The sequence below is a fragment of the Raphanus sativus genome, chromosome 8, assembly GCF_000801105.2.
Source record: "Raphanus sativus cultivar WK10039 chromosome 8, ASM80110v3, whole genome shotgun sequence".
Classification (NCBI taxonomy): domain Eukaryota; kingdom Viridiplantae; phylum Streptophyta; class Magnoliopsida; order Brassicales; family Brassicaceae; genus Raphanus; species Raphanus sativus.
The window spans coordinates 26,990,882-27,061,441 of record NC_079518.1 but is presented as its reverse complement, the minus strand read 5'-3'; the positions used below and the strand labels follow the sequence as shown (position 1 = coordinate 27,061,441).

The following is a 70,560-nucleotide window of genomic DNA, read 5'->3' as shown; positions in this document are numbered from 1 at the left end:
AAAATCGTGCAGCAGATAATGCGGAGCGACCTCAGAGGGTCACTCCAGGAAGTCGCTCTGAGAGGTCGCTCCAGCCTTCATTTTTGTGTCTCTGGGCGATGAGAACGCGAGCGACTTAGGTAGGTCGCTCTGGTTGGTCGCTCTGGTTGGGAGCTACCTTAGGGGGTCGCTCCAGAAGGTCACTCTGCGGTTCTCGACCAGGATGGATATGCCTCTAGTAAATTGATTATAACTCCTCCATTACATCTCCAAATGACTTGAAACCACTTCCATTAGAAAGCTAACTCAATTTCCTGTGTCTCCACAAAATCTTAGCAACAGGAGATTTCTCTAAAGCCTCCATCCATGCTCATCTTTCACCCCCTTTTGATCACATTGCTTCCAAATGTTTCCAAGAACTCCATGTGGTGTTCCAATACCTAATAAAGACTTATGTATGCAAAATGCAACCTGAACATGTCTAAATATTATTCTATATGATGAAAATGCTTATAAATGAATAGCTAAAACAATGCAAATATGCAAGATATCAAAAAAAAAATATATATATATATATATATATATAACTGTGTAATTACAAGTAAATTAATAAAATACTAGGTGATTTTCACGTGCATATAAGTATTTATAAAGTAAATATACAATAATAATTAATTGCTATTTACTTTTAATTTTATATTAATTTATAATTGTATGCATAATTTATATTAATAATATTATATTATTTTAATTAGACATACGATTTTATATATGTTATAGGTTGTCAATTTTGTTGTTTTTCCATCAACTTAGTTATCATTTGGATATATTGATTTGCATTTATTTCTTTGAATTCAATTATATTATTTTTATTCTAAATATATTAAAATTTTGATTAATTTTTTTATTTGCATTTATGCTGGTTGGCTGGTTTTCTTATATATATATATATTTAGGATGATTATCTATAAATTAAGATATATTGTGCTTAGAATGAAATAAAATATAAACTAATTAAAGGGTCAGATTCCAAATTAAATAAATTAATATAATGATGATATTATGAAGTCTCATGCTACATATATAAATTTTACAAAAGAACTAAATTCTAACAATTGGTTAATATTTTATTTTCATTTGTTAATATATTTTGAATCATCCAATAATTTATATTTAAAAAATTAATTATTACCATAAAAGTATGTATTCTTATTGTAGTTTAATCAATGCTATTAGACATAAGTTGGATTAGTTGAGTTACTCATGTTATGAGTATATTAAGTTGCTTATATTCTTTCAAACTCAAATTGAAATATAATTATTTTTACTATAGTTAAGTCATATCAAATTATTTTTATCTATAGTTTAATGTGCTTGTATCTTCGTATATTTATCATTGATCAATAAGAAGTTACATACATGAGTAATTGATATACTTTTGGAAGCTCATGAGCAGATATCATTATCTACAGTAATTAAAATATTTTATAAATTCTATAAAGTTTTACGAATTTATTGAATGGTAAACTAAAATTTATTTTAAATAATCTTAAAATTCTGAATTCAGATTTGCTTTCTTATTTTGATTATGGTTATGTTAAGTTCCACAAACATAAAACATAAAATTTAAAGGCAAATTTAATATGAAGACAACATATAATCTTAGTAATGATATAATATAATATATCTACTTTGTTAAAGTATATCATGTTATTTTAATTGAAAATATTTTTAATTATTTAATCAAAAGATGTCTACTGTTAAAATCTATTTTTCATTTTCTAATATTTCTTAAAAATAAACAGTAAAAATTTGTGATTGTATTTGAGAAATTATATTATATAAGTAAAATATAATTTATTGATATTTTTTGCTGTCATTGAAAGATATTATAGTCAAATAAATATATGAAAATAAATAAAACATTTCAATAATACTGATTATAAACTATCTTTATTTAATTATACATATATTTGTTTATGTTACTTAATTATCTTATGTAATCATCTAAGAAAATAGATAGATATATAAAATATTTCTATTTTTTTGAAATTGTATTGTTTAAAATTATGTTTTAAAATAAATAATATTTATTTTTCTAATATCAAGATTATATATTTGAAATTTTCTTTTACGAAATAACATTATATACAAATATATATTGTCTTAGTGAAATATAGATATAAATAAAGTATTTTATTATATTTTGTTTTATTTTTAAATGGAATATTACTATTTTGTGAATTTTCTTTTTTAATGAAATCATATTATATAGGCATATATTTTCGTTTTTAAATTTTATTTTAAACTTTATATATGTTTCTTTTTTATTATATATGTTATTTGGAAAATTCTAAAAAGGAAACTAAATAAAAAATCAATAAAATAGGATATTACTATGATATAAACAGCCATTAATAAATAAAAAATATTGGGTCATTATTACAAACTCGTTGGATAATTTCTCCATCTCTGGTTATTTTGATATTCATTGAAATATAGGATCAGATTGTGCGATATTTCAGATTTATGTACCAGAAACCGATACGCAGTGCTATTATGTGCATATCCGATGAAAATGTAATCCACTGTTTTAGGTCCAATAGTGATCTTCTTTGGTGGCGGTACCGCAACTTTTGCCAAGCACCCCCACACTTTGAGGTATTTATACGAAGGTAAATTACATTTCCATAGTTCATATGGAGTTTTGCCAGTTATTTTGGTGGAATCTTGTTGAGGATATAATTAGTGGTAAGCAACGCTTCCTCCCACATGTTCTGGGGTGACCCAGATTCCTGCAACATTGCATTCATCATCTCTTTAAGAGTTCGATTTTTTCGTTCAGCAACTCCATTTGATTCTGGTGAATAAGGGGCTGTAGTTTGATGTATTATTCCATGTTCCTTACAAAATGAATTGAATGGACCATCATACTCGCCTCCTCTGTCGCTTCTAACTACCTTAATAGTTGTTTTAAGCTGATTTTCGACCTCGAGTTTAAATTCTTTGAATTTATCTAAGGTTTCATCTTTGCTATGTAAGAGATAAACATAACAATATTTTGTGCAGTCATCTATGAAGGTCACAAAGTACCTTTTCCCTCCTCTAGTTGGCATATATTTTAAATCACATAAATCAGTGTGAATTAAATCTAGAGGTTTATTATTTCTTTCAACATGAGGTGATGGCGTTTTTATGAGCTTAGCTTGTACGCAAACTTTACATTTTTGTTTACTTTTTTTAAATTTGGGAATTTAATTTAAATTCATTAATCTTTGTATAGATTTATTATTTACATGGCCTAATCTTTCATGCCATATATTAAAAGACTCAACCAAATAAGCAACTGGCTTTTTCTTATTCATTGAAACTTTTGGAGCTACAACTTTCGGAGGGACGGTCATTACATTCAACTTGACCAGTCCATCCTTAACATACCCCTTTCCCAAATACATCCCATTCTTCCTAATCACGAGCTTATCCGCCTCAAAGCTTGTGGCGAATCCATTCTTGCTGAGCAAGGTTCCCGAGACCAGGTTTTTCCTCATGTCAGGCACATGCTTCACATTTGTCAGAGTGACCTCACGTCTAGATGTCATCTTCAAAATCACATTACCGCGTCCTTCAATCTTGGAGACTGCAGTGTTTCCCATGCTGAACTTCTCCTGAGTCTTGCTTTTCTGATAGGTGCTGAACATCGCCCTATCAGTGCAAATGTGGGTGGTTGCACCAGTGTCATACCACCATTCTCTGGGGTTGTTGCTTTCAACCAAGTTGGCTTCAGTCACCACAGCAACAAGATCCTCCTCAGTGAGATTTGCCTGAGCCTTCTCATCTTTGATCTTCTTGCGACACTCAGCAGTCTTGTGTCCCACTTTGTTGCAGTAGTGACACTTCCCCTTGAATCTCTCCACATTCGCATTGATTTCAATGCCTTTATTCTTGAAGTTTTTTCCAGTAGCCTTCAGTGCTGCAGCAGTTTTGGAAGACTTTGCAGGCGAGTGGGCATGTGCCTTTCCTTTGCCTTTGTGCTCAGCTATGTTGACACTGTGCTCCTTAGCTATGTCCTTGTCAGCAGCTCGGTTTCTGGATTCCATCTGAAGCCTCATGATGAGATCCTCAAGACCCATCTTCTTCTTCTTGTGCTTCAGGTAGTTCTTGAAATCAGCATAGCTTGGAGGAAACTTTTGAATGAACATGAGAGTTGTAAACGTCTCGCAGATGGACATTCCTTCAGCAGCGATTTCATGGCAAATGAGCTGAAATGCTTCCACCTGGTCCATGATGGGTTTTGAATCCACCATTCTGAAGTCATCGAATTTTGCAACCACATACTTCTGGCAGACAGCGTTCTCACCTCTGTACTTCTTGTCAAGTGATCTCCATAGCTCCTTTGCTGTTGGAATGTCACAGTAGACACGGTACAATGGGTCAATGAGGCGACCCAAAATGTAACCTTTGCAGACAAAGTCAGAATGCACCCAAATGTCAACACTTGCGAGAGTGTGCACATCATCAATCCCGTAAGAGACAAGGGGCTTGTCCTCCTGGATGAACTTGTCCAGCTTCATCGTTGTTAGGAAGAACATCATTTTCTTCTGCCACGTTTTGAAGTTTTTGCCATCAAACTGGTCTGGCATCAATCCTTGAGGTTCCTTGGCTGGGCACAGACAGAGGAGTTGAAACCGCAACTGGACCACTTGAGGTTCCTAGACCTGAACCCGTTTGATAAAGACCAGCACCGAACAAGCTACGACGCATGGTTTCATCAGCACTGTTTCCCGCAGGAAGGGTAGTGGTTGTTGTTGCTGCAGCGGTTGAGGAAGCAGGGATGTTTCCAGCGGTTGTTACACCATATACATCAGTTGCAGCAACGTTGAGTGGAGTTTTCGCGATGGTAGTGTCAATGGGGGTGTTGTTTCCATCCGTCATTTTTTGTTTCTGTAGAGAAAACAATAAAGTGGATCAGTACTCCAATCAACAAATAACAGATTATTATTAATATTTTTAAAAATAAAAATAATAGTCTAAATCGATTTTCACTTTTGGTGTTTGAACCAAATCATATCGATTTAAGTCTGAAAAAACGTTTTGCAAACTCGCTTAAAGCGTTCGCAGAAACAGTTTGTGTAGACTTTAGATCGTTTCACAAACTCGCTTTATGAAGCGTTCGTGGAAACGATTTGTATACATAATGTTTTGAATAACAATATGAAATGCTTCGCGGATAAGCAAATAGCAGATCGCAAACATCGTTTCAATAAACAGAAAAACGTTTCGAAGAAAATATCTAAAACGTTTCGCGGTAGTGCTAGAGAGTAAAACACAAACCGTTTTAAGATAGGCAAGAGACGCTTCACGGAAGTGCTAGAGAGCAGATCGCAAACACGTTCTAGAAACCGTTTACAAAACCTTAAAACTGTTTCATAAATCGTTTTTCAATCCGATCAAAACTTTAGACAGAAAGCGATAAAAAGTTAAGATTGTATAAGCCGGAAAACCGAATCAAATAAACGATATAATAAAAGCGAGATGTTAAGGAAAGAAACGATATAATAAAAGACGAAATGAAACTGGAACGAAAACGTTCATGGAGTCGAGATATGATATCTCTTTCCTTAACTCTTTATATTCGCTCCGTAGTGAGACGGGACTGTATGAATATAGAGTCCCAGGATAAAACCATGGTGACGATTCACGCTTCACTCGTGAACGCCCTATCGAACTATAAACTCTACGAAACACTCTCAAACTATGACTTACGCTAAGGATTTTCTCTGTTGGTTTACGATGTGAAAAAGTAGTGAGTAATGAATGAAGAGAAGAGACAATATTTAAAGAGAAGGAGACGAGCTGCTTCCCGCAACAGCAGCTGCACGTGGACGGAAATCTCGCGGAGATCGAGGGAAGTTGAGTTGCGAACTTCCTCCGCAAGACTCTCTCTCTTATCTCTTATCTAGTTTAAAAAATATACTCCTTCTGTTTTTATATGTAAGTAGTTTTAGCCAAAAAGTTTTGTTTCATAATATAAGATGTTTTCACAATCCAAAGCAACTTTTACATTTATTACATATTGTATGACCAATCTTATAATTCATGCATTTTTATTACTGGTTGGATTTATGTATTAAATGTTGTTTTCTCAAAAGTAACAATTTTCTTAATATTGACACTTTTAACTAAAACTACTTACATATAAAAACAGAGGGAGTATGAAAAAACAAACTGTATGACGTTTTTATTTTCTAAACACACTACGTGTCGTTTCAAAATAAAATGCATGTTGTTTTTCGAAAAATTAAAAGGCAAAATATTGAGCTTAAAAGGCAAAATATTGAGCTTAACTTGGTCCAAAAAAAATAGTCTATTGACCCTCCACCGGAGAAGACAGCGCGCATGGGGAGCCTTTCCTTTCCCTGACTCCTTTAAACATGTGTGTGTGTTAACATATATAAACAACACAAGCTCACCTTGTTTCACCGATGTGGGACAATTCCTCTTCCTCATTCATTTAATTAAAGCCAATACATGGCCCATTTGTATTCACCGATTTTCAATTATATTCAAAGCCCATTGGCTTTATAAAATTGATCCAACAGAGTACTCGCAGGGCTTCTTCTTAGAGATATCGAAGACTTGTGGTGTGTTTCTCTCTTAGCATCACTATTGCTGTGTAAGGATGACGACATGGATTTGGGTTCCCAACTTGACAAGAAGAGAGAGATTTATCTAACAATTCATGGCATTATTATTCGTGAGCTGTGTCTTGATACTATCTGGGATCTAAAACCTCTGGTGGATGGAAGTGATATCATTAAAGCTTTACAACTCGGATACATTAGTGGACCCAAAATTCGTGAATGTCAAGATGAATTGCTGACATGGCAGCTAGCTTATCCCAAAGGAATGCCGCTCAGACAAGAATCGGCAAAACGAACGAAGGTAACGTGACTTGCGTTAAAAAGATTTTGCACTTCTTTTTTTCTCTTACAGTCATTACTAGATATTATTATGCGTTATAAAATAACAACATATCTGTGTTTTTGTTCTTCGCTACTTCATCTTCTCTTCTCTGCTCTTTTTGGTCTTGAAAACGTGTTTAACGAATTCACGATATTTGAATCTCGATTACAGCCATTCTCTAAGGTCATTACAACTACCGTATGATCCCTAAGCATTTAAAACTGCCGATGAACGATAATAATTGGTTTTATGATTCCAAATTCATAGCTTTTCTACAGAAATATTACACACTAATAAGAGTACAAAATCAAAGCACTGTGTAAAACTATTTTACATTCTGTTGATAATCTGCCAGTCAACAGAGAAATTTTCATGTCCCGATGTTTGACGAATCCTTAAGTTTCTTATAAGAGAAACCTCAACATGTTTTAAATATCCTATGATATCGAGTTGAATCCCAATATACAAAGAACAAGCATGTTAATTTGTATATTGCTTACGGCAAATTACATGCAACATGAGCATCTTATTTTTCATTGGTATAACGAACTTCACTGACTGCAAGAGTACGTAAAACACCATAATGGACCAAAAATCATAAATCTTTAAGAGCTTCGTTATGGATCGAACACTCGAAATAAGAGGGATTTGCTATTCTTCTTAAAATACCAAGACTTTTTTTTTGTACAACGGTTGTGAGTAACCATTTTATTTGATGAATTACATAAAATTAACCAAAAGTATACTTTTAAGTTCCAAACCAAAAGCCAGTTTTTCTAATTTGTTTAACTTTTAGTTTTGCGTTAAAAAATATAGGATGACTTTTGCAATGCAAATAATATTGGGAAATTTACCAAAACTAACCTAAAACTAGATTTTAATCCCAAAGCTATATCCAAACTTGAATCAAATGCAAAATTAACCTAAAAATTTTGAAATTACAGCTCAGTCCCTTGTGGCCAAACAAAAAAATAGAAGCCATTTTTACGAATATAGTCCCAATAAATCGTCTGAGTCGTATGAGATGTTGGAAGTCGTCTGGATGATTGAATTGTAAGTCGTCTAGAACCAGTTTATCTTAGAAATAATTTATAAATTTTGTAAAAAATATTTTGATGAGTGAAAAAATAAAATCAGGTAAACTATAAACAGTTTTAAGTGATACAAATTAAGATATGATAAAATTGATTTGTTTTCAACATAGATGAGTGGAAGTAGTGAATCATGATATTCTTTGGTTTAAGGGTTTGGCAAACATATATTGTAGTATTGTATGTATTCTTAGGGTTAGATTTTGAAAAGCTGAAATGTTTTTTTCAAAAATTAATTTTTAACTATATGTGTTTATTTTTGTGTATAGTAAACACTTTTCAAGTTTAATTTGATAATTAAGTTTAGGGGTTATGTTTATGGTTTGGAGGACTTATATTTCAGTTGTCTGGTGAATAATTTTATCCAAACGACTTATATTTCAGTCGTCTAGAAAGTCTTCTATTTTAGTTTCCCGCTAGAAATATTTTAGTTTCCCGCTAAAATTATTAAAGTCTTCTGGACGACATATATTTCAGTCGTCTTAATCGAAAATATTTAACTTAATTGGATTTTTCGTCTCCCTATATAAAAAAAATTTACACATTTTCTCTCCTCCTCTCAAATGTCTACAACAAAAATGTAATGTTCATCTTTCTAGAACTCTCCAACCTCTCTATAATCTCTTTGAACTTATAAATACCAAACTTTATATTAATTTATTGTTTTTGTCTCATGTCTTTCTCACTAATTTATCTTGTTTTACAGGTTTTTCATCATATAGTTCTCATCTTCCACTCATTTAAAGTTAAATCTGTTAATTTTAGATATGTATTTTTGTATGTTTTATAAAGGTAAATTTATCTAATCTTATACCAAACTTTATATGAATTTTTCAGTTTTGTCTCATGTTTTTCTCACTAATCTATGTTTTTTTGCAGATTTTTAATCCGATGGTTCTCATTTTCCATTTGGATATGTACGTTGTGTGTTCTATAAAAGTATATATATCTAACCTTCCACTCATTTTATGTGTGTTTTAAACCATTTGAATGTTTTTTGATATGCAGGTTTTTCAGATTTGGGTTTGATATGCAGGTTTTTTAGATCTGGAAGACTTCTGGGACTATTTACCTGTTAGTCGTCTCGACGACTTACCTGTTAGTCGTCTCGAAGTCGTCTGGACTTTCTGTAAGTCGTTTGGAAGTTGTCTGGATTTCCTGGAAGTTTTCTGGACTTCCTGAAAGTTTTCTGACACTGTCTTCTTTCATATCAAGTGGAGTCCAAGCTTGTCTTTGTAGATGAATGATCTATTATAGTTTTGTTTGTGGTCTATTTTGTGATTTGTATGTGTACTCTTTTAGTTGTGATTTTTTTTTTTGTAAAATCAGTAATATTGTTTCCCAAGATATAATATATGTGCTAACAATGTGTTTACACATTTACAAATCAATGAAATAATAGACTTCAATAGCCTTTTTCATTTTTGGATCTCCCATATGCAATAATAAACTCCAATGGCCTTTTACTCATCATAATAAACAAGAATGTTGGTAGCCTCATATTAATACAACATTTTAAGAAGCAATTTAACCCTTCTTCCAATAAATCGTTATTGGTGACAAAGCATATTTCATGTTTTACAAGTTTGTGTTGGAAAACTTAGTCAAATTTAATAAAACTAAGGGAGAAAACATATTTTGAAAATATGAAATTTACATGTCTTGAGGTTATTTAACACTCTTAAAAAACCAAGAAAACTTAGTAAAATTCACAAAAGATCAAACATTACACAAATTCAAAACCTAACACATAAGATACTAAACCAAAAAACTTAATATTCTTGAAGTTACTTAACATGAATTAATAAGAAAATGTTAAAAAGTATTTTTAGTTTGAGAGAAAATGAAAATTTATTAAATATCGAAGCGGACGACTACAAACTAAGTCATCCAGACGACTAAAACATAAGTCGTCTGGTCAACGCAGATGTTATTTTTGCAATTGACTTTCAAATGTGTTTTATGAGACGACTGAAATATAAGTCGTCTACTTTTTTGGTTAAAAAACAATCTTCAAAAAACCTAGAAGACTGAAAAATAAGTCGTCATAGGTTAGTTTTACATTTGACTGGATTATTTCAGAAGTTTGACTTTCCTAGACGACTTACATTTCAGTTGTCTGGAGAAAAATTGAAATATCAATATTTTATTAAAACTCGGTGACTTAAAATTAAGTCGTCATAGGTTAGTTTTGCGATTGAAAAAAAAACTTCAATATTTAAAATAAAAAATTTTATTTAACAAAATTGATAATTTTAAATATATAATTATCATGTGTTGCGATAATGTTAATTAACAACTTTGAGAACTACTCTCTCCGTTTCCGAAAGTAAGATTTTCTAAATTTTATTCTTATTCCACAAAGATAGATTTTATATATTTTAAAATATTTTTGTATACTTTTGAGAAATATTAAATGTGAATATTCTAATTGGTTAAACTTTTTTGGTGGATACCTATTGAAAAGTGTATAAAAAAATAAATAGTAAATTAAGTTATAAACATTTATTATATTCTTAATAAACGTGAAAAATTCTAAAAAATCTCATTTTATGGAACAGAGGTAGTAAGCTTTATATAGAAAAGCTAACCTTGTAGTTATTTTTATTTATAAAGAAATCTGTTATCTTAAACCAATGGCTACTGATTTTATTATTATTATCTTAAACCCATATTTTCTATTTGACCTTGCAAATAAGGTTCTTTGCAAAGGATATACTACAATTAAAATAAAAATATAGATTTTGTAATGATTTCAAAACCAATACTTTTTTATTTAACCTTGAAAAAGGAATACTACAATTAAAATAAACTTATAAGAAACTTTTTTAAAATTCTATTTGGTTTAATATTTTTGTAACAGGAAAATATTATTAACAAAGGAATACTAAAATTAAAATAAACTTATAAGAAACTTTTATAAAATTCTATTCGGTTTAATATTTTTATAACAGGAAAATATTATTAAATATTTATAAAAATATTTTTGTAAATATTTTTTTAAAGTAATTTTTACTTAAAATATTTTTTTCTATAATTATTTTAAACACACGTTTGAAAAAAGAATTAATATAATTAAATAACTTTTTATATGGATATACATATAAAGAAATACTATAACTAAATAAATGTTTTAAATAATATAATTTTAAGGAAATTCGTCTTTAAATATATTTTTTTTACAGTTTTTTTTTTGTTTAGAACATTCTTAAAAAGGAAAACTATAAATTTCAAAATTCTTTTGGTTTAGGTTTTTTTTTTTAAATTGTCATTTAACACATGTCATATAATATATAATTGTCATTCAAGCTTTTATATGATAAGATACCTAACGTGTTTAGTTATTCCTAATTCATCATATTCTCTCGTCCGGCCGATCATCATGACCTCTGAAGAAGTTGAACAAACCAAAGAGAACAACAATACGGTTCCTGAGCCACCATGGGAGTTTCCATCACTACCTGACGAAATCACAGAGAACATTCTTGCCCGTGTCTCGAGATGGAACTACCCATCGCTCTCTCTCGTCTCAAAGAGATTCCACAGTCTCTTATCCAGGGGCGAATCCAGAAAGGTTTATTAATGGGTGCATAATTGATACTAAAAGAAATAATTGACATATTGGTGAAAGAACCTGAGACATTATGGGTGCACAATATCATTTAACCATCACATATAGCTGAAATTTTGTGTGTTTTACATACTAAACATTTTTATATTCATAATTTTATGGGTGCCTGTGCCACCATAGTTCATGCTGTGGCTTCGCCCCTGCTCTTATCATCTATGGAGATCTACAAGACGCGATCTCAAATAGGAGCCGTTGAAACATGCGTCTATATCTTGTTAAAGTTGCCTGATCATCCATATGCGAGCTGGTTTAGCCTTCGGACCAGACCTAATAATCAAAACCGAAGGAAACCGAGCTGGTTTAGCCTTTGGACCAAACCTAATATTGGGTTTAAGCGGGACTCGAGTGGATTTTCGATTGTTCCTATACCTTCCTCTTCTGCCGATCTAAATCACATGGGAACGGTTGGTCCGGAAATCTACATAACCTATGGATCCTACAATAAGGAATCTTCCTCGGTTCGGATCTTTGATTGTCGGAGTCACACTTGGCGTGATGCCTCTAACATGACCATGGCTAGAAGGTATGCAAACACAGTTTTACTCGATGAGAAAATATATGTGATGGGAGGTTGCAACATTGACAAGTACAATGCCAACTGGATTGACGTATTTGACATCAAAAGTCAGTCTTGGTCAGCCTTGCCGGGTCCTGGCGCTGATGAAGGCGTGTTACTTAATCATTTAAGTGAGTACTACGATTATATAGTTTATGCGCTCCAAGGAAAAATATACGTAGAGACAGTTGACAAGGACTACACTTACGAGCCGAAAAATGGTACATGGAAACTTGTAAGAGAGAAATCGAGTTCCATATCAGATTCCATACTTGCTTTGTGTGAGATGGGGAATGTAGTATACTGTTGCACTGACACGGGGGTTTTAATGTGGTGTGGCTTTGGTATTGAGGGTAGAGAGTGGAGAGAGATTAAGGGTTTGGAAAAGCTTTCTACAAGAGGTTTAAAAAAAGGGTCTCATTTTGCTCTGGTTGGTTGTGGTGGCCAACTCTTAGTTATGTGGGATCCGTATCCCAATTCTCGTATAAAACACAACAAAATTTGGTATGCCAAGATTTCTTTAAAATCAAGATGCAATGGACGTGAGGTGTGGGGCAATGTTGAGTGTGTTGATGTGCTTACCTTCCCTGTCGAATCACATGAATGGTTTGAATGTTTTGCTGCGTCCGTTTGATGTCTCTCAGAGACGGTATGAGTTTTTTATCTGTTGCTTTGAACATGCTCGTTTTTTTTCTTTGAGAGAGTATTCATCCCTTTGTTTTCACTTACAAGTGAAGTGACATTATCATAAGCTTTTAATTAATTATAAACGCATTGATTATTATTGGTTCTGTTTTGCTAAAACATTAGTCATTGTGTTGTCTTCTTTTAGTTGTTTAGTTGTTAACATATCTCTAGCTCACTCATGATAAATGAATTGTGTTGTCCTCCGCCACTGCCCGTCACACCAATGAAATCTCCATCTTGCACATTACTATGTTCATTTATAGTCTCTAGTAAAACTTTACTACTAACTCACTCATGATAAATGAATTGTTTCTATTATATTAGTTTTTCTTAGACGCAGACATGGTTAGGTGATAAGTATTGGCATCATGTACTTAGAATCATTGAGTGGGAAAGATTAGGATACAAATCCTTAGTCTTATTGGTGTAAATAGTATCTTATACGTTGAGCCCCTTGAGGGAAACTATTGAAGAACTTTAACCAACCATACGTTTAGTTATTCAAACCAAACTGAACCAACAAACAAATACAGTGCTGGAAACTCAAAAGGCATTTTATATGCACAAGGCAGCAAGAAGCATTTGCTAAAACAAGGAAAAAAAAAAAGAGACAGAAAGTCACAGTCAAGAGACAAGTAAGATTGTGTCTCTTGCTCATTAAAAAAAAAAAAAGAGAATACACAAGTCGCAAGAGTTTTATATCATTCACTTCCTGCATCTCCAAGCTGAAACCGAGTATAGAGGTCTATCTTGCCAGCAAATAACTGCACACCCACTCTCTTCTTTGATCCTATACCCATCAAAACCATACCCTTGAAGCAACCTCCTACCCTGCAACATCCCATAATAGCTAAGAGGAACATTCCCAAAACCAGCCAAATCAATCCTCTGACTCCATTTTTCTAGCTTCTCATGTCTTTCTCTCCTCTCACATCCCTCACACGCTATGATGTTCTTGATCTCCTCTCCGAAAAGCATCTTCTCCACTTTCATCCTGTCTTGAGACGTTCTTGGAACTTTTGTCTCCAAGCAATCAAACAGAGCTGCGTAGGTGTAGAGTGATTCCAACAGTCTCTCCATAACCGTGGAGCCGTTGTGGTCCGAGTCTTGCTCAGTGACCACCATGATCTTTGGAGACAAACCCCAAATAGCATTGAGGAATCTATCGATCTTTCCTGAATTAGAAAGAGGCAAAGATGAGGCCGAGTCACCACTCGGGCTGTGTCCACTGTTATCAGTGGCCAAGAAGTTATGCAGCTGAAGAACCGAGCTGACGGCCAAGGCCTCTCCTGTCTTAACACGCAACTGCTCTACGTTTAAGCACTCTAAACCACTCACAACGGGATTAAACTGAAACGGGATATCTAGTTTTTCTGCTTCCTCGATGAGGGTATGAGCCATTTGATCAAGCACTTCCTTGTGGTGATGAACACCAGTGATCCTCAAATGCGGTGGACCTTCAGGCCTAGAGTTAAAAGCTTGAATCAAAGCGAGCCATTGAGCTGGCTCCGAAGCATGGAGATCAATCACATGAACCATCTTCTCACCTTCCATAGCCTCGAGTATAGCTCGGTTAGTGAGCAGGTAAGATACTTTGAGTATAGGAAACATATCAAAGAAGAGCCTCCTGACATGAACCTCCTCTGAGACATTATTTGTCTGAGTTGCGTTAAGGGCCTTGTAGAGACCAGGCCACGACTTGAGGATTCTGTTGGCGAGGGCTTCGGTGAAATAAGCTGCTACTCGCTGCATGGTGTCGCCGTCAGGGGAAGAGAGAAGGCAGAGCTGCTCGAGAGCCGCGTTTGCGTTTTGGAGGCTGCCTGAGGCCACGTGGTTGGCGCAAGTTAGCAGGAGGTGGATCAAGTAGAGACCACGCTCCTCTGGTTTGAGGTCTTTGAACGGTGAGGAGGGAGAAGGGATGAGAGTTGGTCTTGTGAGTGACATGGTTGAGAAGACTTGAAGTGGTGATGAAGCTACAGAGGATGTTCCATTGTCTTCTTGAAACATAGTCACCATTGAACAAAAGATCAAAATCCTTTTTAAGGAAAGACTGGGACTTTGAGAGAACCCACAACCAGAAACCCCAAGATTCAGAATCTCTTTAAATCCAGAGAATCTGCAGTTTAACAATGGTGAAAAAAATAGTTAAAGAACAGAGTAAAAAACAGAGGAATTAGGGTTTTAAGTTCTTTGGATGGAGGAGAAAGTACAATACTTCTAAAACCAAAGACTGATTCAAAGACAGAAGAAGAAAGACAACAACACCTGATTGAAAACTGTAAGCAATTTTTTTTTTTTTTATAAACAAGAACAAGAAAGAAACTAGCAATGATAAAAGAACAAACCAGAAAAAAAATTAACCTAAAAAGGAAAAAATCTTACTGGAATTTGCATCAGAGGAAAGAAATAGTTTGAAGGTTTCTTTTATTTTTTTTGGGTTCTATCTATGTAGCTGTGTGTAAGAAGAGGAGAGAAGTCTCCAGTGGTTATCTTGTGAGTATAACGTGTGGACTGTTGTAGTTTGGGGGAAAGGATTGAAACTAAAAAAACACTAAAAAGTAAAAATAGAGGGCATTGTCCCTTTTGGCTCTACGTACCAGACAATGCGTGATAGTCGGTTTTGTCTTCTTCCTCTTTGTCTTTTCTTTCATTCCCTTTTAAGGAATTAATTAAAAGTGGTCAAATGTTCAACTTCATCGTTAAACTATGGTAGTTTGTTACGTTCACACATATTTTAATTGCATTTATTTTACTAATGTTGCACCGACTATGTTACAAAAGAAATCTTACTTGTAATTTAGGTTGTATGGAAGCTTCATCGGACATCTGCTTCGAAGCAGATTACACAATATCGTTTTCAAAACACTTTTATAATATTTTTTTAAAAAATACGTTGGAAACTTATGATTTTGTTTTGGAATCACGTTTTCATTTTTTAAAACACAATGTTATAAATCAATAAAAAATCATAGTTTTAATTTATATAAATCTAAAATTTAATAGTAATAAAATAGAGAGAATAGAATATATAAATATTAGAACTAATATTATAAATTATGATTATCTTTACGTATTAAGATTTTTATTAAAGACATAGCATATATTAAAATATATTGTCAATTATTTATGAAGTACTAAAAATAATTAATATAATAATTTATTTTAATTTATTCTATGTGTATTTTCAAAATTAATATGAAATCATTTCAAAATTAGTATAAATAAATAAATTATTTATTTTAAATTTAAATCATATAACTTTTAGTCCTAGTTTTTATAAAAAAATTGGATATACGTTTCTAATACGTTCGCTTCGGTTCTATACGTTTCCGTTTCCGTGTATCTGTGTTCCGCTTTCATGTATCTGCTTCCATATCCATGTAACATAGCTTATAATTGGGGAATTTTCAAAAATACCACTTTCAAGGTACCATTATTCATCTTTACCATCACTAAAGACACATTTTCAATAATACCTTATTTATTAAAATGGTAAAGACTCTTATATCTTTGTTTTTATATGTTTTTCAAAATTCTAATCCCAAATTCTAATTCCTAAACTTCCAATTCTAAACCCTAAACCCAAAATCTTCAACTCTAAACCCTAAACCCTAAACTATATACCCTAAATTCAATATCCTAAACCCTAAACCCTAAAGTCTAAACTATAAACCTTAAATCCTTAACTCTAAACCGTAAATCTTAAACTCTAAACCCTAAACTATATACCTTAAACCCTAAAACATCAAATCTAAACCCTAAATCCTAAACCTTTAAATCTAGACCCTTCATTAAAAGTAGTGGTAAAAGTGGTTAGTGTAAACATAAAAAATGGTACTACGAAAATGATATTTTTGGCAATTTCTCCTTATAATTAAACCAAAAAAATCCTATATATGTAATTATCTTGAAATTAATTTCTTCGTTTTAGATGATGATTCTTGAATTAGAGAAACTAGAAAACCAGAAGTTCAATGAATACCCTCACTTGTCATTATACCTTTTGGAGTTATCTTATTATAAATGCATATACCGACACAACATATATGTCTGTATTCGAGATTGGAACCTCCACTTTTATGGAGTTTTGTCTAGACATGAGGTGGATTTGGAATATTATTATTTTCTAATTAAAAAGTTTATTTAGTTTTGTTAAAAGAAAAGGCTGTTTCGGTAAAGCATGATTCTGAGAAGAAAGAAACGTCCAAACACGCCCTAACAAAGACAAAACATAACCCAAAAACCATCTCTTTTGTTTTTGTTGTTTTGTTGAAAGATAAATATTTATATTTATGAATTTGAGATGAGGCTGAAGGTTGGGTGTGGATTTGGGTGTGGATTTGTCTGTCCTCTTTAAATGTTCATTGTCTTTTCATTACTTTTAAATGCCCACCTTTTGTCCTTTTCTCCTATTTCTCTCTCTATTTGTTTTTACTGTGTGAGAGCATAATCACATTTTAAATTAAGATCATTGACCGACCAAAGATTCTCTATAAAATAATGAAATACTTTTACTATGGAACATGATATAAGGAATAGTAAAACGGTATAAAGTGAAAATACATGCATAACAAAACAGTAGACTTTATAGTTTGTAGTAAGAGATGTAATATAAATTAAACTGTAAGTTAAAGAATGGCATTTTCAAAAAATAAAAAAAAAGGTTAGAGAATGGTATTTCAAGAGTTTGAACTTGTAAGATAAGATCTCTTAATATTCAAATATAAATCGCCATTTGGTTAAACTGTGTTACAACTAGAATTGCGTGGATTCAAACATCAATTACATGAGTTGTCAAAATTAGTTGGGAGAGGTCTGCCACATAACTGCAGTGACAAATATCATAAAATCTTTGGGACTGAGATAACAGAGTATTGGTCAAGATTGTCAATAGGGGTAGAAATAGATGCTGTCACACAATAGTATAGTTAATATTTTATTATTTATTATTATATGCATTAAAACGGTCTAATATAGTAGTAAAATTACAAACTTTAGGCTAAATCTTATAAAATATATCAAAACCCATAACTTGAAATTCAAATGTAGCTTACAAATCAGCAAAAAAATGTCTAAACGCATCAATTTGCCCTTTCTTCAATTTTTGGTCATTGGATAGTCCCAGCGTTCGATTTAACGAAACAAAGTAGAGAAGAAGAGAACACATACTTTAATAACATTAATAAATTCCCGGAATGATCCTGTATTTGACTTTCTCGCAGTAGAGCTTCCAGTACTTTCCATACCTTTACCAAAAAGAAGCAACAAACCCAAAGTAAGAACAAAGAGAATGTGTTAATGGGGTTAATACTCATTCAGATTTGGTGACTTACTTTGATCGGCATCGGTCATCGTCTCTCTTGGCTCGATCAAAGAGAAGAATGGTGAGGAATATGACGTAGAAATAAGGCAAGAACTGGACCAAACAAATATTTATTTATGTCTTTAAATGCAGCGCTTGCAACAAAAAGCTTATAACAAACCAAAGAGATGGAGAATGAATTTACGTTGTCAAAGAGAGCCGGTACGGTCCAGAAGAAAGCACTTGAGATCTCAGGAACATAATGGAAATGACGAGCCAATCCCCACCTGCACCATCAAAAACCCATGTTGTTGTGATGAGAAACATGTAAAACTAATTGTTGTAATGGCATAAAAGTGGAATAAACTCACCATCCAGAGGTTAAGAGTAGACTGGTTTTAGTTTCACCAGCTGTTGTCGTATATGTCGCTACAATCTGCAACAAACCATGAGACGTTCATACACGGAATGTCTCAAATTCAAAAAGGAATAAGCTAACTTCACTGAGTGTTTTGTGATCATTACCTTTGATGGGGCTTTGCCCCAAACCGAGCATTTCCCGTTTGTCCTCCTGAACTCTTGCCTTTGTCTATCGCAGTCATAGTTTATGTAAATGCAAAGACACCCCGCCACCAAAATGTATATTGCCAACTGCAGACAAAGGAAGGATAATATAAAGTCTTAAGAGATAGAAATAGACATAAGTGTCTCATGTTTTCATGAACGGACTTGTGCTACTACATAGACTGATATCTGACGAGTAGAATCATGAGCCATACTGTGCAATGATTCAAACATATGTTAAACATTTGATACTATAACTCTGTTGTTTCTAATGTAAGGATACTTTAGAAGACCCGGATTCTGGTACTGTCACATTTAGCTTTAACCATTCTTGTTGTATCTTTAAGGTTTTTCATTTGGTGAACACACAAGGGTAGTTCTCATGTATCTCATTCTCTTTATTCAGTTATAAATTTTTTTTTGCACCTGAGTTCCAAGTTGGACGGGGTGGTTCACAAGGTACATTCCTGGAGATGTATAAATAGAAGGCACCCACACCAGACAACCCCAGCAAATATAGAATCCAGCTGAAAGTTAAAAATAAAAATAAACATGGAAAATAATAATTTGAATCATATGCTGCTGCATTAGCCACATAAACATACTTCATAAGGAAATTATTGCCAAATAATGAAGCAACTTTTGTTGATGATGATGTAATTTTCATATATATGTACCAGAAGCATACCTCGGTCATGTGCGATGTCCATGGTGTTCCAGTAACCCGCTTCCCACCAGAAAAATTTCGTGACATACACCAGCATCAGGATGGTGTTGACCAACATTGAATCAGATACTTTCCCGTTTATTTCATACTGATTTAAGAAGTAACCACAAATTGGAAGATGTAAGACTCTCGCATAAAACAAAGACTCAAAGAAACCTCCAGGTTATATCGTAAGAATGTGAAAATATATCTAGAAAGTACCTGTTTAATGCAGTACGTGACGGCAAGAACAGCCCAAGACATCATACCAAATCTGCAATTAGTAAAAACCTTGATGTCGAAGTTTTTACCAATTCGAGGATACAACTCCATGCCCTGCAAATCAGGACGGAAAGAAAACAGTGAGAATAAGAATGCCGCAAACTGGAACGTGTTAGTGATAATCTAACAGAGTGAGATACAGTCACAACTATGATTAATAACCATTAAATACTTTAATTCTTTTCCTTCACCACTAGTCTGTGAGTATTAAATGAATTAAGTGTTCCTAAGAGGACACTGACTAACTGTGGGAATTTTACGAAAACTTGACCTCCGCATATCTACCAAAGAAGCAAGAAATTCATGAGGAGATGGCTAACATTGCCGAGAAGTTAGTTCTTTTAGGTAAAACCCCAACCAGTAATTTAAGAAGAATGAGAATTCAATCAGCAGAGATAACTCACCCAATAGAAGTCGATAATCAGGTTACCACATGAACCAGAATCACTTGATGAAGGCGCAACATGACCCTAGTACAAGACAAAAACACAAGTTTTAGAAACATAAAAAGCCAAACTCCACATCAGTAGACACTAAAAAGAAAAGCAACACACCATTCATGACATGACATACATAGATACACTTACCTTTACGTATAACAAAACACAGAACACGAGGCTTCCGAATATCAGCGCCGAAAATATTTCACCCAAATGATCATAGACAATTGCAGGGTTGAATATCCCAAACCTGAATAGCAAAAAAAAAAGAAGTCAATCATACACTTAAACCAAACCAAAGACACCTTGTAAACATTTCATGAACTTTGCTTACCACCAAAGACCAAGATAGGTGGCTAGTGTCACAAAATAAGCAGCCATACCATTGGCCTGCAAGAAACAAGAGTTATATTTTATTTGCACAGCACACACACAACCCAAATACATCTTTTATTTGTAAATACCTTGTAAACCGGTCGGTTCCCCGTAGGAGAAATCGGACCTTCAACTCTTTTACCAGGAAGAAGAAGCTGAAGAGCAGCCTCAAATGCTCCGTAGCAAAAGATGATCTTCCAAGCGATGGCAGTGGGTCTTGGCCATATGTTGATGAGCCCCTGAACTCCATTCTCCCACAAGAAGCTACACGTCTGGATAACTGAACCATCCTGATGAACCATCGTGTACCATCTGCATTATCAAGAAAATTCAAAAGAAAAACATGGAGTCTACTCTAAGTCAAACACAACACTACGATGATAAAAAGTAATTTAAAAATAAAAATGGCCACCAATAAAATTTATTAGTAAACAAAAGAACATTGTATGGACCAATAAATCTACACTCGCTGTTTAATCTTGAAGATCACAATCTCAGTCAACAATAATGTATTTTAAAAATCTGAAACACATTCACCAGATTTTGAATCGATCGAATACTGTTTAACTAGAACACGATTTGAAGATCTAAGCTACGAACTAAGGAGACGATGAACAGTGATCTGATAAGTATGGAAAAAGGATGAGAGCTTTTACAGGAGAATAACGAAAGGTGGACAGAAAGCGAGTAGCGATAGCATCGATGCGTACGTCACGATCGGAGAGTGCACAGTCGCCGCCATCTTCTTCTTCTTCTCCTCTCTCGTTTGAATCTGATCTGTGTTGACTTAACGCAACGACTTGTGCGAAGTTAACGATGGAGAGAGAGAGACGAGATCAACAACTCAACACCAACACAGTGAGTGATGGAGAAAAATGTTGTTAAAATAATCCACGTGTCATTTCCTCTTCAAATGTTTTTTTTTTTCTTCTTAAGATTCCACTTGACCCTCGTACGTTTTATTAGGCCGGGACCAAAACTTCTAAACCAGATTAGATTTAGATTTTTAGATTTCAAATCGAACCGAACCAAACCGACTTAAATACCCAAATGAAATTCTTAAATTAATATCGGTTTAGAAAATAATGGCTCAAATCAATTTCTAAAACCTGAACCAGAGCTTCACTCTCTCTCAAAGCTCAAAGATCTTCGTCTCTGTATTCAACACTATTGTGATGAACAAAATCAATTCTCAACCACTCTGAACTTGCAGCTATAGTTTTCAGGAATAGTTGAGAGTGACGACGACGAAGAATCTACACATCTCGTTGCTATAGAGCAATCAACTTCAGTCTCGAATTTTCCTTGATGTTGGAGGTATAATAATATCGCTTTCTTGATCTTAAAACAAGTGAGGTATACTATGAAATTTGAGAAGACTTTGTTTGTTGTGTGTGTGTATGATTGCAGGGGAAGGTCTGATTGATCCATGTAAGTTGTAAAGGTACTGAGAAGTACATGCATAGATCTTGTCTTGATAATTTGCGCTCCACCAAGGTAAATAGTAACTGTGTTCTATTGCTGTGATGTTTTCTTCTTTGTTTTCTTTGTGTTCAAACTCCGAGCCAGTGTGCCTCCTGATGGATGGTAGTTGAGGTTGAGATTCCAGCTGCTGGTTGCTAGAGATCATGCTTTCATCTTCATCTCTGTCCACATGGTACATTACTTTTTTTTTACTTGACGTTACTAGTGTTTTTTATTCTCATATTTGTCCATCCACACCTGATGAGCTTAGAGAGAAACTTTATAGTTACAGTTTGTTTTATCCGTTTCAGAGGTGACCAGACCAAACTTGTGCTTTTGTTACATTTGTAATCTGAAACAAGAGATTCCTTGTATGAGTTCCGATTGGTTGATACACGTGATATGAATATGATCCAAGACATTTCGGTTCTTATAGATAGTTCCATGGAGGCACTTATGCAGCAGCGAAGCTCGCGCATTTCTCTTGCTCTCTCTCACCCTCATCACTCGCATCATATCATTTATAGTTTTGTTGAAGTGGTTGACACAAGCCTAACGAAATATAGACTAGAGATAAAAGCCTTGAGCAAGTGAAATCGTTGGGTTTTAATGGACCGGACTTTTAAATTATAATGTGTGGGTCTAAAAAAAGAAATGTATTAGTGATCTTTACTTCTTATTTATTTGTTTGATTGTTCTAGTAACTATATTTTTCAAAAATATGTTACTATTTGTTTTCATGTTAATATTAGGGTTGGGCAAAAAATCTGAATCCGAAGAACCGAACCGATCCCAATCCAAAAAATAGTATCAAACCCAAATCTAAACATAAATATCTTAATTATTCAAAATGTTGGTGTTTAGAGAACCAAAACTGAATCAAATCTGAACCGAAGTATTTCGAATACATGAATGTATCTTAAAGAGATTTATATACTTATAAATATATCAATTATCTTTAGATTTAATTGATATAAAAACATCCAAAATATATAAGATATTTTAAGTTGGTTTAAATACTTGAAAATATATATAAATAGTCAACAATAAATATTTAAAATAGTAAGAGTATATTCAAAACACAAAAACTACTTGAAAATTATTTATTTTTATATTCAAATATTTATATCAAATCAATTTATATGTTAAGTTTAGGTATTCTGGCATATGCTATTCAAATTTATATGTAATATTTTATTTTGATTATAGATGTTGAGAAAATTAAAGTATACAATGAATTTTTAAAATGTTAAAATAATTTAAAGGGGTTATCCAAATCTAAACTAAACCCGCAAAGATCCGAATCAAATCCGAACCGAAATTTAGAAATACCCGAATGAGACTGAAATTTTTGACCCGGGAAGCCGAAACTCAAACAGACCCGAATGAAACCCGTATGAGAACCCGAACACCCATCCCTAGTCACTATTATATATCATATATGTGTCATCATATAATTAATCATATTTTATGCATACCATCATATAAGTAATAATATTTTATACATACCATCATATAAATAATCACATATATTATATTTTAAAAACTTAATGTAAAATATAAAAATCCTAATTTAAGTTGGTATATGAAATTAGGCTTTGTATTGTATTTTTCTTATATATATATTGAAAACAGTTTTTATAATGGTTATTGAAAAATATTTTAGTAAAAAATCAATTTTTGAATATATGTATATTTTTGAGTCAATTTCTGATATAAATCAAATTTAAATTATTATTTTTATTTGTAATATGTATATAAAGTTTAAATTTTGTTTTAAGATTATTTTAGACAAAATATTTTTAATTAATTTGATTCATTTTTGCATATTTTAAAGCATACCCAAATAGATGGTTTCTCGTAGTATCATGAATTTCCAAATTTTTTAACATAAACTCACTATTTTTATTAATATATTGTTATCCATGTTTCCAAACAAACATATTTTTTAAAAAAAAATTACTATCTATATTTTTGAACAAACCTTCATTTAACTGTTATTAGTGTTTCCAAACAAACTTTTTTTTTTAAATGCTATCCATGTTTCCAAATATACATTTTTTAAATTGTTATCTATGTTTCTAAACAAACTTTTTTTAAATTTAAAATACTATCCATGTTTCCAAACAAACCTAATTTGTACTTTAGTTTTAATAATATAGATATAGATACACACATCCAAACAAAACAAAGATCACATTTAGCATATGAAAAATAAGCTAAAATCAAAATATATTCAGTTAAGTTTAAAAATAAATGGAAAATCGCATTAAAAAAGTTTCAAAGTCGCAGTCATTTACTCTTTAAACCCTAAGATTATGGCATTATCATTTTAAACACTCAATTTGATAAATTTAGCATATTAAACTTCTAATCTGGGTTATTTGTACAACAAGTCAAACGGTAACCGACACTGTTCAAAAACGATGAAGTGTCGTTTTTTTTTAAATATATTTTTAAAAAATACTTTTAGTAAAAAATATAAAAATTCATAAAATATTGAAAACAAATCATAAAAAATCATAAAAAATCACAAAAAACCACAAAATGATTATTTTATTAATAAAATAAATATAAAATACATAAAATATAAAAATATTAATAAAAAGCTTAAATAAATCATAAAATCCCAAAACTTCAGAAAATTCACAAAAACTAAAATAAAATAATAAAATTAAATGTAAATAAAATAAATATAATAATATATATAAAATAAATATAAAATCAAGGATTAAATTTTTATTTGTTTTATAAAAATTGAGAAAATATTGTATTTTAGTGTTTATTGTTTGGGGGTTTTAGTGTAATTTGTATCTTCAGATGATTCTCGTGAATCAAATCAAAGAAGACAAATTAAAGTCCAAGTTGTTTTAGCTGCTATTCACAAATAGTGCTGGGTTTGCGGGTCGACCCGCCCCGACCCGCCCCGCCCCGCTGCGGTCGAATCATTTTTTGATTCAAAAATCCGACCCGCTTGATCCGCAGCTGAAAATAATAAGACCAGCCCCGCCCCGCATAAATTAGCGGGTAACCTGCGGGACCCGTGGATAAATTAAAAATAATAAAAATAATTATTTTATATATTTTAATAATATTTTCTGTAAAAAATAATATATTTTAATAAATTTATTTTAAATATTCGTAATTTTTATTTTTTATTTTAATAAAAAACATATTTTTCATAAAAAAAAGTTTTTAAAAAGTTTTTTTTTTATTTTGCGGGTTGGCGGGTACCCGCAGTTTAAATTCGATCGACCCGCACCCGCCCCGCAAAAAATATGCTCGAACCGCACCCGCACCCGCCCTACATATTTTTTCAAATTTGTTGACCCGCACCCGCCCCGCAGCGGATCAAATGAGGCAGGCCCCGCGGTTAAAGAATCAGATTCCCAGCTCTATTCACAAACCCTATATTAATCTAGCTATAAAAATCCAGAAAATCACCAACCAATAGACACTAATTATTATAATATTTATTTTGTTTATATTTAAATATTATTTTACAAACCCGATGGATTAGACACCATTCACGACACAGATTGAGATGTTTAAAAATGATTTAAATGATATGGAATTAAGGGGTGGGCATTTCGGTTTAGTTTCGGGTTCGGTTTGGTTTGGGTAATTTGGGTTTTATAAAACTCAAACCAATTAAAACCAAAGTAACTTTGGTTTGGGTTTGGTTTGGTTTTAATTCTGTTCGGTTCAGTTCGGTTTGGTTTAGATTTAGTTTGGTTTACATTATTATGTTCTAGTTTGGTTCGGTGTAGTTCGGGTTGGTTGTAAAATATGAAGGCATCAGTTTTATACTTTTATTAAAAAATAATCAATTCATAAACGAAAGAGTGAGAATATAAAAACTTATGTTACATGATTTTATATATAATAGTATTATTTGAATTGTATTTATAATTTTTCTTTAAGATATGGAAATTATAAAAAAATGAAAAACGAAATTTTAACTAAAATTTACAATATGTTAATACATATATATATCATATTTATTTTTACTATATATATATTGGATTATCGGTTTGGTTCGGTTTGGTTCGGTTTAAACCCAAACCAAACCGTTCGGGTTGAGTAAAATATGAACCAATTGGGTTACATAAAGAGCACGGTTTGGTTTAGTTTGGTTTAACTTCGGTTTGGTTGGTTCGGTTCGGGTTTTTTGCCCACCCCTATGGAATTTTAATGTAAGTAGTTACGTTTGGTATCTTAAAGTGCGATTAAAGAAATAAAAAATGACGGACGACTGGGCAACACGAAAATATATTGTAGAAACTGAGGTTGCAAAGGTAATAAACATAATTATGTTAATAAACATGTTTTTTTCCTTCTAGTACGTTTATTCACTTTTTTTTTTGAATAAATATTAAATTTTATTCATAAAAAAGCCTATTTACATCAAATGTTACCTTTTTTCTAGATCATTTCTCTATACAATTTTCTATAGAAAAAAAACCTCCAAAAACCAAAATCACAATCTGGTACTAAACCAGAGCTGTAGTATATATATATATCTATATATGTAATAATAATAAAATGTGAAATTTCCTTCTCTCATTCAAAGATAACATAATTATATAAATGTTAGAGAAAAGAATTAAAATATTCTAATTCTTTTTTACTTAAGTTCACCTCATTTTTTGCTAATAATAGTTTTTATTGTTATTTTTCTAAAAACTATATAATGATTTATAAAATATATTTCCTCTTCAATAATAACTTTTTATTCGTATTTCTTATATCAAATTACAGATTTCTCCTCCTCATTTTATATAAAATAATACAATTTATACAAACATTTCTAAAAAAGTATTAACAAAAATTTCCGAATATGTAATTTAAATTGATTTTTTGCGACAGAAAAATGAAAAATTAATTGAGAAAAATATTTATAAGAAACAAAACTCGTCGACATCCAAAAAGACGAGAGAGTATACACTGTAATTACACGTAATATATAAAATAAATATGTATATATATTCACCACCTTCTCTCTGTGTCTCTCCTTCCACTTTTGTCTCAGTCTCTCTTTGTCGTCAGTATCTCTCTCGCCGGCAAGAAAAACTCGAGTTCGAATCGTTTGGACGGAGACCACCACCGAAATCGAGGCAGTTAGCTTTAAGGAGAAGAGGAGCAAAAGGTTGATGATGATGATGGTGGCGAAATGGTCATCTAATCGACGCTGTCCACTCCTCAACTCTGTACCGGAGTAGGTGATAGAACCAAAATCGAGCACCGTCCTTTTTGGTTCAAGGACACGATACAAAGTGGCGATCTTGTCAACCAGCTCGACCCAACCGAGGTTTTACCACCAGTTCGTGCCGATCTAACCGTCCAAACCGATTGTGCCTTTCACCGTATCGACCCGTGGACGTCCGGAGTGAAAGCCCGCATGGATCAGCCCTCGTTCAAGCAGCCACATAACCAGCATGTTCGGATGAACCTGGACAATAGCCAAAGGGTCTTCTTTGACCAGTCTTCCTCAAATTCGCCAACATTGACCAGACTTCATCAGTTTCCGCACTTTGACTCATTTATCACATTCTAGTCAATATTTTCATTTTCTATGCATTGTTTTCCCCACAAATGTATTTATTTCTTTGACTACAAAGTATTATAAATATGTAGTCTCATTCATGAATAAAATCAGTTCAGTTTGGTTTCATTTTTATTTCTATTCTCTGAGTGAGAGAGATAGTTCTTAGCTAGTTCATCGGTGTGAACCGGCTTGTTGATTTGGTGGTCAGCCAATCATCTTTGTGTGTTATTTGGTGGTTAGCCAACGCACTACATCCGCTCTTTGGTGGTTAGCCTTAGATCGTTGGTATATCAAGAGTCATTCCGCACCTCTTGACGATCCTATCAATCCATCCCAGTTCCAGAAGTGCCTTTGCCTTCTCGGTTCATATCCAACACCCGACCAAAGCCATCCTTTCCGATTTTGGGCGTATCATTTGGTATCAGAGCCACTTTGACTGGTTTGTTTTCATTCTCTTTTCATCTTCTCATCTCTTCATCATTTTCTTTTTGGATCCGGGCTGTTCCTTTACTCCCTTGTGATCGCTATTTAATAAAAAGAAAAAAATAGATAAAAAAAAAGAAAAAAAAAGAAAATTTTTGGCTTGAATCACTTCTGAAGAGAAATCCAGGGGGAGTGGTGGAAGAGAAAGACTGCTGGCCGAGGAGAAATCCGGCCTTAGGACAGTTAAGGCGGATCCACACAAAACAAAAAATCTCTTCATCTTCATTTCTTTTCTTTTTCCACAAAGTTTGTTTTGGGTTTTTGATTGCTGAATTTTGACTGCATATCATCCTTTGAACCAGTAAAAGAACTCTGAGTGATCACCTAAAAGTCGTGAGCTAAACACTTTGAGAGTGTGAGGATTTTTATGTGCTAACGTTTGTTAAGTGTTTCAGGATGTTTGGACTTCTCAAGAAATCAAAACCACTACAAGATGATATCTTCTTTCCTTTTAAAACTGTTTCGGAAAAAGAGCAATTAATTTTTAGAAATAAGAAACAGTTTGCTGCTAATAGGTTTGATTTTATGCAGAAACAAAGGAAGAGACAAAACAGGTCCGATGATGAGAAGTGGGTCAGAAGTGGTGATCGTCCCTTCACCAAAACCAAGAGAAGCAGCCGTGATATGCTTGATCAGAAAGAGCTTCAGACTTATGCCAGCTTGGAGAAGATGTTGCATAAGGCAATTCATGCTATCCGGCAACTCAAAAAGAAGGGAAACCCCAACGCTTCTCCTGCACCAAAACAGCAAAGTAATCTTTCTTCTCTTTCAAATTCAGATTTGAAAACTAATGTGTTGTCTTCTGATAAAAGCAAAACTGTGAAACCCACAAGTAAGGCTCTTTCTACCAGGTGCTTCAAATGCCATAAGGTCGGCCATTAACAAGTGCCACAAACAGAAACCGTTGGTGACCTTGAAGAACGTTGAAACCGAGCTAGAAAAGGAAGTATCTTTGTCCATTCAAAACTCGGACCACATTCATAATGAGCTTTGTGTTGATTATAATCCTTTTGCTTATAATCCTTTTCCTTTTAATGATTCAGATTTGAGGACAAATCTTTTTGAAGAGGGAGAGTATGATAGAACCAAAATCAAGCCCGTCCTTTTTGGTTCAAGGACACGGCACAAAGTGGCGATCTTGTCAACCAGCTCGACCCAACCGAGGTTTTACCATCTGTCCGTGCCGATCTAACCGTCCAAACCGATTGTGCCTTTCACTGTATCGACACGTGGACGTCCGGAGTGAAAGCCCGCATGGATCAGCCCTCGTTCAAGCAGCCACAGAACCAGCATGTTCGGATGAACTTGGACAATAGCCAAAGGGTCTTCTTTGACTAGTCTTCCTCAAATTCGCCAACATTGACCAGACTTCATCAGTTTCCGCACTTTGACTCATTTATCACATTCTAGTCAATATTTTCATTTTCTATGCATTGTTTTCCCCACAAATGTATTTATTTCTTTGACTACAAAGTACTATAAATATGTAGTCTCATTCATGAATAAAATCAGTTCAGTTTGGTTTCATTTTTATTTCTATTCTCTGAGTGAGAGAGATAGTTCTTAGCTAGTTCATCGGTGTGAACCGGCTTGTTGATTTGGTGGTCAACCAATCATCTTTGTGTGTTATTTGGTGGTTAGCCAACGCACTACATCCGCTCTTTGGTGGTTAGCCTTAGATCGTTGGTATATCAAGAGTCATTCCGCACCTCTTGACGATCCTATCAATCCATCCCAGTTCCAGAAGTGCCTTGCCTTCTCGGTTCATATCCAACACCCGGCCAAAGCCATCCTTTCCAATTTTGGGCGTATCAGTAGGGTTCTGTTGTTATGGGGAAGGTGGCGGTTACGTTCTTTGCGGCGGCTGCGGTTGTGGCGGCTTGCTCTGTGGCGGGGGTGGTGGTGAGGAGGAGAGTGAAGAGCCAGAGGAAATGGAGGACCGTGGTGGAGATTTTGAAGGAGTTTGAGGAAGGTTGTGATACTCACGTGGGGAGGTTGAGGCAAGTGGTGGATGCTATGGCGGTTGAGATGCACGCTGGTTTGGCTTCTGAAGGTGGCTCTAAGCTTATAATGCTTCTCACTTATGTTCATGATTTCCCCAATGGGGCAATGGGTAAGCTTTCACTTTTCTTTTTTAAATAGTGGTTGCTAATTAGGGATTTGATAAGTGTAATGTGTGAAAGATTGCTAATTATGGTTGACCAAGGACGAAACTAATATTATATATATATGTTGTGGTATGGAATTCAAAAAAAATAAAATAATAATCTTTCTTTTGATTATTATATTGTCTTTTTTTTTATCAACTGATTGTTAGAGCACCTTCATTGCACAACTCTTAATAAAGTTTGTTAGCAATAGAATTCCACCGAACCTATTTTTCTTTAAAACTCTCACTCTCTCACCTCTTAAACCTTTTGTTTAAGAGGTAACTCTTATATTGTGCCACGGGTTCTATGCACATGTGGTGATCCGCGGTTGGTCGGTTCTTTTTTTTTTTTAAATCAAGTAAAATTAAAGAAAAAAAGTTATGAATAGGGTTGGAGATGGTCTTATATTGTCTATATCCCTTGAGTTTGCTGTTTTTTTTATTGTAAAGTCGAACACTTTGTTGCTGCTTGATTCATAGAGTACAATGTCTTGCTCTAAAATGGGAGTAAACAAGTCTTAGTCTATGAGCTTTAGTTGGAGCTAAGGAAGTTTAAAAGAAGTGTCAAGTGGGTACCATTTCTCACAGGCACAGATTCTGTTCCTTTTTTTTTTAATAATATGACGTTTACTTTGCTCTCATAGACTTTTACTTTGGTATCTTATTCCTATCCACTAGATTGCGAGTGTTCAATGCAAATGCACTAGTTTCCTCATATTTTTTGTAGCCACTGGATTCTCTTTTTCAGTGACTACTTTTTCATACTTGCAGGACGGAGAAAGGAACTTATTACGCACTTCACCTTGGAGGCACTTACTTTAGGATTTTAAGGATTCATCTGGGTGGTGAAAGGTCATATCTTGATGTTCAAGATGTTGAACGACACCCTATACCTACCCATTTGATGAATAGCACCAGCCAGGTGGTGACACTCTTCACTTTCTTTCTATAATTTCTCACCAGTCTTTTTGCTTTTGCTATTATATAATGTAAAGTTGCTGTTATTCTTTGATTGCAGGTTCTTTTCAACTTTCTCGCCTTTTCATTGGAAAGGTTTATCCAAAAAGAAGGAACGAATCTAACTCACGATTAGGTGTTAAAAGAGAACTTGCGTTTACGTTTTCTTTCCCTGTCAAGCATACTACTATATCTTCCGGAGTGCTAATCAAATGGACCAAAGGCTTTGAGATTAGTGAAATGGTTAGTAAGATGATACACTTAACATTTCTTTTCAGATTCTCCGCAGCCGTGGCTTGGTTTTCAGATCTTGTTGTGAGTCTTGGAATTGAATTATTTATTGAGTGGATTACCTTAAGTAAATCTTAACTGTTAGGCATGTTATGATTTTGTGATAAAAAAAAATGTAATCCATCGATCTCTTGGTATATGGTGGGAGTTTGACTTGTGCAAATTTTAAAGTTATTTTTTTTACATAACTGTTGTTTTAGGTGGGAGAAGACATAGGTGAATGTCTACAAGGAGCGCTGAACAGAAAAGGCCTTGATATCCACGTTGCAGCTCTTGTAAGTTCCCCCTTTTTTAGAATTACTGTGATATCTTAGCTAACTATTAGAAAAATATTGTATGTTAGAAAAAATGATGCTTTGTAAATATTTATTTCATCTTTTGAGCAGGTAAACGATACTGTTGGAGCTCTGTCACTTGGATATTACCATGATCCAGATACGGTAGTTGCGGTTGTGTTCGGAACAGGTAGTAATGCGTGTTACTTGGAACGAACAGACGCCATAATCAAGTGTCAGGGTCTGCTCACAGCTTCTGGAAGCATGGTACTAATGGTCTATTATTAAAAAAAAAAAAAAAGAAGCTATCATTGCTTTATATTCCTCAAGAGGAAGAAATGTTTTCTTATATGTTTCAGGTGGTTAATATGGAGTGGAGAAATTTTTGGTTCTCACATCTGCCTAGAACTACCTATGACATGGACTTGGATGCAGAGAGTTCAAACCCAAACGATATGGTAGTCATCTTTGCTTATCCATTGCCATCATAAGTGAACAAGCAGTGAGATGTAAAATATCTTTTGGGTTTCTTTTATATATGTATATAGGGATTTGAGAAGATGATAGCTGGACTGTATCTGGGTGACATTGTTCGTAGAGTGATTCATCGCATGTCACAACAATCTGATATCTTTTGACCCTCTGAGCCTTACGTTCTAAGGTGTATCTATATATATATCTTCTTGCTGGAAAGCTGATTCTTAATGCTCTTAACAACCAACATTGTATACATCAATCTCTCAGAACAAAGTCAGTCTCAGCTATGCATGAAGACGACACACCCGAGTTACAAGAAGTAGCAAGAATCTTGAAAGACTTAGGGGTGAGTTAAAAAAAGAAAGCTCATCTGCTGTTGTAACTTGAAAGGTTAAAAACGAAGTCAAGAAGCTTTTCACTTACATATAACCTGAACCAAACAGGTATCATATGTTGTACCATTGAAGGTGAGAAAGCTCGTGGTGACACGAAGCGAATGAGTGACACATTCAATGTGTTTTTGGTGCAGTATCATTTTATGTGAGAAGATGATAATCAAAAGCTTTTGAAGGAATCATGCACTAGAAGAGGCTTGTAGAGCTTTTCAACCATCTTCCTATACTCTGCACAGGGAAACAAAACGAGACCTTAAGAAACTGATAATGGAGGAGAGGAACTCTGAAGATGGAATGTGAAACCTGCATTTTCTTGTTTCTTACCCTCTTGGTTGCATTTTCTATGCTTATATTATCGTTGTCGATTTTGTTTCATTTGACAATTTAACTTTGATTAATAAGCTAGTTTAGACAGTTAATTAGTATTAGTAATTTTTTTTATTGGTATTGGTAATACAAATTAAGTACTTTGATGAAGTGTTTTCTCCATATATATTTGCCAGAACAAAGTTTTTTTCAGACTATTTAAATTTCTGGGAATGTTTGATACAATTTTTTTTATTTTGAGACGGTAACTTTAAGATACTAGTTACCTACTCAGAAATTTTCAGAAAGAAAATATAGATAAATCTGAACACAATGCTTCAAAAATAGAACGTATCTAGTGTTCCAGCCTCGAATTTGAGTTCATTATCAGATCCTGACAATTTTACGCACTTCACAGGCCATTTCATATAAAATGGAAATCATAATCTTGATGCAACACTATGACATAAGAGGCGAATGCCAAAGAAGTGGTAATTGGAAGTTGCATTATTATACAAGAAACGAAAAGGCCTGATTCATATTCAGAGGTTGAGATTGAGTTCGAAAAAAAAAAAAATCAGGCGTTGAAGAGTCTCCTTAAAGGTCCATCTTTGCGGTCTTTGGCAGCTTCAGTAAGTGCAATGAACTTCTTAAAGCCAGTGGTTGCTGCTCCTCTGCCAAGAGCCGCTGCTCTCGTCAACACATCCTCGCTGTTTGCTATGAACCCAGCTGCTGTAGCCGGATTAGTGATTGCCAGCGGCAGTGCAGGTGGGGTTGGAACCGGTTGTGGCATTGCCGCTGAGACAGAGGCCTGTGTGAACCCTGGACCATGCTTGTTGAAATCGTCAAGTATGCTCTGCTGATCAGCTTTCTTAAGACCCTGCATCAACACCACAAAACGGTTCATAGTTAGTTTCCTGATATACCGTTTGGTGCCATGATCCTCCACACACATCTAATAGATGATACTCTGACTTCAGGCTGAATGGGATTTGAGAGAATCTGAGTAACTGAAATGGATTAAGAAAAGACAAAACCACCTTAAGTTCTAAGATGCGCTGAAACTCCATGGGAGTTCCTTCTGGAAAGAGTGCACGGTAAGTGTCTGCCACCGAATCGATTGGGGATAGTATGACCTTAAGAAGTGCTTCAGCTCTGCTCATTTCACGGCTCACAAATTTAGAGTAGCTGGCAGCAGTTGAAGTCTGCAGTGACATCACAAACTTACAGATTTAAAAGGGCTAAATTGGTTTATACAACTAGCTTGCTCAGATAACAGCAATCAAATTTTCTAGATACAGAGTCACCAGCAGAGGCAGATATACATTAAATTGGTAATCATGAGATAAGCTAACCTGTCTGGCAAGTGAAGGAATTTCTAGAAGAATCGTCTTCATGGCTTGCGTATCTAGTAACATCTGTGAAGCCAAAAAAAAAAAAACAAAAACAGACAATTCATCTTTCAACTCTTAACAGATGTAAACGAAGGGTCAGATGATACATAACATGTGAGAGGGATCTCATGCAGCTATAACTCTCAAAGCATGAAAAATATTATTCCTACACTGAATGCTCCAACAGTACTAGTACTGAAGGAAATGAATTGAACAAAAGCAGAGAAGACAAAAGAGGAGGTGTAAAACCAAACTGAGTTTGGCACTAAGTCTCTGTGATTTACCTGATAAACTAGGTATAGCGATTTTCACATTGATTTTAGCCAACTCATTGACTACTAAGAGATTTTACGACGGAAAGAATTAGAGTCATGCATATGGAGGATATACGGCACGAAAACGGACCTGTTGAGCTCCAGCTTCGGATAGTTGCTTGCATCTGAAAATATTAGCATAAAACCGTGGTCCAAGGGATGATGCCAGCTGCATCAAGTTGGTCAAGTCTTAATACCTTTGAATTGTTATTGTCAACAGCTTCGGGGTATCACAGTTCCAATTTTAGTAGAGACTATTTGATTGAAGTATGTTTTGATAAATGAAGTAGAATCAAAAAGCCTGTTTTCTATTCTACTCAACGTAATATAAATTTATCGCAGGTCCTAATAAAATAGTATGACGAGTATTTATCACAACAGTATAAATAGTGTTACCTTGTCGAGGAAAAATTGGAAGTAAACTGGTGTTAGATGGTTCCCGAGGACAGGAATGCTGCCGCTAAGAATTGTATTTATTCCATTCACATACCTAAAAGAATATGCAAGTTTGTTTAGGCTCTGGTCATATGGGCATCAAAACCAATAGAAAGCTTTTGAAGTCCCAGATAGCTCTTTACCCAGACTGGTCACCCACACTGTCAAGTGTCCCCCATGGAACACGTGTCATCGCTGCCATTTCTGCGTCAAATTTAGTTTCGATTCCAAGGACCAGCGTGACCAATGATCTCGTTATGACGGCGGAAAATTCATCCTGCACAGCAACGCTGCTTGAGAATAATCTAAAATAAGTAATATCAGGGGAAAAAAATATGTCAGTTGTAATCAGTACCTGGACCTCTGACATGTCTACAACGTCAACATAGTGCGGGTCAACAATTTCTGATACTTTTTCTGCCAATTCACCACACTGCGAGACAGATAGCAAATAATCCTTGAGAAGTCACACATTGATGTTCGGTAATCGAAACTTTTAGACAAAATCCTAATGACATGGTCACACATCTTGTATTCCGGAACAACATAACAATTCGCATTCCATTTTTTATACAGAAGCAGCAGAAAATATATTTGAAACAGAAAATATATTTGAAAATGTACCGCATGAGCAGCACAGATATTTAGAAAAATTGCAAACAAATAACTTGGAGGTGTAAGACCCATGACAGTTTCTTCGAACTTTATTTGAAGACTAATAAATTACGAATGGTCACTCTACATAACTGGCTTGAAATCAGAATGAAACCATATGATACAACCCCAGTTAACCAGTCCCAACAGGCTACACATAGTTGTCACGTATATGCTGCATGCTGAGAGTGCTGAAAGTGAAAGAGGTAAGAAAAAACAGAAAAATATACAAAAGAACTTACGGTTTTGTGGCAATACTCGGAAGAATTAACTATGTGACATATCACCCTTTCATCTCTGTCCGAGACCTGCAAGATGAAAATAAAGTGATGAAATATGTGGAAAAGCACACATGGGATGATGGGAAACAAGAAGAAGGCAGATATGCTAAGCACCTTTATCTGTCCGTCCATGCCTGTGGCTGCAGCAACGATACCGGTGCCTCCTTTTGGGAGCTTAAGAAATAGCTTCGTAGCATATGCCTTAAGAACTCGTTGAAAGACCTGTAAAGAGGGGACCCTTTGAAAAGAAGGAAGTCGAAATCTCCATCGATCTAATAAGGAATCGTGTACGAAAGCATATAAATTGGATTGCACACACTATTAAAGAAAAGAGCACAACTGTATACGCCCTCCCTTGTTGAAACCTAGGCGGCAAAGTTGATCTAACTACCAAATGTTTCTCCAAATAAAATTCTGATACTCCACAAACAACGTTGGTTATCAGACAAGTCAAGGCATTGCTCAAATATCAGTACATATATAAAACCCATTGAGCGAATGAGAAATATACCTTGAACAAATTGAATAAAGTCTGGTTCTTACTGAGAACACTGCACCGTTTCAAGCTCTTCTTTATATCGGTAAACAACTGCATACAAGGCAACAGTAAACTACGGAACAAAACTAAATTTGTATGGCTACAGGAGACAAGATATAATGTGACAGACACGGATTGCATAGGAATGTTATCAGGTTTTCACCAGTTCATCGACTAATATCAATAGCCACTATGCACAAAATACTTTGCAGAGTTTAAACTGAGTATAATATCCAGTTTTACAGAGAAAACTTTTCCCACTAACTACTCAAACATCATCTGAACATGACCAGAGATTTCTGCCCAGCTCAATGGATAACGGCTGAATTGTAGACTCTATGTTTCAAGCAGTGATATCATCTAAAGAAAATCAAACTGCCCATAGTGAAAGTCGTGAACCAGTTAATACATTGGCTCACGATGTAAATCTCTGTCAAAGTTGACACGCTTCTCAAATAACTCTACTTAAAAGAGGCTTGCATAGGTATTCACCTGGGTGCTGCTATGTAGAACATTATTTTGACTTCCATATTCAATACCCCATGTTTCCTCCTGATAGAAGGAATGGAATATTAGGAAATTGGGAGAACTTGACAAAGCTTTGAACAGAAACAATTTCATTACGTGAAAAAAATAAATTACCTGCACAACTTTCTCCAGGTGTTCCATTAGTGTCTTCTCTTCCAACTCAATATATGGAGTTAAATGTGGTTCAAAGCAAGAAGAGATGATTCCACGGAAGTTGAACTGCCAGGTCGAGATTTACACCAGTGAGTAAAGAAATCCTTCAAACGACACAATAGCTCAAGTGAATAGATGTCATTCAGTTTTCCAATGAAGCTCAAACAGATAATGAAATTTCTATCAATGCATAGTTATGCCTATTATTAACAATTAAAGCCACTTTTACTTGATTTTCAAGAAATTCCTGAGCTACAATAGAAATGACAACGGTCAAAATCAGAGAGGGCAATAACTAGAACAAGGGAATATACCCCAGCTCCGGGAACAGATAAATCTTTGTTTCCGGTCGTTTCCTGTTGAAACAGAGGCAGCAAACCCTATCAGAATAAACTTTAAGCGATCATAGAACATCACTGTAGCGTTTTCCATAGTACATATTACAAAGATAGAACATACACTTTCCCCAGATTCTTGACCAGCAGCAAATTTCTTTTCATACTGCTTGCGAATTTTAGATACATTCTGACTACTGTTTTCCCATGTACCAATTTCTTCAATGTCATCTCCGATATCCCTCGTAGGAATAGGAACATCGCCACCAAATTTATTTTCAAGTTCCTTTTCAAACTCCACTGTGCTTTGTAGTGCCTAATCATTCAATGACATCAAACTTTAATAGAGCTGAAACATTCCAGAATATATCAAGAAGTAACCGGATTTCATGACAGCGAAATAGAGGGTCAGGATAAAATGTTTTCAAGTCATCAGACACTCTTCAGAGGTGACACACAGCTCTTATAGATATACATCCAGCTCTTATAGATATACATCCATGCGTATGCTACTATTGATCAGAGAGAGAGAGCAAGCCTGACCTGTAGCAATGCAGCTACTTCTGGTTTCTCTTTCATGTTGACCAGAATAGACTCTACTTGTTTCCTGATAAAAATGATGGGAACACAGGATGTTTAAGAAGGTTGCATATTGCTTTTAGATTAAGATTAACAGTAATACTGGCGCTTAACTTCCACAGCATAGTGGCTCCAAAGCATCAAAGCACACCCAAAAAGAATATTTTATATATATTGAAGCAGAAGTTAGAGAGAGACTTGCAAAAAAAATTCTACTAAAAATGTGGTACTTATAAAACAATTAACCTGTAACATTTATCTAAACGGACTAAACAAAAATTTAATTACAAATCATCTATTTATTATTATTTCCACAATTATGTAATTCCCAAAAATTGGTCACTAATAATACCAATCAATTTTTTCTGTATCAAATTTCTTTCTTTATATAATTTTCAATAATACCCACGTATAGTAGCGGTGTTTTCTTTTTGTTTTTTATTTATAGTAGCGGTGTTATGTAGCCATCTCTTAGAAATAAAAGTGCGGGTCAACTATCTAGTTCAGAATAAGGGATGTTATGATGCCATGTTTTTTGAAAACTTCAAAGAGGAAAAATGAAGAAAATCTGAGTAAATGTGATGAACTACTATAATTAAGGGCAGGCCAGATAAATGTTCATCGAAAACTCAAGAGGCCATACCTTGTTTTCTTGCAGAACTGGATGCAAAGTCTATAAGGCACATGCCAAGAAGCAGGAAAAATCTTCCAGATTTCTTCATTTGTACGGATTCGACGCTTTATCCATGCATATCGCCGCTCTGTTTTATCCAGCCTTGCCAATTCTGCCAACAAATAACCTCTTAGATATAAAGTCCAAGAATATATGAAAATGCACTTTCAGTGTTAGTTATACGGAATTATGTGCAATATACCAGCTCCTTCAAAAATTTGTTCATATGAGGTTAGCTCACGGCTGCAGAAGTTGTTTACCACCTCTTCCCTCACAGACGACTCCAAAGCATCAACAACCAAGCAGCAATCAGATAAATGCTGTAGCAAATTTGTTTCCTCGGTCTCTTTCCCCGTACCTAAACTGAGATCACAACAACATACATTTTTCAGGAAAGTTGCTTTTTGCAAATAAAGAGGGGGGGGGGGATTGTGGAGAATAAGAAAAAGCGAAAATATTCAACAATTTGGAGTTTAGCATTAAAAAGAAGCAGCAAATATCCTAATCACTATGCGGGTACTATTCAGTGCCAGCCAACAAGCATGAAACCTAAAATTATGACATCAAAATCATCACGTATACACTTAAATTCTACCAAAAATCTTTCCAGCCGTAATCTTCTTCAGACTGAAGATGAAGAAATTGAGAAAGAGACGCAGGATTAACCACTAGTGTTACAGACTCATAGTGTACCTCTTCTGTGGACTTATTTTAGTACGTAAACTTGGTCGAATCACTAAGGCATTACCTGGAAAAATCAGAAAATACATGCGACTTAAGGATTTGCTTTATATTGTTAAGCTTTGCCCTGAGCTCTGTGATTTTAGGAACATCCCTGTAGGCTTCAAAGTGATTACATAATTGGCTTACGGCCTGAAATATATTACAGAATCAGAATCTTAAGAAATCAAGCTAGTTGGCCTAGGTTTAAAGTTGATTTTCAAAATAACAAACAAAACACAAGTAACAAACGGTAAAAATTGTCGACATACCTCTAGCTGCGCAGCTGCCTCCTTGTATTGTCTTTTTGACGCCATCACCTGAAGCTGTTCAACAGCAGAGACTGCCAAGGTAGCAAAATTCGTTAATTTGAGCTTATGCATGGTCTAACTTAGACTAGGGTTCACCATATAAAGACTGGCACCACTCCAGCAACATGATTACTGATAACAGACCTAACATTGTGAGGCGATGAAGAGCAGTGATGGTTGTGGTTATGTTCTTTTTAGCAAAATCTAACTTCTTAATGTCACGGCATATTTCTTGGACCATTGTTTCACTTTGCTCAGCTTTGGATTTGATCTCCTGAATCTTATATGAGAAACTAACCTCGACAGCGCGTGTAGCATCAGCAAGATCTTCTTTAGCTTTAGTTCCTGAGTTACTCTGGAGGGAGTATGAAGCAAAATTTAATCTCTCAAACATAAAAAAAGGTAAAGTAAGCTGCTCACCTGTTGACGAACAGCAGATAGTATGGTAGCATCAACCCGGCGGATCTCACCATGAATCTTTTGCATAAGTGGCTCAACGCCAGATAGAGATGCTTCTAATAATAAAAAGATTCACATCACGAAATAAACTTAAAAATCATTTTAACCACTAACTACAGCAGCAAAAAGAAAAGAAATAATTTTGGATTTATATCATCTCTAAACATATATAATCAAACTTTTCACCTGTTGGAAACATCTGGTTGATATACTCTAACGCGCTCGACTTATCCATTGCCTTTGTAATTTCTATGATCAAAACCGAAATCGAGTTGTTAAGAGCGAAATTAGCCCCAGAAATTAGGGCTTAAGAGCGAAATTTCAAAGAACAGCGAAAGGCGGTGATGAATGACGTCGACTGCGATCGGACCACCGTGAGCGGAGGAGATGTGCTCTTCCAACGGATTAAAATTACATCTCTATCCAACCGTTTCGTACAATACCGATCCATTAACCGGGACCGGTTATATTTATACCAGTCTTTTTTGGGTTATGATTTGTTTTGGTTTTAATTTCCGTGAACAAAGAAATTAAACCAGCCTATTTAATTCCAGTTATATTGTATCAATACTATTCATTCAGAATCACCCATATTATTTACCCTCAACTCCATTGACAAAAACAAAAAAAAATTGCAATTTTGAAACAGTTAAAAATATTCCAAACTTTAGTATATATTTGAATATATATAAGTGTTTTGTAATTTTTTGCATTAATATTTAATGCTGCAAAAAATTATAATAATTAGATATTATGTTTTACATTGTGGAAAAAGATACAAATGAATATGTGATTGTGATATATCATTTACTCATTATTCACCTTTCAAACTGAAAAACTGATTTTGTTTTGAACCTAATGATTATTAGAAATATAATTAAAATAAGTGGGGGATTTATAACTCTAATTTTAACTAATAATTATTTTTTTCTAAATTATCAATATCTAATGAATTTACTGAACTTTGTGTTTGTAAAAATATAATTGTAACATACTTTGTTTATATTTAAAATCACAGATTTAAAAAATATTACTATAACTATCATAATTACCATAATCTAAGAATGAAAAAATAAAATCAACGGAACAACATTTCATTAAAGTTTAATGGAGAAAATAACATTATACTTATGTTTTACTAATGTATTTTATTGGATAAATTTTCAAATGTGATAAGTTTCTTCATTTGACGTTGTCTTTTCATGAGAAAAAAACAAAATTCTACTTTACTAATAGATTTTTTTTTAATTATTTTTTTTTTAAATAATTGTATTTTGATTATGTAATAATCACTGTTGTGTTTTTCTTTCAATTTTCATGTGGATATTTTTAAGATTGAGCATGGTAACCACACAAAAAAATATCCATGATATTTCTTTAGTTTTTATTTCAATGGTCGGGTTTTGATGAAAATATCAAAATAATGAATTTCCTCTTTTTTTTGTTCTTATAAATATTTTTCTAGTTTTTCTGTAGTTTTATATTTTGGATTAAATCATGTAAAATTTTAAATAAACTATTATTTGTTGATTATTTTCACCAAATTCAAGTTATTCAATGAATTTTTTTACAAAAATATATTTATTATATCTTATTAATTTTCAAATTTATTTTTATAAGATATGTGTTTTTATTATTTAGTAAAGCCTCATATTGTTTCGCCTAATTACTCATACTGCAACTTAAAAACGTATATTGTTCCTACAATATATTTTTTGTGCAGGAGAAAGTAATGACACTTGAAGATGATCAACGCTTCTTTAATCTGATTAAAGATAAGTATGTAAGAATGAAATTCCATTCTCCACCCTGGTTAGCTTAGCTTCCATGGCTTCTGAGTTTGTTATTTCTACTTTCTTCTCAGACTCTATCCTCTATCTCCTTATCAATTAAACTCCCTCACTTCTATCAAATATGACTAATGATTGATGTAAATGTAATATTTTTACTTTTTATATTGTATATTTACTTATTATTTATTTTTCATATATTGTATATTATTTTTCCATTTTATATTATATATTTACTTATTTTTTGTTCTATTTTATTTACTTATTCTATTTTTTTATTTTTATATCAAATGGAAATATTACAATAGATTTTTAATGTAATATTTCTATTTCTTATACTGTATATTTACTTATTATTTATTTTTATTCTAATATTATGATAGATGTTTAATGCAATATTTCTATTTTTATATTCTATATTTACTTATTATTTATTTTACTGTACATTTTCATATATGTTTAATTTAGTTTTTCCATTTATGATATTGTATATTCACTTATCATTTATTTTTCTTATATTGTATATTTACGTATTCCATTTTTTTCTTTTTATCTAAAGATAAAATTATGTTAGATGTTTAATGTAATATTTCTATTTCGTAGATTTTATATACTTATTTTATAGTTTTTCTTATATTTTATATTTACTTATTGTAATACTTCGATAAATGGTTAACATACTATTTTTATTTCTTATTTTTTATATTTACTTATTATTTATTTTACTATATATTTTTCTGAGAGTTTTGTTTGTTTAGATTTTTCATTTCTTAAGTGTATATTTACTTATTGCTTATTTTTTTATATTGTATATTTACTTGTTTTAATTTTTTTTTTTATATCAAATGATAATATTATGATAGATATTTAATGTAATATTTCTATTTTTGCATATTTAATTTATTTTTCCTTATATTGTTTATTTACTTAATAATTATTTTATTATTTTAATAATAGTGACACGTGGTATCTTTCTGGCGAAGTTTTTTCGTTAATGTGGATGCTCTCTAGAGCTTCAAAAGGCTTCTTTTATTAGTATAGATTGTCACTCGACCTACTCTGAATATTTTAACTGCTATTCATCTAAATTATTACTAGTATTAAAAATATTCTAACTTCCTTTTTTGTTTCCTATAATCTCGTTAATGTATATTATTTTTTCCATTTATATTATATATATTACTTATTTTTTGTTCTATTTTATTTACTTATTCTATTTTTTTATTTTTATATCAAATGGAAATATTACAATAGATTTTTAATGTAATATTTCTATTTCTTATACTGTATATTTACTTATTATTTATTTTATTCTAATATTATGATAGATGTTTAATGCAATATTTCTATTTTTTATATTCTATATTTACTTATTATTTATTTTACTGTACATTTTCATATATGTTTAATTTAGTTTTTCCATTTATGATATTGTATATTCACTTATCATTTATTTTTTCTTATATTGTATATTTACGTATTCCATTTTTTTCTTTTTATCTAAAGATAAAATTACATTAGATGTTTAATGTAATATTTCTATTTCGTAGATTTTATATACTTATTTTTTAGTTTTCTTATATTTTATATTTACTTATTGTAATACTTCGATAAATGGTTAACATACTATTTTTATTTCTTATTTTTTGTATTTACTTATTATTTATTTTACTATATATTTTCCGAGAGTTTTGTTTGTTTAGATTTTTCATTTCTTAAGTGTATATTTACTTATTGCTTATTTTTTTATATTGTATATTTACTTGTTTTAATTTTTGTTTTTTATATCAAATGATAATATTATGATAGATATTTAATGTAATATTTCTATTTTTTGCATACTTAATTTATTTTTCCTTATATTGTTTATTTACTTAATAATTATTTTATTATTTTAATAATAGTGACACGTGGTATCTTTCTGGCGAAGTTTTTTCGTTAATGTGGATGCTCTCTAGAGCCTCAAAAGGCTTCTTTTATTAGTATAGATAGATTGTCACTCGACCTACTCTGAATATTTTAACTGCTATTCATCTAATTTATTACGAGTATTAAAAATATTCTAACTTCCTTTTTTTGTTTCCTATAACTCGGTATCCATATCTTGGTATCCATCGAGTTGAAAAAGACGATTAATAAAAACATTTATGCTAAAACACAACCATTTTGTCCAGATAATCTTTTATCTTGTTCATTCAAATTTTTATGTAAAAATTAATTTAATTTACAACTGTTTTTTTTAAATAGGCTTTAGAATAATTAAATTTTCAATCTTAAAAACAAACAGACATATAAATAGTTTTTCTTGGTTTAATGATTAAATAGATTTATGGATCTAACTATAAAGGTATACTATATTTTGATCCGCGTTTTGAAAACGTGGATATATTTTTATTTTAATAAATGAAATTGAATTTCTAATTTTGATTAGAAAATACAATTTTAAGGTTTTCTATTTGTGTTTCAAAAAAAATTGTTCTATTATAATACTTGATTTTCAAGTGGTGTTTTCATATTCAACTCAGACATATGAAAGAACCGATAAATCCAATGATATGTGTATAATTCAGTTTGATTTAATAAAAAGAATTGTAATTATAATTTTTGAAAACCTGGTAAAAGTCTAAAAAAACTGATACTATATAACCTATCCAATATGAGATGATCCGATGAATACCAGAAAAATAAATAATATTTTTTGAAATGTTTATTAAATAATTCATACTTCTTAATATTATATAAAATTGAAAAAAAATAATTAGACTTTAATGAGATTTGTATTATGTCATTTGAAGAAAATGAAACAATGGTAATAGGAATTTTATTATTGATATGAAAATATTATTTTCTTTTGTTTTTGTTACTAAAAAGCTATGATAACTTTTATTTTTATTTATATTTGGATCTAAAATTTTAAGATACGTTTATTAAAATTTGAACACTAAAAATTGGCATATCATTATTATGTAAAAATAATGACATAGTAATATTTTTTAATTAGCATGTATATTCATATCCGATCTTTAAAAAATATTATATATTGAAAAGTGATATTCAAATTAAATGAAAAGTATAATCTACATAAAAATTAAAATTATTATTATTCACAAAATATGGAAAGTATTAATTACCATAATTGTAAAGAATAATTTATTTTTAGTTTAAGTTAAATGCCAATGAGAGATACTTGAAAATATATTGAAATGCTGGAGCAATATCCTAAACTTTTGAAATAAGATCATGCTTTAATAGTATAGATTTAAATACATATGAAACCAAAACTTAATTTAAAATTATAGAAAACAACATAACCTCCATTAGTACACTTTAATATATACTCAATTTTTTGTAAAATAAAACAACATGAAGACCATGTAAGCTCTTACAGTATATCAATACCACAACTTTTAATATAGAGACAACTATTTTTGGACAACATAAACAAATATTGTAAACAAGAAAAAATATCTTATTACATATAATCTTTCCTCACCTAAAACTTTCTAAAAGACAAAAAATCATTATCATACACAGTCTTTGCAAATGCAATCCTAAAATACAAAACATAAAACTATACAAAAAATATAGTCTAGATCACAGGTGAAGTAGGTTCAAATTTGATTTTTATATATCGCTAGATACATTCGTTGGTCAAACTATATGATGTGATGATATGATATGATATTTACGATAGAAGCATTTATGATTTTTTTGTTATATATAACTACTATTTTATTTTATTTTCTTAAATAAAACCTACGGAACTATCATAAATGATTAATATATATACATATATATATATATATATATATATATGACAATTAATAATTTTTAATAATAAAGATTTGATAACAGTTTATATATCCTCCATCATTTTTTGTTTAATTTTATATTGTTAAAATAAATTAACAATCAAATTAGCTATAAAATTAAAATTTAGATTTTTTCGTATATGTTATATTTTGAATTTTAAAAAAACGACAATAAATGACTAAAACTATTAAAATTATTAGGTTAAAAATTATTGACCAATGGTTTAACATTTTATTATTAAAAGACATACATGATTTTAAAACCATATGAGTAAAAAGTATCATGTAATAATAAAACAAGTATATATATATATATATATATATAGATTAAACTATATACCATATAAGATTACATAAATATTTAATTTCAATGAATTTTAAAGAACATTTATAAATTATATACTTATTAAATTTTTCACATTGGAAATTTTGTTATCAATGATTTAAATATTTTGTTATAAAACAATATGAATGATCATAGAACCGTATGATTATGAAATCTCATTTAATAAATAACTATATAAAATATACTGTATATAAAATATAATATTCTTAGAAAATATGTTGGCCTATCTTAACTTTTATTACACTTTTTATTAAACTAACTACCGAATTGATAAATAATGTACAAAAAAACAATCTCACACTTTCCTTCAATAAAAACTACGAAATTACCTAATATGAAAATTAATTATTATGAATAATAAATATTTGATAAAAAATTTTGTATCTTAGTTCTTTTTTGTATTTTATATTATTAAAATATATTAAACAATCGATAATATGATTTTGTTTTGATATGTACCATACAAACCGAATGGATGTGACTTTATAAAGACCGTAGGATTTGGATATGATTTGATTAATAGCCGATTGAACTGAAACATGGAAATATGTATATATTTATAACGACACATAAATATCTATTTGTTACATGAGTTGAACTATAATTATAATTTTTAAATCACTTGAATCACTTGAACTATAATTAAGTAACAATTTACTGCAACTGAAGCTTCTTATTTTCTTAGTCTTTTTTTTTAATCTTTTTTTGCTTTATTTTAACAGTAAATAAATTGAAATAAGATTATACATTTGATGGACAAAAATTAGTTGAAATTCTTTACAACTTGTTTTTATCTTTAAACAAACAAAGTTGTGTTCGATCGAAGACATATTACTTTGATGAACACTAAATATGGAAGAATATAAAAAAATTTCTTTCATGCTTCTGTTTTGTTTTGTTTTTTATTTTATTTTCAAAATTAGAGTTTTGATATTAATTCTAGATTTGATTATTTTATTAGATGATATAAGCTTTTTGTTTTTTATTCTTTTACTTAAATATATAATATTTTTTTAATCAATGACTTTTTGACAACATGACTCTAAAATTCGTATAATATATAATATAATCTCAAACTAAATAATTAGGTTTTTTGTTATAAAACTGAATAAACCTGAAAATTGACGGTATATAAACCAAATCGAATCAAAGTAAATATGAATCTAGAATAGTAGTTATATTTTAATAACCAAAATACCGGAAAAACCGAAACGAACCGAAACCCGATATCCGGATTGAACACCCATAATCTAAATGAAACCGAACTATTGTTTCATTTTCCAAAACATAATAAAAATAACAGTTTCATTCCGCCTAAGGCGCGGATCTTATCCAAGTCCTAGTAGTATATAAAGAAAACTGGCCAATCAAGTTAATTAATTGGTTGAGTTGAAAGTTCATCTAACTTAATACTTGCATAATTTTGTTATTACTAGATGTTTCGTCCGCACAAGCGGGCAAAAACATTTTATAGTTACTTCTTATTACAACTATTGCTAACTAAAATATTACAATAATAAATTATTAGTTATGTTTTTATTTGAAAATTCTTGCATATTATAATATTTGTTTTTCAAAATTTCTTTCACTATATTCATTTTTAATAAATAAATTTTAGAATTCACTCAACATTTTTTTCAATTATATAAAATTAAGAATCTTACTTTGTTAATAATTAGTTATGTGTTTTCTATTTTTAACGAATTTTAAACTTTTTATTAAAATATGTTTCAGATAACAACATAATATATGTAGGAGTTATCTTATTTTTGAAGAAAAAATATACTTTAATTTTTTCATAATACTATTATTGATTAATTTAATCACTTATCTAATTAAAAAAAAATCTTTTTTGGCTAATATATATAATTTATTAATTAAAATGTAAACAATATTTATCTAAAAAATTAAATTCGTTTTTATATTTTAGCTAATATATATATATATATTTTTGTTCATTAAGGGTATAAATTATATTAACCGCTCTAATTATTAATGTGAGAGTTTTGTTGCGAAAAATCACTTGACAAATAATTTATTTTCAGTAATTTTAATTGGACCAACAGATAAAAAGACTAGATTTAATAGAATACTATAATTTGATCTGTGTCCCCGTGCGTATGTTTGATTTAACTTGGGTTCAATGTACGCTCATAAAATGCTAGTCTTATAAGAAAATCACATGTATACTTTTTATATTTTGTAATTTACATATAGAGTAGAATATTATTTTATAATATTGATTTTAGAAAATAATTTTTCTTAATTTGTACACAATATCATATTAAAATTTATATTTTGATGTAATTGTACTATTCATATTTTAATCTGTTGTTTATTTTATTTTAAAATGAAACAACATATTAAAAATTTTAATTTTACATTAGTTTTCTATGAATTTTTATTAATTATATGATATTTTGTTTTCTTGAAAATCAAACTTTCAGTATTTTTATATTCTGCTAAACTAAACAAAGTAATACTATATTTAAATTTTTTATATAATATATACTATATATTTCAATTTGTGTTTTGATTTTCACCACAGAATAAAAAACCACTGAAATTAATATATTAATTGATTTTAAATGCGGTGGCAAAATCTGTAAATAAAAAGAAATACAAAAAATAAAATGATTAATTTATTGTAAGTACAATGGCTAAATGTGTAAATAAAAGAAAATATTTAATCTGCAATCCATGTTTTCAAAAAATTATTATATATTCTACTATTTATGTTTCCAAACAATTATTATATATTCTACTATTTATGTTTCCAAACAATACCAAAAGATACTTCAATTATAATAATATAGATACTAGGATATCATTATATTTTGGAGAATGAAACAATAGTTTGGTTTCATTTGGATTGGGGTTTTCAATCGGTTTCGGTTCGGTTTTTTTTTTTGGTTTTTGGTATTTCGGTTAGTAAAATATAACTACTATTCTACATTCATATTTACTTCGGTTTGATTTAGTTTATATACCGTCGATTTTCAATTTATTCAGTTTTATATCAAAAAACATAATTATTTAGTTTTAGATCATATTATATATTATACGAGATTTAGAGTCATGTTGTTAAAAGTCATTTATTAAAAAATATTATATATTTAAATAAATAATAATAAACAAAAAAACTATTAAAACAATGTTTTATAGTTTGAAATAATGTTTTATTATTACACTCATGCGTCGTTATAAATATATACATATTTACATGATTCTACCTTTGATCGATTTTGTTCGGTTTAATCGTTTACAAACCAAACCATAACCAAATCCTACGATTTTATAAAATCACATTCATTCAGTTTGTATGGTATATACCAAAACAAAACCATATTATCTATTTCTGTTCGGTTCGTAGTATTCAGTTTTATCATATTGAACAACCATAATTTGGATATTAGTAGGTTTTGGGTTGTTTTTATCATATCTTAATATTCCATTGTAGAATTAAATTTTATATTCATATTTTTTGGAACCTTACATTTGAGTTGTATATTAAAAACGAAAAACATAAAGTAAATAGTATGAACACATTTATATAGTGTGTGAAAACATTTATGTAGAGTGTGAATGCTCATTTTCAAATCATTGTGAGATTGATACATGTCCATTATAGTGTGAACACATTTCTTAAAATGCTTCTCTTTTGATATAAAAGGGATTCTTGAAATTTGTTTTACCAAAGAGTAATTCTTGGGTTCACTCCCTAGGGTGAACCCAAGAATATTGCCACCAATAGGAGTTCACCATTTTGTATTTAATATATTTTTAAAAAGAAAACAAAATATTGCCATATTTTTAAAATTAAAAGATAAGAATAAAAATAATAATATTAGTTAGAAACAAATTTTTTTTAAAAAAATAATAATTTTAATGCTATCGACAAAACACTAAACCCTAAATACTAAACTCTAAACCCTAAATGCTATATCCTAAACCCTTGGGTAAATTTTAAACTCTTGGATAAATCTTAAATTCTAGAGTTTATGATTTATCCAAGGGTTTAAGATTTACCAGTGATTTAGGCTATGGTATTTAGGGTTTAGGTTTTAGTGTTTTGCTGACGGTACTAAAATTACTTTAAAAAATCAAGAATTTAAAATTTGTCCAAGGGTTTAGGGTTTATCCAATGGTTTAGGGTTTAGGATTTAGGGTTTAGGGTTTAGCATTTTGCTGATGGTATTAAAGTTTTTTTTTTAAATATTTTTTTTTCAACTACTATTATTTTTTATTTTAATTCTTGAGCTTTTATCTTTTAATTTAAAAAAATATAATATAACTTGACAATATTTTATTTCTTTTTTTAAAAGATATTAAATATAAAATGGTGAACTCCTATTGGTGGGTGAACCTAGAGGTTTACCTTAGGAAGTGAACCCAAGAATTACTTAAATCATTTAGAAACCAAAGGAACTATGGTGGGAACAAAAAAGCAAATGACAAATCAGAACAACAAGGCTTACATATATATAACTTCGAAACAAGATAATTGAATGGCTATCCAAGGATATCTCTCACCTAATAATAATCTTAAGATGACACAAATCAAAAAAGAAAACAGAAAGAAGAAAATAGGGAAAAAAGAACACATCTTTGCCATTTTACGTACACACTTGTGCTTCATTCGTGGTAGGTTTTGTTCTTCCCTCGTTCCATTCATGCAATTTCTTGGCTTTCACGGAAGCCACGACAAGAACAAGAAATAAAGATTTCACTGAGATCATATTGGTTCCATTGTGCGTGTAACTGCAATGCGAACTTGGGAGAACCCGGTTACGCTTGCGTGTAACACGGCCTTCAAGAAAACTCTACCTTCCTGCATTCTCCTCATCATCTTTATCGCTGTGTTATGCCCGGTCGTAATGTCTCAGATGGTTGTGCCAGATTCAGACGCAGATTGTCTCCTGAGATTCAAGGATACATTAGAAAATGGTTCGGGATTTAATAGCTGGGATCCATTAACATCACCATGTCGAGGAAATGACGCGAATTGGTTTGGTGTTCTATGTACAAATTTCGTTTATGGGTTACAACTTGAGGGAATGAGCTTAACCGGGAAGCTAGACCTAGAACCATTGGTTCCTATGAAAAATCTACGAACCATAAGCTTCATGAACAATGATTTCATTGGCCCAATGCCTCAGGTTAACAGGCTTACTTCTATGAGATCTTTGTATTTGTCTAATAACCGGTTTTCAGCAGAGATACCAGCAGATGCATTTCAAGATATGCCCCATTTGAAGAAGATTTTCTTGGCGAATAACGCATTTCGTGGGACAATCCCTGCGTCTTTAACTTCTTTGCCAAGGCTTATAGAGGTGAGGCTAAATGGTAACCAGTTTCAAGGGCATATACCATATTTTAAACAAGAGGATCTTAAGTTAGCTAGCTTTGAAAACAATGATCTAGATGGACCCATCCCTGAAAGCCTTCAAAACATGGATCCTGGCTCTTTTGCAGGTACATTTTAATTTGTCTGTATAGATTAACATGATAGTTAAAATATATTTTTCAGTTTATAAAATGAATTTGAATGTCTTATGTTTTGTAAATTGTAGGTAACAAAGATTTGTGTGGTCCTCCCTTAAGTCCATGTTCTATTTCCCCTCCGGGTATTCCTATTGATCCAAGATCTCATCCTAGTCCTCCCCAGGGGAAGAAGACCGGATCTTTTAACACTATAGTAATCGTTTTGATCTCTATTGGAATAATACTAGTGATCATCGCACTTGTGATCTGTTTCATCCAATCAAGAAGTCGAAACTGCTTGTCAGATTATCCTTCAGCTGGTAAAGAAAGGGTAGAGAATTACACTTATCATGAACCCGAGAATAATAAGATCAATAAACCAGCAGAATCTGTTGTGAATCACGCAAGGAGAGGATCCATGCCTGATCCAGCAGGAAGGCTTCTTTTTGTGAGGGACGACACTAGAAGATTTGGTCTTCAAGATCTTCTTAGAGCTTCAGCTGAAGTTCTTGGTAGTGGAACGTTTGGTGCTTCATACAAAGCAGCGATATCTAGCGGACAAACATTGGTTGTGAAGAGGTATAAACATATGAACAATGTTGGAAGAGATGAGTTTCATGAGCATATGAGAAGGTTAGGGAGATTAAACCATCCAAATCTATTGCCTCTTGTCGCTTACTATTACCGGCGAGAAGAAAAGCTCTTAGTCACCCAGTTTATGCCTAATAGTAGCTTGGCAAGCCATCTTCATGGTATATTTTAACATTATATTATACATTTGACGGACTTTCATCTTAAAACCAATTGCTAGTTAGGTTTCTTAACAATTTGAGTTTATGTTCTATGTTATCAGCAAATCATTCCGAGGATCAACCTGGATTGGATTGGTTAACACGTTTAAAGATAATAAAGGGATTAGCAAATGGTTTATCTTACTTGTTCAAGGAGCTACCAACATTAACTATCCCTCATGGTCATATTAAGTCATCGAATGTGGTTTTAGACGAATCACTTGAGCCATTATTAACAGATTACGCTCTAAGACCGGTGATGAGCTCAGATCATGCACATAACTTCATGACTGCATACAAATCACCAGAGTATAGACCAGAGAAAGGACATGCCATAACAAAGAAGACAGATGTTTGGTGTCTCGGTGTATTGATATTGGAGCTTTTGTCAGGGAGATTCCCTGAGAATTATTTAACGCAAGGTTATGACCCGAACATGAGTCTTGTGACATGGGTTAATGACATGGTTAAGGAGAAGAAAACAAGTGACGTGTTTGACAAGGAAATGAGAGGGAAGAAGAATTGTAAAGCGGAAATGATTAGTTTGTTGAAAATAGGGTTGAGATGTTGTGAAGAAGAAGAAGAGAAAAGGATGGAGATGAGAGAAGCTGTAGAAATGATTGACATGTTGAGAGAAGGTGAACCTTGTGATGAGTTTGGTTCTATGGATCATCGAGGGAGTGATACTTTACATTCTTCGATAATGTTGGATGGTGATGAATTTGGTTTCTAGATGAACAGATGAGTTTTAGGGTTTGAAAATGTATAACACGAGAGGGTGAATATTCCGGCGGTCCTAGCTTGACCGGAGAGAAGAAGAACATGTGATGGGTTTTTCTTCATTCTATGGTTAGTGCAGATTATTAAGAAAAATGTATGAGAAGTTAGTGGACCAGAAAATGTGTATATGTTTTGGAAAAAGTTTGCATTGTGTATTTTCTAATGGTCTTACTAACAGTTATGCTTAAATTGTAAGGAGTATCTCACTTCCTAAACTACATCAATTACCATTACATAATATTGAGTAATAAATGGAATACATAATCATCCAACACCAGTATATCTTCTTCGTAAGCCCTAGCTTCTTCTTTTTCTGAATCCACCCTGCTCATGATATCTAGGGAGCTTCCTTTACTTGTAAAAAACATCAGGGGTGCAATCTTTATGTTTGCTGTTTGGGTGTTTTAGGATTGCTTCCACACCAGCATTCCGTCAAAACATTAGGCACCAATTTTCCTTCACGTATGTGTTTTCATCCTTCCAATCCTACCCCTCGTTTGTGGTATCCGACCAAGAGAGAACTAATAGTACCCAAGTCCATAGAGAAAAACTCTTGTTTCCATTTCCTCCACCAATTAAATTGCTCCAACTAGCTTTCCTTCCCGGCAAAGATGAAACACAACACAACAATGCTAAAAGTAAAAGCATCAACACATTAACCCTTCTTCTTCAAGTCACAGAACAAAGTAAACCCAGCGTCATCTCTTATGTTCCTAAATAACCCGTCAATCAGAATTTTGTATCTAACTTGTTAATGCAAAGATGACAACTGTTAGTGCAAAGATGACACCACAATATAGTAATGTAGAAGATAAATGAGAGAGACAAATACACAAGCAAACGTCTAGTGCTCTTATTAGAAATTGCCTTGTATATCTTATTACAAGCTATGCTTATTCAGCTTTACACAGTCTGTTAACATCCTAACAACTGCTACTAAAAAAAGTTCGTAAACAACCTTAGCTTATGTCTTTTCTCCGTCAAGTACTTTAGCCACTGTTTCAGCACGATCCAGAATACTTCCAAGAGTTTCTCTCTCTCTCTCTCTATAAGATCAGCCTCTATGTCTTTGTTTATGTCTCTCTACAGTCGACCCCATAGCTATCTTATATTATTCTTCATGTTCTCGAAACCCTAGTCTCCAAGGAACCCAATATGGACAATAAGTACAACTTTCTTTTTCTTGGAATGCACTTATTCCTTTTACCTTAAGTCATAAACTTGCTCCCCAAATTTGATCTTTCCATATCTCCAAGATACTGCCGTGGTCTCCAAGTCTACACGACTCCAGCTCAGCACTTTGACTCCACATGGTCTTCACCACTCAATACGTTTAGCAACTACGTCAGCGGCTACTTTAGGGGATACATCTTGCATCTTCAATCTCCCTCTTTTAGCTTTGTGTGCCGATCAAGCATAACATCTTCTGGTTCAACAGCCACATTCCCCACCTGGAAACTTTCATGCTAATTATGATTTTCTCCCCCATGAGATGTGCACCACAACATGCTTTTATCCCCCATAAGATAAGCACCATCTACTTCAGGATGTTCATCACCATGCTCTTCTCCCCCATGAGATATGCACTCCTTGGACTAGAACATCACCACTTCTCCCCTCCTTTATTGCATACTAAGCTAAAACACAAATGCTTAAATGTCAAGCTTTACAGACACACTCGTCTGCTATTCCATTTGTAATCATGATACAGCCTCTGCTGCATCAGAATATATTACAAGTACTGCATCCAGATCTGACGCACCTGTCGAATCACCTCTCGACCCACTTCTGTTGAGGACTTGGCTTCTTTCATGAGTCGTCTCCTTGACAATGAGCCCCTCCTCATCCAAAATGAGTGTCCTCTGCACTCATTGCTATTGTCTTTGAGTGATTTCGCTACCCTCCAGAAGATCATCTCACATCACTTCCTGACGCACTTCGATCACCAACCCCTTTGTGCTACAAATAACCCCATGTCCTAGCTCCAGACTTGATGCTTCTTGATCAACCTCAAGATCACTCCTAACAGAGCTGCACCCTTCTTCTGATGTCTCATCCTTGATCTCATCAAGTAAGCCACTATTGTTTACGAGCACCTCTTCAATCCTCTTGGGTTTAGTGAACGTCTTGTTCACCCTCTTGGCCATGTTTCTGCTTTTCTTACGAGCAAAACACTCCACCTTCTTATGGCCAACCTTTCCACAGAACCAACAACACACCCGATGTTGTTTCTTGGTTCTCCTTGTCATGGTATTTTTGTGTAGGGTCGTTTAGTACTACAGAACACTAGAAGACTTTGAATCAAGAGTCATAAATCAAGAATGACGAATGGGTCGGGGAAGAACGCCTGTGGGTCGGCTGATTTGGTCATCAGGTCGGGGATCCATCCTTAGGTCGCGTCTGGGTGCACGCGGGTCGATCCGGTACACGGCTCTGTCCGTTGATCTGGTACGGCTGAATGGCTGAACCTCAGTTGGACTGATCTGATCGTCCTGGTCACTATGCTGAGTCTGCTCCACGTCTTGGTCCAGGTCCTGGGTTCCATCACACGTCATGAGAGGCCCGGAGAATTTCCATTTGTAAATTTCCCCGTCGACCGTTACATAACGAGCGGCTTGGGTTTGGATTTTTCGGGCTGCCCACTTCTTGGGGGGTAATTTTCCGTCAATGATATATGCTCGTATCGTCTCCAGCCATGGCGTGTCGCAGCCATATTCGTTATGTTCTGATTTTTCTTCTGATTGTACTGCGACTTCCTCTTTGTTATCATCTTGAATGAGATTGATGACGACGGGAGGTCCAATGCTCGGATGTTCGATGAACTCGACCGGGATTACTCTTTTAAGTCCTGGATCCGAACTCGAGGCCAGGGCTGCGAGGGCGTCCGCTTGCGTATTCTCGGAACGAGGAATTCGAGTGAGAGCGAAGCAATCAAAGTCTTGGGACAAATTCTAGACAAGTTTGAGGTATGCTTCCATCCTTTCATCCCTGGTTTCGTACTCTCCGCTATACTGGCTTGCGACCAGTTGAGAGTCGCAGTAAGCATGGATATTTCGTATTTTCAAACCGTGGGCTAATCATAATCCCGCAATAAGGGCCTCGTATTCTGCCTCGTTATTCGATGCGTGGAACTCCAATCTAAATGATTGTTCGAGGATCTCTCCGGTCGGCGATGTCAGGGGATGCCGATACCGGATCCTTGTTTGGCAGACGATCCATCAACGTGAAGGAGCCAAGTCGAGTTAGGCTCTTTGTTAGTTATGGCTTTGGTTGGTTGTTCCACCAGGAAGTCTGCGAGTACTTGAGACTTCGCACTCGTCCTGGGACGATAATCTATATCATACTCGCTGAGTTCGACGGCCCATTTGGCTAACCTTCCCGACTGGCTCGGACTATGCAAGATAGTTCGGATGGGGAAAGTCGTGAGGATGACGATGGTGTGGGATTGAAAATACGGCCGAAGCTTTCGTGCTGATGTTACGACTGCGTATGCTAATTTTTCCATCACAGGATACCGTGTTTCGGCATCCAGTAATGTTTTGCTTACGTAGAAAATGGGTTTCTGATCTCCACGTTCTTCTCGGATCAGGACGCCGCTAACGGCCGTTGCCGATACTGCTATGTATAGGAATAGAGGTTCCCCTTCTACGGGTTTTGCGAGGACTGGGGGAGTCGCCAGAAAATGCTTTAGTTGTTTGAATGCGTCTTCGCATTCGTCTGACCACTCGAATCTTTTGTTCCCCCACAAGATATCGTAGAAAGGTAAGCACTTGTCCATTGAGCGGGATATGAACCGATTGAGTGCTGCGACCCTCCCGGTCAACCTTTGTACTTCTCGCTTGTTTTTAGGAGAGGCCATCCCGATGAGTGCATCGATCTGTTTTGGGTTGGCTTCTATCCCGCGATAGGTTACCAGGTAACCGAGGAATTCACCCGACGCTACGGCAAATCTGCGCTTGGCCGGGTTGAGTTTCATGTTATGTGAATTCAATCGAACAAAGCACTCCTCAAGATGGTCGACATTATCGTCGGCGTGGAGGGATTTGACGAGCATATCGTCAATGTAAACCTCCATCGTCTTTCCGAGCTGATCGGCGAACATTCGATTGACGAGTCTTTGATACGTTGCGCCGGCGTTCTTAAGGCCAAAAGACATTACTTTGTAGCAATAAGTTCTGCGGTCTGTGATGAATGATGTCTTCTCGCGATCGTCCGGATTCATCATAATTTGATTGTATCCTGAGAACGCATCCATGAAGGATAAAAGTTTGTTTCCCGCCGTTGCTTCAACTAGCCGGTCGATGTGCGACAAAGGGAAACTATCTTTGGGGCAAGCTTTATTGAGATCAGTAAAATAGACGCACACTCGCCATTTTCCGTTCTTCTTTTTGACCACGCCGGGATTCACAAGCCAATCGGGGTAACGGACTTCCGTTATGGACCCCACTTTTAGAAGTTTTTCGACTTCCTCGTTGACTGCGGTTGCTCGTTCGGGGCTAGCTTTCGCCTTTTCTGCTTGATTGGTTTGAACGTTGGATCGGTATTCAGTTCATGGCAGGTAATGTTAATGTCAATTCATGGCATGTCCTCTGCAGCCCATGCGAACATGTGGATATTTTTCTTAAGACAAGTTACGAGTTTTGTCTATAAAGGTTCGCGGAGGTTGGCTCCGATTTCGACACATCGTTCTGGGAATGCTTCATCGAGACAAACCGTCACAACGGGCTCATAGGGTGGCTCGCGTTTCTCTTCTAGGGTGCCTGCCCTTCGTGATTGCCAGAAGAGTTCGGCCAAATCCTGAGTGTCTTCGTCTGAACTTATCTTCCTTGCTTTCTTTGGAGCGGTCTCGAGATTGAACCTCCTTCGCTTGAGTTCCAAAGCGAAGCATACCCGCGACATTCTCGGATTTCCCCAGATTGTCTCGATTCTGTGGGGAGTCGGAAACTTAAGGCACAGATGATACGTCGATGAAACTGCTCTCATGGAATTTATCCAAAGAGTACCCATGATCGCGTTGTACGATGTTGGGCGGTCCACTACTAGGAACTCTGTGAGTTTTTCTGCCGTTCCGGCTTTGACTGCAAAACTGATTGATCCGGAGGCAACGATAGGTTCTCCTGAAAGCCCTATAAGTGGGCTGGAGTCTTCCGTGATTTTCGACGGATCGATCCTCATTTTTTCGAGAGTCTCTTTGAAGATGATGTTAACCGAGCTTCCGGTGTCAATCAGTACTCTTGCGATGTCGATGTCGTGGATTATCAGCTCGATTACTAGGAGGTCATCGCGAGGTTCAGTCTGTTCGATCGCTGCTCTCTCCCTGAATGAGATCTCGTCTGAAAAAGATGAGATTTCCATCTCTTTTCTGATTGTTGAGCGGTTTTTGCGGGTAAGATTGATCCGTACCCCGCCTCCTTTTATTGCCAAACTGTGGGAACCGAAATTCACACCGTCAATATTTCGAATAATTAAGGAATCTAGGAAAACCCTAATTTCCCAGAGGTCCCAGATATCTGAGAAACCACACGCCAAGCAATAAGAACACGAGAATAACGAGAATAAAAATAAGAAATTGTAAAGAGAGCAAAAAGGGATTTTTATTCCGAATCCGCGTTTGAGCGTAAAAAAAGGTAACGTGCTTCGGCTACGAGAGCTGTCGGCGAGATCCCTAGTCTAATACCCGAAGGTGGCTAAACCTAATTGAATCGCAGCTCGAATAACAAAAACGAAAAATTGCCTAAATTGCTCTAAGTGCTAGTTTGCTCTGAGAAAAGTCTCCCCCTATGCCTCTCGCCTTGAACTCCTTATATACTCTCTCCTAAGTCGGTTTATGCCTTCCTCTTTTGCCCTTAAGCCGTCATAGTCCGAAAATGGAGATATTCCAGTTTTTCCAATCTTCAAGATTATCTGCGGAAAGTTTCCATTTATCCACGAAAATTGATGTTTATCCTCCAAGTATAAACCGTTGCAAGGTTTATGGGTTTTTAAGAAATCGTAAGTGGACCTCGAATCAAGTTTAGGACTCTTTGGGCCGTCTTTTGGTTCGAGACGTTTGTTACGATTTCTCAGATAAAGTTAAGTTTCCGTGGTTTCATCGTAAACCGAGCTGGCGATCCCATTTGATCAAGAAATCAAGAAATGGTTAGCCGTGGTTTGCGTAGGATTGTTATAAGGGTAGTCGAGAATGTATAGTTTTACGTCGTATCGTCGTTTCGGAAGACTTTGGACGTTTCAGAAAATAGTTGATGCATGTATGCTCGGTCGTTATAGCGACCGAGCTTCGTATGGGGCTCGGTCGCTATAGCGACCGAGCTTGTGTATGAGCTCGGTCGCTATAGCGAACGAGCTTGTGTATGAGCTCGGTCGCTATAGCGACCGAGCTTGTCTTCGAGCTCGGTTGCTATAGCAACTGAGCTTCGTATGATCCCTTGGTTGTTCCGTGATTGTCATCCCGCATCCTCGTGGTTTAACGATCTTTTATCATCTCCGATGATCGTGTTTTAACGAGAACGTGGTTTAGTCGCGGAACCTTTTGCAAGGAGACGATTTTTACGATTTCTTTTCGTAAAAATAAATGAAATCTTATTTTATCGAATGTTTCGATACTAACTTCGTCGCGACGGTTTTTGACCCCAACAAGTGTCAATTGATAAATCGTTAGTAGGGTCGCCCAATGATTCATCGGATCTGAGCGATATTTTTCCTACGAAAGACGTGTCCACAAGAGCAATATTTTCTGTAGGGAAGTAATGGTATATAGGAACATTATCCTCTATACGAATGCGGGAAAGATGATCAGCGACTCTGTTATCTACTCCTCTTTTATCCTTGATTTCAATATCGGATTCTTCAAGTAATAAAATCCATCTTATGAGTCATGGTTTAGCATCTTTCTTCTGCATTTTATATTTAATGGCAGCATGATCAGTGTGGACTATAACATGGGCTCCAACTAAGTACTGGCGAAATTTTTTGAAAGCGTAAACTACTGCTAGTAGCTCTTTTTCTGTGGTAGAGTAATTCCGTTGTGCTTCGTCGAGTGTGCGACTTGCATAGTAGATAGCATGCAGCTTCTTATCTTTTCGTTGTCCTAGGACTCCTCTAACTGCAAAATCACTCGCATCGCACATAATCTCGAAGGATAGACTCCAATCCGGGGCCTGTACGACTGGGGCAGTTATAAGAGATTTCTTCAGTTCTTTGAAAGCTGATTTACATTCGGGTGAAAAATCGAACTTAACCTCTTTGCATAAAAGATTATTTAGAGGTCTAGCAATTCTGCTAAAACCTTTTATGAATCTTCTGTAAAACCCGGCATGTCCAAGGAAACTTCTTATGTCCTTAACGTTTGTGGGTGCCGGTAGACCAGTCATTACTTCGATTTTGGCCCTGTCTACTTCTATTCCAGCGGCGGAAACTTTATGTCTGAGGACTATACCATCATTAACCATGAAATGGCATTTTTCCCAATTTAGGACAAGGTTATTTTCTTTGCATCTTTCAAGTTTGGATGTTGTGGTCACGAAATCCATGGTTCGACCAGAGTCTCACCAAACCTTCCAAACCAGCCATCTAGGAGGTACCAGCGACCGAGTTTCAGTCCAAGGAGAATATCTCAACAACCAGAAGGTTTTTCGCCATGAAACTAATTTTCATGGATTCTAAACTCAAGAAGAAGTCATGCCCAATTGGAATTTTAAGAAAAGCTTCACGGACCAGAAAGTTATGAATTTTACAAAACGGAGATTTTCCAGCCCATCCATCTGCGAGCACCAGAGTTTAGAAGAAGATTTCAGCCCAACTATGAAGCGACCCTCTCCATCATCAATCATTGGATTCAAGAGAGATTTATTAGATATCCAGAGAGTTCAAAATCAGGCGAATTTCTTAAGGAAATACCAAGATACAATCAATTTCCCAAAACCGGTCAAACCGACATTATTTTGGGAAAGTTGCCAACCAATTCGATTTGGTCCAAACCAAACTTATCTATGGAAGCCAGGAGATCATCTTAACCATCCAGAAGACATCCAAGACGTCCTCAGCTGCACCAGCACCCAGGAGATCAGGAGGATCTTCATTTGCACCAACCTTCCATTTTTGGCAGCATGGACACCAAATGCCTTAAATGAGTTTCTACTGATTTTTGCTCAAGACCAACGGCCATATTCTTCATCAAGGCAACTCAGAGACATCTCAGGAAGACTCCTTGACCGTGCTACATCCAGAAGATATCCAGACACAAGATCATATCCAGTTTCCCATTTGAAGATGGCTTAAATCAAGCTAATGGCTATTTCTTTGGAGCCATCAAAGCTTTGCTTCCAAGAATTTTATTTTTAGTTTATTTCTTTCCTTTAGTCAGTTTTAGACTCTTAGAGAGTTATTCTGTCGGGCCTATATAAGCTCAGTCCCTTTCATCTTTGTAAAGCACGCTTGAATTTTATGAATGAAAAATACAATTTTTCTAGTTTTGTCAAACTACTGTTCTAAGTCTTTTGAGTGTGTGAGAAGCAGCTCTTGAGCAACCAGACTTATCAAAGCCTCCCTTCACAGAGCTTTGTGGCGTCCATCATTCCATTTCCATCCACTGATCTTGCTTGAGAGAGACTTCAGTCCAGCAGGCCGGATTCCACCTTCACGCCATCTTCCATCCATCGATCCTTGTTGAGAGAGACTTCAGTCCAGCAACAAAGATCCCATCTCCATCTATCTATCCCTTTTCTATTTGTCTTTCATATTATCATTTTGATTCATATTCATATTTGATTCTGTCTGCATCATAAAAACTCATAAAAACCTATAAAAATCTATCTTCTTTGTTTCAGGAACCAATCCGAACTATTGGACTAAACCTCAGTTCCATATTTTCGGACGGCCTGACCCTTGCCCACAACATTTTGGTATCAGATCCCAAGCTCCTGACTCAGGTGATATCTATCCTTGCATCTCATTTGCTTGCATTTGTTTTCATCTTAAATCAAAAAAAAAGTTTTGCATTGTTCTTGTTCTTAAGAAAAGAAAAACAAAAGAGAAGAAGTTTCTTGCATTTGATTCACGAAATTTTTGAAAAGAAATCTCATATTGTGTTTGCATTCAGTGCCCAGCTCCACTTGCCATTTTTAGATTTTGTGCATTCATTTCAAAAAAAAAAATCTGCATTTTGCATTTATTTTGATTCTTGCATTGCAAAGTTTAAAAAAAAAAGAAGCCTATCATTTTAATTTCGTGCATATCATATTTGTTTCATCATTTTTTATCTTTGCATTCATAAAAGGAAAATAAAAAGTTGTTTGCATTCATTTAGCTAATTGTTTTCATTTTCAAAAAGTAAAAACAAATCTGCATTTAAGTTGTTTCCATTTCTGTTTGCATTGCATATCAAATCTGAAAATTTAAAAACATATCATCCTAGTTATTGTTTCATATCATATTTGTCTCTCCATTTCGTGCTTGCATCAGAAAAGAAAAATAAAAAGTTTTTATTGCATAGTTTATTCCATATTTGCATATTTTCTCGGTTTAGCTTAAGTATCATTATTGCATTTGATTTGTTTTGATTCAACCATAATTTCTATATTCTTCACTTGATCTTTGAGATTGTTTGCAGGAAGAAATGGGAGTGAAAGAACCAGGCCAAACTATGGAGGCCACACTGAACCAACAATTTGCAGCTTTACAAAAGCTCAAAAATCAGTTTGCTCGGTTGGAGAAAAGAAACAAGGCACAAGGCCGACGACCAAAGCCTGGAGAAAATAGATTTGGAGAAGTACCTGAGGCTGTTTATGTCGAGCCCAAACCACCAGACCCCTCATGGAGAGCTCCATATACATCAATCGGTCCAAAAAGGGAAGTAATCAAAACTTGTGCTTATACATCTGACATCTTAGTGTTTTCAGGTTTAAGCAGGAATCCAGAGCTGTATTGATACACTAAAAATGAATCCTTGCTACTGCCAAGTTAACAGTTGCAATTGTAGTACTTGAGATTCAAATCCAGAGGACCAGTCTACACTCTAGTTCTATAAGTTTCAGAATCAAGCTAAGAAGAAGATATGATTTGGTTGAAATAGGCGATAGTAAACAAGCAAAATAAACACGAGATTGATTCAATTAAACAAGAGCTAGCCTAGGGTATTTCATTGGGTGTTGAATTGGAGCCAAACAATTATTCAAGCGCGATGAAGTGCTTTCTAGAACTCGGATCACTAAGCTGGAACACTCCACTGTCGTGGCAGTGATCGCTTTGCAGATCGATCTCACCACCTAACTGTCGTTGGGATGATGATCGATTGCAAGCTTTAGAGAACAGGTCCGATCAGTTCACTTACCACCCTAATATCTACTTTCGCTGATTAGGGATACTAAGCTCATTCAATACATGTCAAGTTATCATCCTAAGCGGTTAACTAGGTGATGAACTAGTGATCTAACATCAAGTGATCAGTTTAATGAAAGCAGTAAGAACAGTATGAATGAAGAACAGTTATGGATCGCTTATCTATGTTTAGCTCATGTCTCAACACCCTAAAAACCCTAGGCGAGCAAGGTCACTACTCGATCATGATGCACATAGACAAAGACATAAATCCTGAATAAAATTGCATAAGAACAGAGTATGAAACAATAGGGTTCAGATGATCTTCTCTATGAGAGGATTGATTCTTCTCCCTTACAAGTTGCAGATCGCAAATACTCAGTGTTCTCTTGTAAAAACTAGCGTAAGAAAATAGAAAATAGATAGGTCGCGTTTTATATGGAGGCGCCAATCAGAAGGAAAGAGATTAGGGCAACAAGGCTTCAATTCCCGAAATAGGAGTTTCCATATTTGTCTGGAACAATCACCGGATCACTCCGTCTGCTTGTTCCGCTTGAGAGAGATCAGCCTCGGGACTGTTCTCTTGAGTGTTCTTCGCAGGAATGCTCCAAAAGGACTTCTTTTCATCAGGCACCTTCTCTTCTTCCTTCTGCTAACTCCAGACCTGTAAAAGGTCAAAAAGGACTAGACTGACACGAATTAGTGACTTGAAACAAATGAAAACGTATGTACAATGATGTGAAAAACACCATATATCATGTATCTAAGATGGGAAAAGAACATGGATAAGTGGCTGCTTTCCAACAAAGTTCCCAAAGAAAAGATGTTGTTACAAGCTGTCCAAGCCTTTACCAAAAATGCCTACAAATGGTGGTTAAAGGAGAGAATTGAACAATTGTTAGATTGGAAAGACCTCAAAGTCAGAATGCACAAGGAGTTTGTAGAGAAGTCCCAACACCATGGCGTGCCAGTGACCATGAAGGAGACTAAAAGCATCAGTCCATACATGCTATGCAAGCCAACTCCAAAACCGGAACATGAAAGTGTTCAAGTAAAGGCTATGGTAAGTTCTATACTTGATAAATTGGTTTATAAATCATCTTCCACTGGTATGAGTCACTTGTCTTTGTCAAAGAATGTTAAGACATGTCCTGAGGTCCAACAAAAACCAAACTCCACATCCTTGTTTGAATCCAAAGTTCACAAAGAATTATGTCCAAGGAACAAGGAGATTTTAGACCTCAAAGAAGAGGACACATCAAGCCAAGGTAAGTCTTCTGATTTTAAAATTCTGAAAGATCAGACATGTTTCGAAGGTCATAAAATAGGACACCTTGCTGAAGCTTGTCCCATTAAACAAGTATTGAAAGAAACATCACTAGAAACTGAAACTGAATTGTTTAAAATAAGTGATAGTTTTATTCACTCTGATTTGTTGGTTCCAAATTCTTGTATAATGCACTTGTCTTTGTCAAAGGGTATTGTATCAGGAACTAAGGAGCATGAATTCAAAGGAGAAGACCTAGTCTACCAGGATGGCTTGGCTAAAGAGGAGGAAGCCATAAGTGAGGCTGGAAGAAATGATTTGTTGCTTAAAGAAGCAAAACCAGTAATCAAAGTATCAAACCAAGGTAAGTATTTAACATCACCTTTAGATACTGGTTTAAATGTTTATATTCTTGTTACATGGATACCAGATGAGAGCTCTATGCTTACTGAAGTGCCAAGGGCCGAGCCAGATCATGAGCTCAATCAAAATCCATACCACAAGTGGAAACCAAAATCTGAACAAAGAATTGTTCAAGTGCCAAAATCTGAGGTAAATTTCACTATGGATCAGAATGCTATTATTATTTCCATGATAGGATTAATGCACTTGTCTTGTCCAAGGGAAAGTGAAATAGGTACAGGAGACCAAGGTGAGAACAAACCAAACAAAGAAGTAAAATTTCTTGTTGCCACAGCTGAAAGTAAGGTTCTTTGTTCCTTGTTTTCATCAGTTTATAAATTCCTTTACTTTGGTATAATACACTTGTTTTTGCCAAGATGTTTTGACCCAGGTATAAGCAAAGAAAAAGGTAATCCAATTCGTGATGTAGTCTTGCCACAAGATGCCTTAGCCATGATGTTATTAGATTCTGTCCAGAAACTGGATCAAAGAAATGCTGAAGCATTGCCATTAAAATTCAGCATAATCAAAGGGAGTTTCTCTGATCTTAAAACATCTATGACACTTGATTATTCAGATATGACTCACTTGTCTTTGCCAGAGAGTTTTGATCCAGGAATAAGACAAGAAGATGGTCATACCAGCCTAGATAAAAAGGTGCAAGAAAGGCAGTCCTCAATCCAAAGCTGTCCAAAGAAGAATTTAATTCTTCATCATGCTGATGCACCCATGGTAAATTCTACCATATCACATTCTGTTTATGAAACTCCAGTATCAGATATAATTCATTTGGTCTTTGTCCAGAATGTTGAGAATTTTTCAGGCTACAAAAAAGAAAGCTTTAAAGATATCCCACCGGATACTCTTTTATTGCTTGGAGAATTGTGGGAACCGAAATTCGCACTGTCGATTTTAGTTAAATAAATCGAAGGAAAACTAAGTAAACCTAGTTTTCCCTGAAGGCTCGGATTCTCTGCGACAACCAAACGAAATTGATAGAATAAAGCAACGTAGCGGAAAAATTGCACTAAGGGGTTTTATTAAATAGATGATACAATATTCTTCCGAAAAAGGGAAGTAGAGAAACGCTGAAGCGAAAAACGACGGAAATACAGAAGACAAAACGTTCTAAGTCTTGCTCCGCTAGTCTAAACTCCTAAGTCCTAAGCTAGCAGGAATTCTGTAAGTCCCTAAGTTTCGGATTTGCTCTTTCTCTTAATGATTTTTTTCTCTCTGCCTTGCTTCCTCTCCCAAAGCTCCTTTATATACTCCTTCTTATGACGATCTATTCTCCTTCTGGGCCGCAAGGCGGGCTTTTTTCCATTTTCGTCGGCCTCCATATTTATCGGGAAACTTGACATTTATCTTCGGGAAACTTGACATTTATCCTTCCGGAAATTTAGCATTTATCTTGTTACGTAAAGATAAACGTAAATCGTCGTATCTATCTCAGATAATCGTAAACGGACTGTCCGATCGCGTTTGGTCCCTTTCGAGCCGTCTCTAGGACTTCCGTTGTTTTCCACGATTTCTTCGGAAGTTCTTCATTCGTTCGTAGAGTTGAGATGAGTGGTGTCTTAAGATAACCATCGCTGTTTCGTACGAAGAATTTAAGATCTTCCTTCCCGTTGATATCTTACGAGTTTCCGAAGTGTTTCCGACGGTCTTAGTTTGGAGTAAGAACCGGAGTTTCGTACGCGGAATCTCAATGATTCGTCCTGCGAGGACTTTGGGAAAGACTCGAAGTACAGACTTCTGACGGCCGGGGCCTGGGACTTGCGTACCGGAGATCGTTGTCCGAAGACCCGAGCCAGCACGGGGCTAGCCGCCCGGCGGCCACGGCCAGCACGGGCGCTAGCCGCCGGCGGCTACGGCCAGCATGGGGCTAGCCGCCCGGCGGCCACGGCCAGCACGGGCGCTAGCCGGCGGCGGCCACGTCCAGCACGGGGCTAGCCGCCCGGCGGCCACGGCCAGCACGGGCGCTAGCCGCCGGCGGCCACGTCCAGCACGGGCTAGCCGCCCGGCGGCCACGGCCAGCACGGGCGCTAGCCGCCGGCGGCCACGGCCAGCACGGGGCTAGCCGCCGGCGGCCACGGCCAGCACGGGCGCTAGCCGCCGGCGGCCACGGCCAGCACGGGGGCTAGCTGCCCGGCGGCTACGGCCAAGGCCGGGGTCGGCTACTCGGTTCCTTCGGTTTACGGGTGTTCGTGTTTGTTTTTCGGAGGGTTTTTCGTATGACAAATAGACTTAGCCGTTGATTTCGAGATAACCGTTTTTGACCCCAACAGTTAGCCCCCCAGCATGCAAGATGCGGGAGCGATTTTGTGTGCGGAAGATTTGAAAATCGAAATTTTCGGCTAGGAATATTTTATTCCGAAAAACTCTACCACCTTTGATTTCTTATAAGTAGCACCCCATCCCCCTCTCATTTTTCACTCACTCTCCTCTTCTCAAATTTCAGAAAATATGGCTTCCTCTCTAAATGAAAAGAAAGATTCCGATGTCGAAATGAGTGAAGCTAACCAAGCCTCGCCGGCGCAGGATGCTCCTGCCGTTACGCAGACATTCGTCGAGGGGTTCAGTTCTTTTCAGGACAAGATGGAGCGACGCCGTGCTGAGATGGAGTCTAGCGTGGCAGGTCCTAGTGCTACTTCCGTTCCGACTTCTGTGGCTCCGACTCTCGGATCCGATGTCACTTTAACTCTGGATCCCGCGGTTCTGGTTCTTGGACCCGACGTTACTCCAGTCCCGATCTCCACAATTCCAGCCTCTGGACCCGATTTCCCTTTGCCTGCTGGAGAAATTGTCGTTCCGGAGCAAGCACCCGATGTCCAGGCTCGCCCGGAGGGCTCCCTTTTCGCGCCGATAGTGGTTTCGGAGGATGCGGTGGAAGTCATGCCTCCTCCTCCAGAAAAGAAGAGGGAGATCGTCTTGGGACTTCCCGCGTCCAGCGCTGTTCCACCATCGAGGGGACGTTCAAGAGCTGGGGCTGCCGGATCAGCGAAGAGGAAAAGGTGTACTAAGAGTGAGGAAGGCGAGGTTTCGGCGAAACTATCGCAACATCGCTCCAAGGTATTTCGTGAAACCCCCTTTCTTTTGTTGACTCCTTGATTCTCACCTTCTCTCGTGTGATCAGTTTGTGTCGTTGATCGACGGGATGCTTGGCGATTGCGGACTGGAGGTCACACGTTTGTCCAAGGAGCTGGATTCGTCGCGGGAAACTTTGAAGCGCACCGAGGCTGTGCTTCAATCGATTGAGAGCACTCATGCTGCCCAGACGTCGACGCTCGAAGCTAGGATCAGCGATCTCGAGCGTGATCTGGGAAAGACTGTGAGCTCGCTGCTCAAGGCGAAGGAGGAGAAGAAGAGCAAGTCCTCGGAAGTTCGACGTCTTAAGAGGCGGATTCAGCGCTTCGAGGAGATGGGAACTTGCACTGCGGCGGAGCTTGCCGGCCCGTCATCCTCGGGTACCCTGGTCCCGAGTTCGGAAATTCCAGAGGTCCAGGATGCTGGAATTGTTGCGGACAAGGGCGGTGAGGAGGTCGGCGAGGGCGATGGCGAGGCTGTTCCTGCTTCGGGTGAGTCGGAGGATGAGGGCGGTGTTCCGGAGGACGCCTAGGTTGATCAATCCCTGAGGGGATTTTTATTTTGATTGTATTTCGGCCGTTGGTTGGCCATTATGTATGATTTCGGGACTGGCCGTTGGTGGCTTTGAATCCCTGCCCTTTTTAGGGCGTTGTATTGAACTTGCGGTATGCGTTTATAAAATATTTTGCGTTTAGAACTTCTGTTTGTCGAAGTTAGAGGGGCAGGGTGTGAGTTGTCGTCTCATTCCTGCCTCCCTGACGATCACCGTATCCGTAGTTTGTACAAAGCGAGATTTTCCTGCGGTTTACGATTTACGCGAAAATTCGTGGAAACGTATAGACTTGAGTGAAGAGACAAGTTTTGGGATCTCGCGTCGTTGACGCTTTGCCTATGAGATGTTTAAGATACCAGCAAGGCTGGGTTTAGGGCAAGACCTAGGTTTACTCTCAGACTGAGGCTGTGCGATGACAAATCGGCTTTCGTTTTGCCTGTTTGTGATTTTAACCTGATTCGTACCGTTTTAAAATCCGCGAAGTGGTATCGGCTTATATGATTTGTCTGGGCACGAATCGAGCTACTTCCTTTACGAAGTGCTGAACCAAATTTGGATTTTTTATATAGCGCGCTATGGGATCCTTGTCGGATGTAAAAGAGCCTACCCTTAGGTGGCTTGTCTGTTTAGAACGTTAGAGTTCGTTTGTTGTGATCAGCAACAACGATATGATGCCGTTTAGAAGGCGTATGAAGGTTTTAATCGAAAAACGGATGTTCGGGCACGAAGCGACGTCTCGTAGTGCTTTGAAGTTTGTTTTTCTTATGCCATAAAGGACTATGGGCTTTTAGAAATCGCGGAATGTTTCCGGGCGATAGTTTTATGGTTTGTTTGGTGGATACTCGATCCATTGTTAAGGCCGTTAGGCGAATTGATTGTGGAAAGTTTTCGAAAGTTCAGTTTTTTCGAAAATTGTGGGAGCGTGCGGGTGTACGCACCCCACTCCCCCCCTTTTAAATCGGGGGGATAGCTGAACCCACCGGTTGGCGAGTTGCCTACGTACCTCTTTCGAGGATCAAGCCATCTCGTAGTTCTGTTGTCCACGTTTACGTTCTAGTGGTAGTATTTCTTGAGATGCATCGCATTCCAAGTTCTCGGGATTTTTACGTCTTGCATGTTTGCGATTTGATACGAACCCGGTCGGACGACTTTTATGATTTTGTATGGTCCTTCCCAGTTTGCCCCAGTTTTCCTGCGTTTCGTTCGGCAGTGTTTTGGAAGACTTTTCGCAAGACCAGGTCACCCTCTTTGAATCTTCGATGACGTACGTTCGCGTTGTAGTATTTTGCGGCGGCCTGCTGGTAATTTTGAATCCGGATGAGGGCTTGGTCGCGACGCTCGTTGATGAGGTCAAGATTATCCAGCACCATAGCATTGTTCAGGTCTTCCCGTTCGGGAAGAAATCTCCCCCGTACGCCGGGGAATTCTACCTCCGCCGGAATCATGCATTCTGCTCCGTAAACCAGAGCGAATGGAGTTTCCCCCGTTGCTCGTCTTGGAGTGGTTCGATGAGACCAAAGGACCCCTTCGAGTTCTTCTGCCCATCGTCCTTTTTTGGCTTCCAAACGTTTTTTCAAGCCGTCTAGGACGGTTTTGTTTATGGTTTCAGCCTGTCCGTTGCACTTCGGGTATCTGGGAG

The 70,560-nt window shown here is 35.0% G+C and overlaps 5 protein-coding genes, 1 long non-coding RNA gene and 1 pseudogene across 9 annotated transcripts; 4 read left to right on the top strand and 3 right to left on the bottom strand.

Moving 5' to 3' along the window:
• The first annotated feature begins 11,762 nt into the window (after positions 1 to 11,762).
• On the top strand, positions 11,763 to 12,987 carry LOC108853672 (F-box/kelch-repeat protein At5g39560-like). Its single transcript, XM_018627088.2, has one exon. It carries the CDS (start codon positions 11,763 to 11,765, stop codon positions 12,852 to 12,854), a length of 1,092 nt encoding a protein of 363 aa, XP_018482590.2. The 3' UTR covers positions 12,855 to 12,987.
• A 460-nt stretch (positions 12,988 to 13,447) lies between these two features.
• On the bottom strand, positions 13,448 to 15,449 carry LOC130499224 (scarecrow-like protein 3). The gene is made up of 2 exons (XM_056993267.1): positions 15,290 to 15,449; positions 13,448 to 15,023 (listed from the first exon to the last, which is right to left on the bottom strand). Exon 2 carries the CDS (start codon positions 14,921 to 14,923, stop codon positions 13,613 to 13,615), a length of 1,311 nt encoding a protein of 436 aa, XP_056849247.1. The 5' UTR covers positions 14,924 to 15,023; positions 15,290 to 15,449; the 3' UTR covers positions 13,448 to 13,612.
• Positions 15,450 to 17,900: 2,451 nt separating this feature from the next.
• LOC108848528 (7-dehydrocholesterol reductase) lies at positions 17,901 to 21,442 on the bottom strand. The gene is made up of 13 exons (XM_018621917.2): positions 21,233 to 21,442; positions 20,666 to 20,888; positions 20,536 to 20,591; positions 20,349 to 20,451; positions 20,166 to 20,231; positions 19,702 to 19,815; positions 19,462 to 19,588; positions 19,200 to 19,300; positions 18,735 to 18,860; positions 18,581 to 18,645; positions 18,415 to 18,496; positions 18,241 to 18,323; positions 17,901 to 18,153 (listed from the first exon to the last, which is right to left on the bottom strand). Exons 1-13 carry the CDS (start codon positions 21,316 to 21,318, stop codon positions 18,087 to 18,089), a joined length of 1,299 nt encoding a protein of 432 aa, XP_018477419.1. The 5' UTR covers positions 21,319 to 21,442; the 3' UTR covers positions 17,901 to 18,086.
• Positions 21,443 to 21,660: 218 nt separating this feature from the next.
• On the top strand, positions 21,661 to 22,786 carry LOC108853089 (uncharacterized). Its single transcript, XR_008937254.1, has 4 exons — positions 21,661 to 21,893; positions 21,987 to 22,020; positions 22,146 to 22,233; positions 22,352 to 22,786. It is a non-coding gene; the product is annotated as an uncharacterized LOC108853089 (long non-coding RNA).
• Positions 22,787 to 27,047: 4,261 nt separating this feature from the next.
• Positions 27,048 to 33,092, top strand: LOC108853305 (hexokinase-3-like; annotated as a pseudogene).
• A 166-nt stretch (positions 33,093 to 33,258) lies between these two features.
• Positions 33,259 to 40,728, bottom strand: LOC108855711 (vacuolar protein sorting-associated protein 53 A). 4 transcript variants are annotated; one of them, XM_056992510.1, is made up of 23 exons: positions 40,626 to 40,673; positions 40,482 to 40,544; positions 40,257 to 40,351; positions 39,981 to 40,191; positions 39,798 to 39,868; positions 39,554 to 39,678; positions 39,008 to 39,168; positions 38,776 to 38,917; positions 38,097 to 38,160; positions 37,678 to 37,869; positions 37,533 to 37,598; positions 37,180 to 37,284; positions 37,030 to 37,089; positions 36,511 to 36,588; positions 36,114 to 36,221; positions 35,961 to 36,026; positions 35,420 to 35,497; positions 35,208 to 35,341; positions 35,026 to 35,119; positions 34,721 to 34,798; positions 34,277 to 34,339; positions 33,962 to 34,126; positions 33,259 to 33,801 (listed from the first exon to the last, which is right to left on the bottom strand). In XM_056992510.1, the coding sequence occupies exons 2-23, from the start codon at positions 40,528 to 40,530 to the stop codon at positions 33,499 to 33,501; spliced, it is 2,508 nt and encodes an 835-aa protein (XP_056848490.1). In that variant the 5' UTR covers positions 40,531 to 40,544; positions 40,626 to 40,673; the 3' UTR covers positions 33,259 to 33,498. The 4 variants fall into 4 exon arrangements, 3 of the variants coding, with proteins under 3 accessions (XP_056848490.1, XP_056848491.1, XP_056848492.1); XM_056992511.1 differs by having other exon boundaries at positions 37,533 to 37,574; positions 40,482 to 40,725; XM_056992512.1 differs by lacking the exons at positions 40,482 to 40,544; positions 40,626 to 40,673 and having other exon boundaries at positions 40,135 to 40,191; positions 40,257 to 40,339.
• Positions 40,729 to 50,850: 10,122 nt separating this feature from the next.
• LOC108855712 (pollen receptor-like kinase 5) lies at positions 50,851 to 53,404 on the top strand. Its single transcript, XM_018629594.2, has 3 exons — positions 50,851 to 51,718; positions 51,817 to 52,479; positions 52,581 to 53,404. Exons 1-3 carry the CDS (start codon positions 51,010 to 51,012, stop codon positions 53,249 to 53,251), a joined length of 2,043 nt encoding a protein of 680 aa, XP_018485096.1. The 5' UTR covers positions 50,851 to 51,009; the 3' UTR covers positions 53,252 to 53,404.
• The last annotated feature ends 17,156 nt before the right edge of the window (positions 53,405 to 70,560 follow it).

What these genes read in the sequence shown, in the direction of transcription:
- LOC108853672 (XM_018627088.2), top strand. Translation starts at nt 11,763, where the DNA reads ATGGGTGCCTGTGCCACCATAGTTCATGCTGTGGCTTCGCCCCTGCTC.
- LOC130499224 (XM_056993267.1), bottom strand. Translation starts at nt 14,923, where the DNA reads ATGGTGACTATGTTTCAAGAAGACAATGGAACATCCTCTGTAGCTTCA.
- LOC108848528 (XM_018621917.2), bottom strand. Translation starts at nt 21,318, where the DNA reads ATGGCGGCGACTGTGCACTCTCCGATCGTGACGTACGCATCGATGCTA. An exon ending in GGAACCGACCGGTTTACAAG is followed by an intron (nt 20,592 to 20,665) that starts GTATTTACAAAT and finishes TGTTTCTTGCAG; the next exon opens with GCCAATGGTATGGCTGCTTA. An exon ending in CTACTCTTAACCTCTGGATG is followed by an intron (nt 18,497 to 18,580) that starts GTGAGTTTATTC and finishes TTGATGGTGCAG; the next exon opens with GTGGGGATTGGCTCGTCATT.
- LOC108855711 (XM_056992510.1), bottom strand. Translation starts at nt 40,530, where the DNA reads ATGGATAAGTCGAGCGCGTTAGAGTATATCAACCAGATGTTTCCAACA. An exon ending in CAACCAGATGTTTCCAACAG is followed by an intron (nt 40,352 to 40,481) that starts GTGAAAAGTTTG and finishes TTTTATTATTAG; the next exon opens with AAGCATCTCTATCTGGCGTT. An exon ending in AGGCAGCTGCGCAGCTAGAG is followed by an intron (nt 39,679 to 39,797) that starts GTATGTCGACAA and finishes AATATATTTCAG; the next exon opens with GCCGTAAGCCAATTATGTAA.
- LOC108855712 (XM_018629594.2), top strand. Translation starts at nt 51,010, where the DNA reads ATGCGAACTTGGGAGAACCCGGTTACGCTTGCGTGTAACACGGCCTTC. An exon ending in GGATCCTGGCTCTTTTGCAG is followed by an intron (nt 51,719 to 51,816) that starts GTACATTTTAAT and finishes TGTAAATTGTAG; the next exon opens with GTAACAAAGATTTGTGTGGT. An exon ending in CTTGGCAAGCCATCTTCATG is followed by an intron (nt 52,480 to 52,580) that starts GTATATTTTAAC and finishes CTATGTTATCAG; the next exon opens with CAAATCATTCCGAGGATCAA.